Source organism: Leucopleurus acutus (assembly GCF_964270905.1).
Source record: "Leucopleurus acutus genome assembly, chromosome: 8".
In the NCBI taxonomy this organism is placed as follows: Eukaryota; Metazoa; Chordata; class Mammalia; order Artiodactyla; family Delphinidae; genus Leucopleurus; species Leucopleurus acutus.
The window spans coordinates 60,689,939-60,762,027 of NC_139151.1; the positions used below are offsets into that span (position 1 = coordinate 60,689,939).

Here is a 72,089-nt window from a genome sequence, read left to right on the forward strand (position 1 = left end):
TCATGGTGCAGCAGAGTCAGAAGACAACAAGCCCGACTGTATAAGCAAATTTCAAGCCTCTGCTTGTACCACATCTGCTTATACCCCATTGATCAAAGTGATGCAGATGGCTATCCTCATGGTCAATATGTGGGGAAGTATACTCTGGGAGAGTGAATATTTTTGAACAATTTGTCACATAGAATGCTTCATCTCTACTGAGAAAAACCAAACTAGAGTTTGGGAAGTCTTAGGGGACAGAGTCAGAGGCCTTTGTTTCATACTGCTTCTTTCCTTGCTGTCCAATTACCCCACCTCAACGTCTGGATGACTGAGACACTGGGAACTGGCCAGAGACCCATTGAAACCACCAACCTTCATGTGTGCCTACGAGGCAAGCCGTGACACAACATGGGCCTGGAGGGTCAGGAGATGCTTTTTCAGAGACTGTCAGGTTTCTTTGTTCTTTTCTTAGAATCGAAGAAACTTCTTTTAATTATTACTGAAGAAAGAAAAGGGTCACAAAATGAAAAACAGAACATGGTTGTATAAGCAGGCCTTCATGAAAAGTGTGTATGAGAGATTCTTTTACAAAGAACTGACTAAAGGAGTGTTCAATTATTAGAGTTTGCATAAGAAGACAAAAGCAGAAAGATAAGTGAAATCCAGTTTCATTTTTAAGATATACTAGAAGAAGAAATAGTGCATTTTCTTTTCTTTAAATACTTGGTCTTGAACTGTCATGAGTTGGAGTGCAAGAAAGAGCTCACAACTCCAACGATCAGCTTTCCCTGGCTTATTCGATGAAACAACTTCCAAATCTCAGTGGTTTACTACAAAAAAATAAACCCAACAAAATCATCCTTGCTCATGTTATATGAACACTGTGGGTCATCTGTGGCTGTATTCCAGGCTGTGAGTCAGATTCACATCTGCTCCATGTATCTTTTCTATCACTGGTCTAGATTGAAGGAAGAACTCTGGGGACATGATAATTGTCGTAAGCAGAGGAGAAAATTGAGCGCTACTGAGCCAAGCTACACAACACATTTTAACATTTCTGATTATTGTGGCACATTTCAAGACCACTTAAATTCCACTGGTCAAAGAAAGTCAATATTTAACATTCCTTGAGTGAGGAAAACCCCCTCCCATGGTAGAGAGACAAGAGAATAAATATCCTAACAGTAATTCAGCCTATCGCAATTATGTATTGTAACTATTTTCTTCTTTAGCTTCAGCAGTCTCAACTTTAAGTTGGAAGGGTATTAATTACTGTTTCTACATTCCATAGCTCAAGGATCGTGTTCAGCTCTTCTATTCATTCATTCAATAAATATTACTAAGTTTTTTTGGAGACAGAAGGCATATACATGTGAAAAGTTAGTTACATGATGATATAAGTTTATATAAATGGATGTCAGGAGACTCTTCTGCTAAGTGTTCAATAAAAGAATTGGTCATTAGTATGAGTCAGAAGTCAGAAAGGAACTGACTTAATGGAAGGAATAAGTCTCAGAAGTGGAGCTGTCCAACTGTAGAGCTAATAACATTGAGTGGTAGTAGGCTAAAAAAGAGTGGCAGAGGCTGGAGGCCACTTATCAGAAGGATTTTGTGGCAATTTCAGTACTAGTTGTGGTATGGGCATTTTAGTCATAAAATTTGTGGTTCAATTCCTCAGTCTGGATGAAGAGTTCACCAAGACCTCAGTTTCTTGTGCCAATCTCAGGCAGTATTTCGACCGTCTTTCACCTAGATGACAATAATGCTTTGAGAGGTTCTTTATGTTTTCCTTTATCATGTGATGAACCTATAAGAATAGGAAGGTCAAACCTCTGCTATCAGACTATAGCGACACACCCGGTTTCATCTGACTGGTAGATCTGTGAGGAGTGGGACCTTGTCATACTGGAGAATTGCCAAACTCTGAAATTTTCTTTCTGAGATTTTCCCTCTCCATCTCAATTCAGTATCCACTGGACTGATAGGTCCTGGACTAGTGGTTAAGGAAGAAAGTGTGTATCTATACATTCTTTCTCTGGAATAGACTGAGCACATGATCACAAATCTGCTTGGTCTTGACACCATAGATGGGATTGACCATGGGTGAGAAAAGAAGATAAAAGATAGCAAGGAATATGTGGACATGAGGGGCATCCCGGCGAGCCACACGGTGTATCACTGAGCAGATGACCACAGGTGTGTAGGTGGACAAGATAGCACCTATGTGGGACACACATGTCCCAAAGGCCTTGTAGTGGGCCTCCTGAGAGGCAAGCTGTAGAACTGCCCGAAGGATGAAGATATAAGACAGGACAAAAAAGAGCAGGTCCAACACCACTATGAACATGGCCACAGCAATGCCATGGATATTGTTGAAGCGAATGTCCCCACAGGCCAGCCTTACCACACCCACGTACCCATAGTAACAGTGGGCAATCACTGGACCTCAGCAGTAATGGAAGCATCTAAGCAGAAAGGGGAGTGGAGTCATTAGTGTCACAGCCTGAGTCACAGGAGCCAAGCCAGTCTTGGTGATAAGTGGCCCAGTAAGCATGGTGATATAGTGCAGTGGCTTGCAGATGGCCACATAGTGGTCAAAGGCCATGGCTGACTCCATGCTGACTCCATGATAGAGAAGGAGTGGAGAAAGAACATCTGGACTAGATTGGCATAGAAGTTGATCTCCTGATCTCTGAACCAAAAAATAGCCAGCATTTTGGGAAGAGTTGTAGAAGAGAAGACCAGATCAGTGGCTGCCAACACGGCCAAAAAGAGGCACAGGGGCTCGTGGAGGGCTGTATCACCTCGAATGATGAAGAGGAGGGTGCAGGTTACCAAGCAGGGCCAGAGTATAGGCAAAGCAGAAGGGAATGGAGATCCAGACATGCAGTTGCTCCAAACCTGGAATTCCTATCAACAGGAAGGCAGCTGGATGGATTGAGGTAATATTAGAGGCTAGCAAGGCTCCTAAAGATTCTCCTTGTCAGTTTTTACAGGGTCCCTTCTCCCATGTATAACTTCTTGGGAGGATTAGCCCTTATTCTCATTGCTGGACCTTAAACAAAATTAGTAGTCCTGATAGACTAGAGAAGACATAGCCATAGACATGGAGAAGCATAACCCATATTTTCTACCCTTAAGGAACTTTGAATCTCATTTAGTAGATAGAACATTAAACATCATTAAAATGGATATCACAAGACAATTTTATAAAGGAACGGAGAAAAGGTAGTATTTTCTGTATTCATGGTGATGTCAGAAATACCCTGATAAAAAGAAGTAAAAATACATTTAAACCAATTTCCTTAGAATATACATTGGTACCTTTCTATATGATAATCAAGCTAAACTCACAATCACAAAAGCCAATGTTCTGTTCAAAAATCTCAGGCTTGGGTGCCTCGATAAGTCAATTAATAGGGGCATGCAATTTCCAATGCTCATATTAATCACACAATCTGTATATCTTCTCTAATACTACTACATCTGATGTGGTTGCCACTAGCCACACATGGCTATTTAAATTTGTTGAAATTAAATTAAAATTCAATACTTCAGTCACACAAAACACTTTTTAAGTGCTCAGTAACACATGTAACTAGTGGCTACAATATTGGACCATTCAGATACAGAATATTTCCATCACTGCAGAAAGTTCTACTGGAGAGAACTGTTCTAGAATATATCTCCCAAGTCCCTTCCACAACCACAAATCTCTGTAAATACAGCTCTGCCTCCAGCTTGCTGAAAAATGAACCACCTCTTTTGATTCTCCGTTATCTCAATTCAAATTAACTTCCATATTCATGTGGATCTCCCTCCACCCATCTTCCAGCTCCTTCATTTTCATCACAGGAGACTTCTCATCTTCAGTAAGACTGATATCTGGCTTCCATTTTTAAAAAAGCCCTTTATTCCTAACACTATTTAATCTTTCCCTCTTCTCTTATTTTTCTCTTTTCTTTCGAATCCTTAAACATTGGAGTGGCCCAGTTTTTACACAGCTACTCTTCTCTCTTCTAGGTCCAGGTAATGTGTTTTTTTTATGAGCATTAACAAGATAATGAATTTAAAACATTTACCATAACACTGAATAAAGTAAGTACTGAAAGAACTTGCTCTCTTGCCAATATTAGAAAATTTTTGGAAACTTAAAATCTCTAAAATATCATAGTAGTGTTAGGCAGCTGGTTCTGGATTTCTCCAATTCCAGTGTCCTAAATAACAAGGCTTTATTGCTTCCATTAAAATGCTTTATATGCAATACAAGTTCAGCATATCCAAATTGAAAACAACCTAATTTCTTTCCACGCGGTAGAGAAAAAATTTAGAATCTGAAGGTCTTGTATCAAATCATGACTGCCACTTATACTAGCTGCATGACCTTGCACATATCACTTATCTCCAAGCCTGTTTCTTTGTAAATGGGGAATTGCAATGCTCTACCTCACTTAGTGAAGGCTGTAGGGAGTGTAAGTGGGATTATGTATAAGATCTTTTTGTATAATTCTTTAGTGTTTGTAGAGCTTTATTTGCCATTTACATCTCTCCTCCTCCATAGAACTACACTTTTCTTTAAAAAATTATATTGATTAATATTCTCCCTCCCTTGTTTTTATGTTCTCTTCCTTCTATTACCTCAAATCTCTGCTGCTTTTCACAGAAAACATCTAGAAATGCTTATATTCAGTCTCAACTGATTCAAATAGCATTTGGTAATAAAACATTTCATTCCCATTACTTCCCTGGAACTGCTCTCATTCACCACCAATGACCTCCATGATGATGGTGCCATTGTAACTTACCTTCTTTCATGCAACTCAGCCTCTCAGCAACTTTTATCTGAATTACAACTCTCTCCTTTTTAAAACCCTCTTTTCTCTTTGGTACAATGATATTACCATTTCCTACCTTCTTAGATTCTCATTTCACTCCTTTTTCTGCCTTACCTCTAAATATTGAATTCCTGAAGGGCTCAGTATTGAGCTGTGGTCAATTTTATATTCACAGAACATTCAGTAAATATATTCAGTAAATTTCGGAAAAATATTTTTACTGAATAGGTTAGGGATAAATCCAAGAACAAAGCAGACTAATACCTTTAGTAGAACGTTTGTTCTAATAAAAGAACATAATAATTGAATTACATAGTATGATTGAAGGTATTACTATAGTGAAAAAAAACAGGGTGATGAGGATAGTAAATCCTGAAGTTGGAGGAGTGGTAAGGTAGCAATTTTAAATAAAGAGATCAAGAAGGGAACTTACGCAAAGATTGAGGTGAGAAAATAAATTAGCTTGGTTTCTGGCTTCTTTAAAAGAACTTGGGGTTCCATGCAGGTGGTTTATGTGGAGAAAATAATAGGAAGCAAGAATAGGATGACATGGTAAAACGAGAAAGCAGAGAAGCATATCCAAAAGTGCAGTACTGAGCTGGATAATGCTATCAACTGTGTCCAATCCCCCATGAAGAACCATGTAGAAGGCACCTCAGAATTATCTACTCAAGACACAAAAGAGGGGTATATTTATCCACTGGTTTCCACCCCACCACCAGGTCAAGGGTTAATTTCTTCACACTTCCAGGTTCACATAGGCTCCAGAACAGCTGAGCAGTCTCCTTCAGGTACACCACACCATGGAGCAGAGAAACACAGGGGCAGGAAACAGCTGAGTAAGGTGCAGTCAGGTTCTAACTGCACTCAAGTGGTTGCCACAGCAATGGCTTGAGCAAAAAGGTGGATGAGAGGACATGAGACAGGCATAAAAGATGGAGAATATAGGGAATTACCCTTGTGTGAAGAACTCTAAGCAAAGGGAACAGTCAGACAAATGCTCTAAGACAGAATACACTGAGGGCTCAAAGATCAGCTAGAGGTCCATGTAGTTAGATGATGTGAATGAGTGGGAGATTTCTAGAGGTCATATATTTAGATCCAGATCACACAGGGCCCTATAGGTCTTCATAGAACTTTGCAAATGCTGCTTATTTCTCTCACTGACACTTTTTTTTGAGAAGAAAAGTGATAGACTTGAAAAATATATTTTTAAAGTTTTTTTGCATCTTCTGTAATGAGAATAGCATGAAATGGTAAGGGCAAAAACAGAAGGAAAAAAAGACTCTAGAGGCTGGCTGTAATCAGGGAAGGAGAATGTTGGCTAAGAACCAAGGTGGCAGCATATGTGGTAAGAACCGATTCAGATTTGGGATATATTTGAGAAAAGAGCCATGGGATTTTTTGACAGATTAAATACAGGTCATGAGAGAAAAGGGAATCAAAGATGACACCAAGATATTTGGCTTGAGCAACTGAAAAAAGACGTTGCTCTCAATTGAGATGGGGGAGGCTATGAAGGAGAAGATCAACATTTTAATTTTGGTTATGTTTTATTTAGGAAGTCAATCAGAAATCCAAGTGAACCTGTTGATATATTTAGATATACAAGTCTGGAGTTCAAGACAGACCTTGGCTGCTGATATAAACTTATGATCACTGGAAATAGATAATATTAATAGCTGTGAAGCTGAGATCACCAAGGCACTGAGTGTTCATAAAGAGCAGAGAACCAAGAACTAAATCCCAATATTAAGAACTGGAGTAAAGTAGAAATTGAGGTGAATGGAGGAAGAGTCAGCAAAAGAGACTGAGAATGGGCAACCTATCAGAGACTTTTAAAGATGATGTACTGTCTTGATAGGCTGTTGAATGTAGTGTATTAAGGAGGAGGGAACTATTACCATACTAAGTGCTACTGATGAGTCAAATAATTCCAGTGCAGAGAATTGGCCTTGTGTTTAGAAATGAGGTAAACTGGATACCTTGGTAAGAAAAATTTTGAATAGAGGGAGGAAAAACCTGGTTTGACTGAGTTAGATAAGAAAAATAGGAGGAATTGAAATTGGTTCACATGGCTCACTCTTTTGAGGAGGTTTGCTGCAAAGACCATCAGTAAAAGGGACACTGGCTGCAAAGGAAAGTGGAGTAAAGGCAAGGTTGTGTGTGTGTGTGTGGGGGTGTGTGTGGAAGTGTGGGGGTGTTCATTTGTTTTTAAGAAGGAAGAGAAAATGGCATGTTTTTAAGCTGAGGAGAATTATCCAGTAGCAAGGGAAAACTTAAAACACAGGAGAGGAAGGAGAATATTGCTTCTGAAAAGTCTTTGAACATTGTTCTCTTTCTAGGTGTTGTACTTGTTTACCATGGATTTTGTTCTCAGATGCTAAAACTTCACAAATAAATTTCCATGTCTTACCTTCCCTCTGAGCCACAGACTAGTATATCCAACTGTCTGTTTAATAACCCCATGTAGCAGTCTTGCAGATATCTCAACCTATAATGCTTAAGGCAGAAATATTGATTTCTGCCCTCTGTGTGAATTTCATACATCAACATGCAATATCCTCTTCAATCAGCTGCTCCACCTAAAATCAAGTCAACCTTTGTTCCACCCTTTACTTTCTGCACCACATCAGCAGGTCCAATTGGGTCCACCTCCACAGTAAGTCACAAAGTTGCCTACTCTGATTTAATTACCTCCACTCTATTCAAACCACCATCATCTGTCAATTACTTAGAGTAGATAGCTAGTGGGAAGCAGCCGCATAGCACAGGGAGATCAGCTCAGTGCTTGTGACCACCTAGAGGGGTGGGATAGGGAGAGTGGGAGGGAGACGCAAGAGGGAGGGTATATGGGGATATATGTATATGTATAGCTGATTCACTGTTATACAGCAGAAACTAACACACCATTGTAAAGCAATTATACTCCAATAAAGATGTTAAAATAAAATAGAGAAAAAAAAGACTCCTAAAAATTTTTAAACATTTCTGCTTTTGTTCTCCAATTTCTATCCTTCCACAGTTACCTGCCATATTCTGAAGTGAAGGATAGAGCAAAGGGACTGTACCTTAATTCACTTCTATGACCCCCAACCTCTGGCATACATACTGTGTTGAATATTTCACCAAATGAAGCATGAACAACCAGACTAATGGAAAATGTCTCCTCACTTTGTTAGAAGACCTCCGTATCTGATCCAATCCTAGAATAGTTGCTTCTCATCTAATTTTTCATCCATGATAGAAGTTCTAAGGAACCCCCCACTAGCCGTGGTTGCATGTATCAGCATAACATCCTCTTCTCATTGGAAAGTATTTTTGCATGTCTTACTAATATTCTCTGGAACAAGGACTTAGCTTTGTAGGAAACAAAATTATGACAGCAGGAACTTCTTTTGTTCTTCACTGGTTTATCTCAGTGCCCCAAACAGTGCCAGGTACATATCAAGCACTCTATAAATGACTGTTAATGATCCCATATACCTGCTGCAACTTTACTTTCAGTAAATATGCATTTCCACAAAACCAAACATATTTAACTTTACCTCTGAGTCTCTACATTTCCCTGGCTTACTCTGTACCTTTTCAGAACATAACTGACTACTCTGTAGTAGTCAGTACAGAGAGTGAGAGTACAGTCAGTGTGAGAAAGTACTCCTTTCTCACACAAAGAAAAATGTAATCCTGGTAAAGAAATTGGATTGCTCAGATACATTTTTCTAATCTCTTCTCTGAGGGTTGACACTAGGGTTCCCCTATCCCAGGGCTCCACCCCTGGGGTTTTCTGCAGCCCATGTCCTGTCCATATTTAGTGGTGCCAATTCATGCCTCCCAAAGGTCATTTCTTGCTCTCCAGAGGCTGTGAGCACTTCAGGTACAGCCCGCTTGTACCTTGGTCTTTCATGTGCCTCTCCTTATTCCTACCCTACATATACAGTGTCTTCTAAGAAAGAGAGCCCCATTAGAACATGTAAACTGCAACCAAGTCCTATCTGATAGGACCTGTAAGGGCAGGAGTTCTAGCTGAACCAGGCTAAGCCCAAGATCATCTCTTAGGTATTTGTTTTGCATACATGTTACATATTGGCACTGATTTCCAGCTTATAACTTTGGAATGGCACTTTCTCTGGTTTTACTCTGTTTCTTATATCTAAAATGGAGATAATATTCTCAATTTTTCCTAATTCACAGGATGAAGGGAGAATATAAGTACATATTTGAGAAGCTACTATTATTATAATTATCAATAAATAATTACCAACCATCTATAAATAATAAAGGTTGATCTTTCTACCTACAACTGACTTTAATATCTGCTATTTTGCAAAGTCCAGAGTCAGAAGCCAGTTTTTATCAGGGTCCCCCATGAACTTTACCTGCCCTAATTCCCCATGATACTTCAAGAAAAGTAATTTCAGATCTATGTACCTCAATCACACCCACTCCCTTCCTACAGAGATACCTGGACCTAACTTTATCTTCCCTTATTGTTAGCCTCCAGGGGTAGTTGATTCAGTGAACTCAATCCCCCAGAGCCCACAACCTCCAGCTCCAAAGATAGGCCTGATACCCTGAGATGTTAAGATAAAGTGGAATTCCTGCATAATACCTTTAAAGTTGGAGCCTAAATTAACCAAGCATAGATAGTCCAAAAGTTGGCATCAGGACCAAAGCAAGCAAGATGGAGAAAAAACAGGCTTGCATTGAGAGGAAGCTAATCATGGCACAGAGGACACACTGTTAAGTTAGAAATAGCACACTCATAGGAAATGGGGATCTAGGCCATGGCCAGGAAGGTTGAGGTGATACAGACTTAATTGAGCGACTATAGCTTATAGTCGGAATGTCCAGACAAGAGCCAGATAAAGCAGGCAGGTCTTGAGGGGACAAAATACCTTATTTTGCCCCCTGACTCCATTCTGGGGGCCTAAAGCCTGATGTCATGGGGAAAGGATGAAAAAGACATGGAGTGGGGAGTGACCATACGCTAGATAACTGTGTTGGAGATAACAGATAGAATACTGGAACATCTCTACTCAATTCCATGTGTGTTTTCCTGACTTTTGTGCATCAATATTAATTTACATTTATCCACATATTTAACTTTTCTGGTATTCTTCATTCTCTCTGTAATTCTATGTTTCTATCTGATTCACTTTTCTTCTGCCTGAAGAACTTTTAGTTTTGCTTTTAGTGCAGGCCTAGTAGTGATGCTCTCCATCAATAATTGTTTATAAAACTCTTTCAATCATCTTCAATCTCAAAAGATATTTTCACTGGGAATAGAATTCTGGATAAGCTATTCTCTTCTTTTACCCATTTAAAGCTATTATTCAATTTTATTCTGCTTTCTCTTTTTTTATTTTTGGTCCCATGAATTTAATTAATTTTAATGTGTCTTTCACACCCACTCTGGCACTTTTTTTTTTAGCTTGTTTGTTCCTTTGTTTGTTTGTTTGTCTTTGGCTAGCTGAGTTTTGTGATCACACAGAAACTTAGACCAGGTAAGGACTTAGCAAAGGTTCTTAATTTTTCTCAGGGTAAAAGCCAGAGTTTTGAGCAGAGAATTGGCATGACTTGACATATGTTTTTAAAAGCTTGCTTCTGAATTCTGTGATAAGAACAGAGGAAGGAGGTGAGGGTAGAAGCAGGGAGAGGTCCTACAGTAATCCAGAGAACATGATGTTTCATAACCAAAGTGGTAACAATGCATGAGGTGAGAAGTCATCAGATTTTGTATTATTTCTAAAATGTGCCAATGGGATTTCTTAAAAGATTAGATATAGGATTTAAGAGAAAAGAGATTTAAAGATAACAGCAAGACTTTTGACTCAAGTAACAGAAGGAAGGAGTTGTGTGATCGCTGAGCAGAACTAAGTCCTACCCTCAGGCACTGTTCCTGCTACTTCATAGGTGATATGCAGCTCTGCACCCTCATTTGGGATGTTGGGAAGTCTAGTTATTAGGTGATTAGAAATATCGTCACTAGGCCCAAACTAATGCATCAGGCTTCTTTTTCATAATCTCATATTCCTGCGTGACAGTAAAATTTTATGTACCTATAGGCTGCTCCTATTTCTTGTTCATGCTGTTTGTATGCCACACTCAGATGAGCAAATACAGAAGGTAATTTCCTTTTACTGTTTGTGACTAATCACGGTTGCTTTGGTGTTAGAGGTATCACCTGACTATGGGAGCCTTGTGATATTGAACTTGTACTGGAAACAAAGCCATTCCTTCTTCATTGGGAATGGATATGACCTCCAGGCTGGTGATATTCCTTGCATAAGTCCTCGAGGGGATAAGCAGACCTCTGTTTTGAAAATTGTTTCTTTTAAGGCATGTTACTCTCTATGTGTTGTTAGAATTTACTGTCATTTGTAAGCTTTCCAACTGTCCCCAGTATGCTAAAAAAACAAACAAAAAACAAGAAAGAAGTTTTGACCACATAGGAACTAAAGGTAGAATCTTATTTTCTTGGGGATTTACATGTATGTGTGTGTGTGTGTGTGTGTGTGTGTGTGTGTGTGTGTGTGTGTGTCAGAGGGAATTATGAGAGTAAAGATAGAAACAGCATAAGTAGGTCTCTGGGTTCTTTCTGTACCCTTCCCTCTTTGACAACTTCCAACCTTTCATATCCCATTTGACACAGGCTTGGAGATTCTCTGTCAAAGATAAAAAGTAAAGATAGAAATATGTAGAGATAGATGTACATAATTCATAAACAGTAGTCTCTGAAGAAACAAAGGGATCATTGGATAAAAGTGCAAAAATACATCTGTGAAAGATGTTGTATGATGGTGTACTAGTTTGCTGAGCTCTTGTAATAAAGCACCATATACTGGGTGGCTTAAATAAGAGAAATTTCTTTTTTCACAATCTTGGATGCTAGAAGTCCAAGTTAAGGTGCTGGCAGGGTTGGTTTCTTCTGAGGCTTTTCTCCTTAGCTTGTGCCTGGCATTTGTCTCCCTGTACCTTCACAGGGTCTTCCCTCTGTGTGTGTCCATATCCAAATTTCCTCTTCTTATAAGGACATATATTAGAACTCCTTTATGGTTTTTTTTAATTGTGGCAAAACATGCATCACCAAAAATTTAGCATCTTAACCATTTTGAAGTGTATAGTTAAGTAGTATTACATACATTCATACTGTTGTGCAATCATCACCATCCATCTCCAGAACTCTTTTCATCTTGAAAAACTGAAACTCTGTACACACTAAAAGTAAAAGCTTATTCCTCCTTCCCCTCTGTCCTGGGATACCACCATTCTATTTTCTATCTCTATGAATTTGACGATTTAGGTACCTCATATAAGTGGAGTCACACAGTATATGTCTTTTGTGACCAGCTTATTTCTTTTAGCATAATGTCCTCGAGGTCCATCCATGTGGCAGCATGTGTCAGAATATCCATTCATCTTAAGGTTAAATAATATTCTATTATTTGTATATATCACATTTTGTTTATCCTTTTATCCATACTTAGACACTTGGGTTGCTTCCACCTCATACATATTATAAATAACATTACTAAAGGAATGGATGTACAAACATCCCTTTGAAATCCTGCTTTCAGTTCTTTTGGATATATATACAGATCTGGAATTGCTGGATCATATGATGATTCTATTTTTAATTTTTTGAGAAACTGCCATACAGTTATACCTTTTTATATTCCCATCAACAGTGTATAAGGGGTTCCAATTTCCCCACATCCTCATCAGCAATTTTCTGGGTTTTTTTTTTGAAGTATAGTTGATTTACAACATTATATTAGTTTCAGGTGTACAACATAGTGAATGAATATTTTTATAGATTATTTCACATCCCAAATATGAATGAAAACATATAGTATTTATGTCTATCTGATTTCCTTCACTAAGTATAATATCCTCCAAGTCCATCTGTGTTGTTGCAAATGGCAAAATTTCATTCTTATTTATGGCATTCTTATTCGGGCTGATTTATATATATAATATGTATATTATATATATAATATGTATACTATTAAATACCATCACATCTTCTTTATCTATTAACCTGTAGTTGGATACCTAGCTTGTTTCCATATCTTGGCTGTTGTAAATAATGCTGCTATGAACATGAGAGTACATGTTTTTTTGAATTAGTGTTTACATTTTCTTCAGATATATACCCAGAATTGGAATTGCTGGATCATATTGTATTTCTACTTTTAACTTTTTGAGTAATCTCCATACTGTTTTCCATAATGGCTTTCCCAATTTACATTCCCACCAATAGTGACTAGGGTTCCCTTTTCTCCACATCCTCACCAACACTTATTCGTTGTCTTTTTGATGACAGTCATTCTAACAGTTGTGAGGTGATATCTCATTGTGGTTTTGATTTGCATTTCCCTGATAATTAGTGATGTTGATCATATTTTCATGTGCTTCTTGGCCATCTGTATGCCTTCTTTGAAAAAAAAGTCTATTCAGGTCTTCTGCCCATTTTTAAATTGGATTGTTGCTTTTTTTGATACTGAGTTGTATGAGCTCTTTATATATTTTGGACATTAACGCCTTATTTGTCATATCACTTGCAAATATCTTCTCCCATTCAGTAGGTTGTCGTTTCGTTGATGGTTTCCTTCACTGTGCAAAAGCCTTTACATTTAATTAGATCCTATTTGTTTATTTTTACTTTGGTTTTACTTACCTAAGGATACAGATTGAAAAGAATATATTGCTAAGTCTTATGTCAAAAAGTGCACTGCCTATGTTTTCTTCTAGGAGTTTTGGGATTTACAGTCTTACATTTAAGTCTTTAATCCCTTTTGAGTTTATTTTTGTATATGGTGTGAAGAATGTTCTAATTTCATTCATCTACATGTAGCTCTCTAGTTTTCTCATAATTGTTTATTAAAGAGACTGTCTCTATTGTATATTTTTGCCACCCTTGTCATAAATTAATTGACCATATGTGCGTGGGTTTATTTGTGGCTCTGTATTCTGTTGCATTGATCTATGTGTCTATTTTTGTACCAGTGCCGTAGTGTTCTGATTATTGTAGCTTTGTAGTATAGTCTGAAGACAGGGAGGGTAATACTTGCACTTTATTCATTTTTCTCAAGTTTGCTTTGGCAATTTGGGGTCTCTTGTTTCATAAAAATTTTAGGATTATTTAAGTTCTATGAAAAATATGGGTATTTTGAGAGGGATTACTAAATCTGTAGATTGCTTTGAGTAGTATGGACATTTTAACAATATTAATTCTTCCAATCCATGAAAATAAGATATCTTTCCCTTTACATGTATCATCTTCAGTTTCCTTCATCAATGTCATAATTTTTAGAGTGTAGGTCTTTCACCGCCTTGAAGTTTATTCCTAGATATTTTGTATTTCTTGATGCAATTGTAAATGAGATTGTTTTCTTGATTTCTATTTCTGATAGTTTATTACTAGTGTATACAAAAGCAACAGATTTCTGTATGTTAACTTGTATCCTGCAACTTTACTGAATTCATTTATTCTAATAGTTTTTTGGTAGAGACTTAAGCGTTTTTTATATATACTGTCATGTTATCTGCAAATAGTGACAGTTTTACTTCTCTTCCAATTTGGATGCCTTTTACTTCTTGTCTGATTGCTGAAGCTAGGACTTCCAATACTATGTTAAATAGAAATGGTGAGAGTGGCCATCCTTGTCTTCCTGATTTTAGATGAAAACTTATCAGTTTTTCACCATTGAGTATGATGTTAGCTGTGCGTTTGCATAAATGGTCTTTATCATGTTGAAATATGGTCTCTCTATACCCACTTTGTTGAGAGTTTTTATCATGAATCGGTGTTGAATTTTGACAGATGCTTTTCCTGCATCTATTGAGATGATCATGTGATTTATATGTGTTTTGTTAATGTGTATTACATTGATTTTTTGTGGATATTGAACCATCCTCGCATCCCTGGAATAAATTCCACTTGATCATGGTGTATGATCCTTTTTATATATTGTTGAATTTGGCTTGCTAATATTTTCTTAAGGATATTTGCATCTATAGTCATCAGAGATAGTACCCTATAATTTTCTTTCTCCCCTCCTCCCCCTCCTCCCCCTCCTTCTCCTCCTTCCCCTCCTCCCCCTTCCCCTCCTTCTCCTCTCCCTCCCCCTCCCCTTTATCCTCCTCCTCCTTCTTCTTCTTTTTTGGTAGTGTCTTTGTGTGGTTTGGTATCAGGGTAATGGTGGCCTGATATAATGGATTTGGGAGTGATCCCTCCTCTTCAATTTTTTTGAATAGTTTGAGAATGATAGGTATTAAAAACTCTTCTTTATATGTTTGGCAGAATTCCCCTGTAAAGATGTCTGGTCCTGGACTTCTGTTTTTTTGGGAGGTTTTTGACTACTGATCCAATTTCAATACTAGTAATTGGTCTGTTCACATTACATATTTTTTTCCTAATTCAGTCTTAAAAGATTGTATGTTTGTAGCAATGCATCCATTTCTTCTAAGTTGTCCATTTTGGGGGAATATAACTGTTCATAGTATTCTTATGATTGTATTTCTGTGATATTGGTTGTAATTTCTCCTCTTTCATTTCTTATTTTGTTTATTTGGGTACTCTTATCATTTTTCTTAATGAGGCAGGCTAAAGGCTTATCAATTTTTTTTTTGATCCCAAATGGTCATCAAATTTTATTGCATATTTTCCTCATCTTTTTTTTTTTTTAACATCTTTATTGGGGTATAATTGCTTTACAATGGTGTGTTAGTTTCTGCTTTATAACAAAGTGAATCAGTCATACATAAACATATGTTCCCATATGTCTTCCCTCTTGCGTCTCCCTCCCTCCAACCCTCCATATCCCACCCCTCCGGGCTGTCACAGAGCACCGAGCCAATATCCCTGTGCCATGCGGCTGCTTCCCACTAGCTATCTACCTTACGTTTGTTAGTGTGTGTATGTCCATGACTCTCTCTCGCCCTGTCACAGCTCACCCTTCCCCCTCCCCATATCCTCAAGCCCGTTCCCCAGTAGGTCTGTGTCTTTATTCCTGTCTTACCCCTAGGTTCTTCATGACATTTTTTTTTCTTCTTAAATTCCATATATATGTGTTAGCATACAGTATTTGTCTTTTTCTTTCTGACTTACTTCACTCTGTATGACAGACTCTAGGTCTATCCACCTCATTACAAATAGCTCAATTTCGTTTCTTTTTATGGCTGAGTAATATTCCATTGTATATATGAGCCACATCTTTTTTTTTTTTTAACATCTTTATTGGGGTATAATTGCTTTACAATGGTGTGTTAGTTTCTGCTTTATAACAAAGTGAATCAGTTATACATATACATATGTTCCCATATGTCTTCGCTCTTGCATCTCTCTCCCTCCCACCCTCCCTATCCCACCCCTCCAGGCTGTCACAAAGCACCGAGCCAATATCCCTGTGCCATGCGGCTGCTTCCCACTAGCTATCTACCTTACGTTTGTTAGTGTGTATATGTCCATGACTCTCTCTCGCCCTGTCACAGCTCACCCTTCTCCCTCCCCATATCCTCAAGTCCGTTCTCCAGTAGGTCTGCATCTTTATTCCTTTCTTACCCCTAGGTTCTTCATGACATTTTTTTCCCTTAAATTCCATATATATGTGTTAGGATATGGTATTCGTCTTTCTCTTTCTGACTTACTTCACTCTGTATGACAGACTCTAGGTCTATCCACCTCATTACAAATAGCTCAATTTCGTTTCTTTTTATGGCGGAGTAATATTCCATTGTATATATGTGCCACATCTTCTTTAACCATTCATCCGATGATGGGCACTTAGGTTGTTTCCATCTCTGGGCTACTGTAAATAGAGCTGCAATGAATATTTTGGTACATGACTCTTTTTGAATTTTGGTTTTCTCAGGGTATATGCCCAGTGGTGGGATTGCTGGGTCATATGGTAGTTCTATTTGTAGTTTTTTAAGGAACCTCCATACTGTTCTCCATAGTGGCTGAACCAATTCACATTCCCACCAGCAGTGCAAGAGTGTTCCCTTTTCTCCACACCCTCTCCAGCATTTATTGTTTCTAGATTTTTTGATGATGGCCATTCTGACTGGTGTGAGATGATATCTCATTGTAGTTTTGATTTGCATTTCTCTAATGATTAATGATGTTGAGCATTCTTTCATGTGTTTGTTGGCAATCTGTATATCTTCTTTGGAGAAATGTCTATTTAGGTCTTCTGCCCATTTTTGGATTGGGTTGTTTGTTTTTTTGTTATTGAGCTGCATGGACTCGTAAATTTTTCAGATTAATCCTTTGTCAGTTACTTCATTTGCAAATATTTTCTCCCATTCTGAGGGTTGTCTTTTGGTCTTGTTTATGGTTTCCTTTGCTGTACAAGAGCTTTTAAGTTTCATTAGGTCCCATTTGTTTATTTTTGTTTTTATTTCCATTTCTCTAGGAGGTGGGTCAAAAAGGATCTTGCTGTGATTTATGTCATAGAGTGTTCTGCCTATGTTTTCCTCTAAGAGTTTGATAGTTTCTGGCCTTACATTTAGGTCTTTAATCCATTTTGAGCTTATTTTTGTATATGGTGTTAGGGAGTGATCTAATCTCATACTTTTAAATGTATCTGTCCAGTTTTCCCAGCACCACTTATTGAAGAGGCTGTCCTTTCTCCACTGTACATGCCTGCCCCCTTTATCAAAGATAAGGTGTCCATATGTGCGTGGGTTTATCTCTGGGCTTTCTATCCTGTTCCATTGATCTATCTTTCTGTTTTTGTGCCAGTACCATACTGTCTTGATTACTGTAGCTTTCTAGTATAGTCTGAAGTCAGGGAGCCTGATTGCTCCAGCTCCTTTTTTCGTTCTCGAGATTGCTTTGGCTATTCGGGGTCTTTTGTGTTTCCATACAAATTGCGAAATTTTTTGTTCTAGTTCTCGGAAAAATGCCAGTGGTAGTTTGATAGGGATTGCATTGAATCTATAGATTGCTTTGGGTAGTAGAGTCACTTTCACAATGTTGATTCTTCCAATCCAAGAACATGGTATATCTCTCCGTCTATTTGTATCATCTTTAATTTCTTTCATCAGTGTCTTATAATTTTCTGCATACAGGTCTTTTGTCTCCTTAGGTAGGTTTATTCCTAGATATTTTATTCTTTTTGTTGCAATGGTAAATGGGAGTGTTTTCTTGATTTCACTTTCAGATTTTTCATCATTAGTGTATAGGAATGCCAGAGATTTCTGTGCATTAATTTTGTATCCTGCTACTTTACCAAATTCATTGATTAGCTCTAGTAGTTTTCTGATAGCATCTTTAGGATTCTCTATGTATAGTATCATGTCATCTGCAAACAGTGACAGCTTTACTTCTTCTTTTCCGATTTGGATTCCTTTTATTTCCTTTTCTTCTCTAATTGCTGGGGCTAAAACTTCCAAAACTATGTTGAATAAGAGTGGTGAGCGTGGGCAACCTTGTCTTGTTCCTGATCTTAGTGGAAATGCTTTCAGTTTTTCACCATTGAGGATGATGTTGGCTGTGGGCTTGTCATATATGGCCTTTATTATGTTGAGGAAAGTTCCCTCTATGCCTACTTTCTGCAGAGTTTTTATCATAAATGGGTGTTGAATTTTGTCAAAAGCTTTCTCTGCATCTATTGAGATGATCATATGGTTTTTCTCCTTCAATTTGTTTATATGGTTTATCACATTGATAGATTTGCATATATTGAAGAATCCTTGCATTCCTGGAATAAACCCCACTTGATCATGGTGTATGATCCTTTTAATGTGCTGTTGGATTCTGATTGCTAGTATTTTGTTGAGGATTTTTGCATCTATGTTCATCTCTGATATTGGCCTGTAGTTTTCTTTCTTTGTGACATCCTTGTCTGGTTTTGGTATCAAGGTGATGGCGGCCTCGTAGAAGGAATTTGGGAGTGTTCCTCCCTCTGCTATATTTTGGAAGAGTTTGAAGGATAGGTGTTAGCTCTTCTCTAAATGTTTGATAGAATTCGCCTGTGAAGCCTTCTGGTCCTGGGCTTTTGTTTGTTGGAAGATTTTCAATCACAGTTTCAATTTCAGTGCTTGTGATTGGTCTGTTCATATTTTCTATTTCTTCCTGATTCAGTCTTGGCAGGTTGTGCATTTCTAAGAATTTGTCCATTTCTTCCAGGTTGTCCATTTTATTGGCATAGAGTTGCTTGTAGTAATCTCTCATGATCTTTTTTATTTCTGCAGTGTCAGTTGTTACTTCTCCTTTTTCATTTCTAATTCTATTGATTTGAGTCTTCTCCCTTTTTTTCTTGATGAGTCTGGCTAGTGGTTTATCTATTTTGTTTATCTTCTCAAAGAACCAGCTTTTAGTTTTATTGATCTTTGCTATTGTTTTCTTCATTTCTTTTTCATTTATTTCTGATCTGATTTTTATGATTTTTTTCCTTCTGCTAGCTTTGGGGTTTTTTTGTTCTTCTTTCTCTAATTGCTTTAGGTGCAAGGTTAGGTTGTTTATTCGAGATGTTTCCTGCTTCTTAAGGTGGGCTTGTATTGCTATAAACTTCCCCCTTAGAACTGCTTTTGCTGTATCCCATAGGTTTTGGGTCATTGTGTCTCCATTGTCATTCGTTTCTAGGTATTTTTTTTATTTCCTCTTTGATTTCTTCAGTGATCACTTCATTATTAAGTAGTGTATTGTTTAGCCTCCATGTGTTTGTATTTTTTACAGATTTTTTCCTGTAATTGATATCTAGTCTCATGGCGTTGTGGTCGGAAAAGATACTTGATACAATTTCAATTTTCTTAAATTTACCAAGGCTTGATTTGTGACCCAAGATATGATCTATCCTGGAGAATGTTCCATGAGCACTTGAGAAAAATGTGTATTCTGTTGTTTTTGGATGGAGTGTCCTGTAGATATCAATTAAGTCCATCTTGTTTAATGTATCATTTAAAGCTTGTGTTTCCTTATTTATTTTCATTTTGGATGATCTGTCCATGGGTGAAAGTGGGGTGTTAAAGTCCCCTACTATGAATGTGTTACTGTCGATTTCCCCTTTTATGGCTGTTAGTATTTGCCTTATGTATTGAGGTGCTCCTATGTTGGGTCCATAAATATTTACAATTGTTGTATCTTCTTCTTGGATCGATCCCTTGATCATTATGTAGTGTCCTTCTTTGTCTCTTCTAATAGTCCTTATTTTAAAGTCTATTTTGTCTGCTATGAGAATTGCTACTCCAGGTTTCTTTTGGTTTCCATTTGCATGGAATATCTTTTTCCATCCCCTTACTTTCAGTCTGTATGTGTCTCTAGGTCTGAAGTGGGTGTCTTGTAGACAGCATATATAAGGGTCTTGTTTTTGTATCCATTCAGCCAATCTGTGTCTTTTGGTGGGAGCATTTAGTCCATTTACATTTAAGGTAATTATCAATATGTATGTTCCTATTCCCATTTTCTTAATTGTTTTGGGTTCGTTATTATAGGTCTTTTCCTTCTCTTGTGTTTGTTGTCTAGAGAAGTTCCTTTAGCATTTGTTGTAAAGCTGGTTTGGTGGTGCTGAACTCTCTCAGCTTTTGCTTGTCTGTAAAGGTTTTAATTTCTCCATCAAATCTGAATGAGATCCTTGCTGGGTAGAGTAGTCTTGGTTGCAGGTTTTTCCCTTTCATCACTTTCAGTATGTCCTGCCACTCCCTTCTGGCTTGTAGGGTTTCTGCTTAGAGATCAGCTGTTAACCTTATGGGGTTTCCCTTGTGTGTTATTTGTTGTTTTTCCCTTGCTGCTTTTAATATGCTTTCTTTGTATTTAATTTTTGACAGTTTGATTAATATGTGTCTTGGCATATTTCTCCTTGGATTTATCCTGTATGGGACTCTCTGTGCTTCCTGGACTTGATTAACTATTTCCTTTCCCATATTAGGGAAGTTTTCAACTATAATCTCTTCAAATATTTTCTCAGTCCCTTTCTTTTTCTCTTCTTCTTCTGGAACCCCTATAATTCGAATGTTGGTGCATTTAATGTTGTCCCAGAGGTCTCTGAGACTGTCCTCAGTTCTTTTCATTCTTTTTTCTTTATTCTGCTCTGCAGTAGTTATTTCCACTATTTTATCTTCCAGGTCACTTATCCATTCTTCTGCCTCAGTTATTCTGCTATTGATCCCTTCTAGAGTACTTTTAATTTCATTTATTGTGTTGTTCATCACTGCTTGTTTTATCTTTATTTCTTCTAGGTCCTTGTTAACTGTTTCTTGCATTTTGTCCATTCTATTTCCAAGATTTTGGATCATCCTTACTATCATTATTCTGAATTCTTTTTCAGGTAGACTGCCTATTTCCTCTTCATTTGTTAGGTCTGGTGGGTTTTTATCTTGCTCCTTCATCTGCTGTGTGTTTTTCTGTCTTCTCATTTTGCTTATCTTACTGTGTTTGGGGTCTCCTTTTTGCAGGCTGCAGGTTTGTAGTTCCCGCTGTTTTTGATGTCTGTCTCCAGTGGCTAAGGTTGGTTCAGTGGGTTGTGTAAGCTTCCTGGTGGAGGAGACTAGTGCCTGTGTTGTGGTGGATGAGGCTGGATCTTGTCTCTCTAGTGGGCAGGTTCACGTCTCGTGGTGTGTTTTGGGGTGTCTGTGGCCTTATTATGATTTTAGGCAGCCTCTCTGCTAATGGGTGGAGTTATGTTCCTGTTTTGCTAGTTGTTTGGCATAGGTTGTCCAGCACTGTAGCTTGCTGGTCGTTGAGTGAAGCTGGGTGCTGGTGTTAAGATGGAGATCTCTGGGAGATTTTTGCCGTTTGATATTATGTGGAGCTGGGAGGTCTCTTGTTGACCAGTGTCCTGAAGTTGGCTCTCCCACCTCAGAGGCAGAGCCCTGACTCCTGGCTGGAGCACCAAGAGCCTTTCATCCACACGGCTCAGAATAAAAGGGAGAAAAACTAGAGAGAATTAGTAGAAGTATGAAGAAAGAAAGAAAGAAAGGAGGGAAGGAAGGAAGGAAGAAAGAAAGAAAGAAAGAAGCAAAGAAGGAAAGAAGGCAAGAAGGAAAGAAAGGAGGGAGGGAGGAAGGAAGGAAGGAGGGAAGGAAGGAAAAAAGGCAGAAAGAAAGAAGATATAGTAAAATAAAATAAAGTATAATAAAGTTATTGAATTAAAAAATATTTAGAAAAAAAAGGGACGGATAGAACCTTAGGACAAATGTTGGAAGCAAAGCTATACAGACAAAATCTTACACAGAAACATACACATATACCCTCACAAAAAGAGGTAAAGGGGAAAAAATCATAAATCTTGCTCTGAGACCACCTCCTCAATTTGGGATGATTCGTTGTCTAAAGGAAGGAAGGAAAGAAAGAAAGAAAGAAAGAAAGAAAAGGTAAAGTATAATAAAGTTATTAAAATTAATTAAGAAAAAAATTTTAAAAAAAACCATGGACGGATAGAACCCTAGGACAAATGGTGGAAGCAAAACTATACAGACAAGATCTCACACAGAAGCATACACATACACATTCACAAAAAGAGGAAAAGGGGAAAAAAATCATAGATCTTGCTCTCGAAGCGCACCTCCTCAATTTGGGATGACTCATTGTCTATTCATGTATTCCACAGATGCAGGGTACATCAAGTTGATTGTGGAGCTTTAATCGCTGTTTCTGAGGCTGCTGGGATAGATTTCCCTTTCTCTTCTTTTTTCTCACAGCTCACAGGGGCTCAGCTTTGGATTTGGCCCTGCCTCTGCGTGTAGGTCGCTGGAGGGCGTCTGTTTTTTGCTCAGACAGGATGGGGTTAAAGGAGCCGCTGATTCGGGGGCTCTGGCGCACTCACGCCAGGGGGAAGGGAGGGGCACGAAGTGCGGGGCGGGGGGGAGGGAGGGGCATGAAGTGCGGGGCGGGCCTGCAGCGGCAGATGCCGGAGTGATGTTGCACCAGCCTGAGGCCTGCCGTGCGTTCTCCCGGGGAAGTTGTTCCTGGATTCCGGGAACCTGGCAGTGGAGGGCTGCACAGGCTCCGTGGAAGAGGGGTGTGGATAGTGACCTGTGCTCGCACACAGGCTTCTTGGTGGCGGCAGCAGCAGCCTTAGTGTCTCCCGCCCGTCCCTGGGGTCCGTGCTTTTAGCCGCGGCTCGCGCCCGTCTCTGGGGTCCGCGCTTTTAGCCGCGGCTTGCGCCCGTCTCTGGAGATCCTTTAAGCAGCACCCTTAAACCCCTCTCCTTGCGCACCAGGAAACAAAGAGGGAAGAAGAGTCTCTTGCCTCTTTGGCAGGTCCAGACTTTTCCCCGGACTCCCTCCTGGCTAGCCATGGTCCACTAACCCCTTCAGGCTATGTTCAAGCCGCCAACCCCAGTCCTCTCCCTGTGCTCCGACCGAAACCTGCTTATGTTTTTGTCTAAGAGTTTTACAGTATCTGGTCTTACATTTAGATCTTTAATCCATTTTGAGTTTATTTTTGTGTATGGTATTTGAGAATGTTCTAATTTCATTCCTTTACATGTAGCTGTCCAGTTTCCCCAGCAACGCTTATTGAAGAGACTGTCTTTTCTCCACTGTATAGTCTTGCCTCCTTTGTCATAGATTAATTGACCACAAGTGCATGGGTTTATTTCTGGGCTTTGTATCCTGTTCCATTGATCTATATTTCTGTTTTTGTGCCAGTACCATACTGTCTTGATTACTGAAGCTTTGTAGTATAGTCTGAAGTCAGGGAGCCTGATTCCTCCAGCTCTGTTTTTCATTCTCAAGAGTGCTTTGGCTATTTGGGGTCTTTTGTGTTTCCATACAAATTGTAAAATTTTTTGTTCTAATTCTGTGAAAAATGTCATTGGTAATTTGATAGGGATTGCATTGAACCTGTAGATTGCTTTGGGTAGTATAGTCATTTTCACAATATTGATCCTTCCAATTCAAGGACATGGTATCTCTCTCCATCTATTTGTGTCATTTTTGATTCCTTTCATCAGTATCTTATAGTTTTCTTTTGCCTCCTTAGGTAAGTTTTTTCCTAGGTATTTTATTCTTTTTGTTGCAATGGTAAATGTGATTATTTCCTTAAGTTCTCTTTCTGATTTTGTGTTGTTAGTTTACAGGAATGCAAGAGATTTCTGTGAATTAATTTTGTATCCTGCAACTTTACCAAATTCATTGATTAGCTCTAGTAGCTTTCTGGTTGCATCTTTAGGATTTTCTATGTATAGTATCATACCATCTGCAAACAGTGACAGTTTTGCTTCTTTTCAAATTTGGATTCCTTTTATTTCTTTTTCTTCTCTGATTGCTATGACTAGGACTTCCAAAATTATGTTGAATAATAGTGGCGAGAGTGGACACCCTTGTCTTGTTCCTGGTCTTTCATTTTTTCACCATTGAGAATGAAGTTTGCTGTGGGTTTGTTGTATATGGCCTTTATTATGTTGAGGTAGTTTCCTTCTATTCCCATTTTCTGGAGAGTTTTTATCATAAACGGGTATTGAATTTTGTTAAAAGTTTTTCTGTGTCTATTGAGATTATCATATGGTTTTTATTCAGTTAATATGGTGTATCATATTGATTTGTGTATATCGAAGAATCCTTGCATCCCTTGAATAAATCCCACTTGATCACAGACTGTGATCTTTTTAATCTGTTTTTGGATTCTGTTTGCTAGTATTTTGTTGATGATTTTTGCCTCTATGTTCATTAGTGATATTGGTCTGTAATTTTCTTTTTTAGTGATATCTTTGGTTTTGGTATCAGGGTGATGGTGGCCTCATAGAATGATCTTGGGTGTACTCCTCCCTTGGCAATTTTTTGGAAGAGTTTGACAAGGATTGGTGTTAGCTCTTCTCTAAATGTTTGATAGAATTCTCCTGTGAAGCCATCTGGTTCTGGACTTTTGTTTGGAAGTTTTTTAATCAAAGTGTCAATTTAATTACTTGTGATTGGTCTGTTCATATTTTTAATTTTTTCCTGGTTCAGTCTTGGAAGGTTGTACCTTTCTAAGAATTTGTCCATTTCTTCCAGGTTGTCCATTTTATTGGCATATAGTTGCTTGTAGTAGAGCACAGAATTTGAGAGAGTATCCTAGATTATTCTGGTGGGCCAATCTAAATCCTGAAAAGCAGAGAACCTTTCCTGGTTGGGTCAGAGAAATGAGACATTGCTGAAGTTGAACATGGTAGAAGAGGACTACAAGCCAAGGAAAGCAGGTGGCCTCTAGATACTGCAAAAAGCAAGGAAATGAATTCTCCACCAGAGCCTCCAGAAGGAAAGCAGCCCTACCCATGCCTTGATTTTTACCTCAGTGAAACTCATGTTGGATTTCTAACCTAACTGAAGAACTGTAAGAAAATTAATTAGTGCTGCTTTAAGCCACTCCCTAAGTTTGTGCTAACTTGTTATAGCAGTAATAGAAAAATAATGCAGCGTGTTACAGGAAAAGACTTCTGAGTTCACAGCATTGTTAGCAGTAATCATAGGGAGAAAAATCTTCATATTTTTTGTTTATCTTTAAAGAAGGTAAAATTTTACCAGGTGAGAATGTGTGTTAGGTGCATCCATTTATACCTCTGCATTTACTGCTCCTTAATTCAGTTGTGGAGAAGAATCAATTTCATACTGTAGATTTTTTGCTTACCTTTCATGGAAGAAAATTGTCCAGCTATTATTACCTTTTAAATTTGTCAAGGATTGGACATATAAAAACCAGAATTGCCTTTAATGTCCATATTACTACCAGCAATATCTTTGAGGCAATATAGGCTTTTTCTAACATGTACCTCAAATTTTCTAACCTCTACTCATTTCCCAGTTCCAAATCCACTTATATATTTTAGCTATTTGTTACATCAGCATCTCACTTAGCACTGAGAACCTTTATCCCTGGAAGGTCACAAGCTCTCCAAAATTCTAAGCATTTAGTCAGAGGCTGGACACCACCTGTCAGAGTGACTAAGGAAGGATTCTCATATCAGATGGAATGTTAAGACCTGAGAGAGGACTGAGTAGATAATTAACCAAATTCTCATGGACTCAAGGTAGAAACTAAGATTCTCAGTCTTCTCTTAAGTAATCGAACTTGGAAACATCTTTGTTTTCAGGTGATGTCACCAAGAGGAGAGTTGGTTAAGCCTTTATGAAGCCCGTATCATTAATGAGGACTCTGTGAAGAAAGAGCAAAGTCAGCAGTTTGAGTCCAAGGACTCAGACCCTTGAGCATTTTGGGACATTCTTTAGTTTTTTCATTTTAGCAGGAAGGGCCTAAACAAGGAGACTCTGGAAGCCCTTTACTTCTTATTATATCACCATCCCCACTCCAGCATTCAACATGTCCCACTCTTTCTCCACCTGTCCCTCACTTTCCATTTACACATCTTTTCTCAGGAATAATCCTAAGACTCGTTCACAAATCTGCTTGGTCTTGACCCCATAGATGATTGGATTGACCATGGGTGTGAAGAGCAGATAGAAATTGGCAAGGAATATGTGCACAGGTGGGGCAGCCCGACAAGCCACATGGTGCATCACTGAGGAGATGACCACAGGTGTGTAAAAGGCTAAACTGGCACCTATATGGGACATGTATGTCCCCAAAACATTGTAATGGGCCTCCTGAGCGACGAGCTATAGAACTGCCCAAAGGATGAAGATATAAGACAGGATAATAAAGAGCAGGTCCAATACCACTATGAACATGGCCATAGCAACGCCATAGATATTGTTGAAGTGAGTGTCCCCACAGGCCAACCTTACCACAGCCATGTGCTCACAGTAGCAGTGGGCAATCACTGGACTTCAGCAGTGGTGGAAGCGTCTGAGCAGAAAGGGGAGTAGAGTCATTATTGTCACAGACTGAGTCACAGCAGCCATGCCAATCTTGGTGCTAAGTGATCTAGTAAGGTGTAGTGCAGTGGCTTGCAGATGGCCACGAAGTGATCAAAGGCCCTTGCCAGCAGCACTGCTGACTCTATGACAGTGAAGGAGTGGAGAAAGAACATCTGGACCAGGCAGGCGTAGAAGTTGATCTCTCAGTCCCTGAACCAGAATATGGCAAGCATTTTAGGCAGTGCTGAAGAAGAAAGGACCAGATCAATGGTTGCCAACATGGCCAGGAAGAGGTACATGACTTCATGAAGGGCTACATTAACCAGGATAATAAAAAAAAGTGTGTAGTTTCCCAGCAGGACCAGAGTATAGGCAAAGCAGAAGGGAATGGAGATCCAGATATGCGAGTGCTCCAAACCTGGAATTCCTACCAACAGGAAGGAGCTTGGATGGGTTGAGGTAATACTGGCTCCTGGAAATTCTTCTTGTTGATTTTCTTAGGCTCCTTAACCTTGGGAGAGTATTCAGGGCATATAGGATTAGAGAGATCAAGCTATGACATCCCGCCTTGGAGGATTAATTCTTGATCCTGGTCCTAGTCTTTAAATAAAATCAGCTAGTCTTGAAAGATGTGAAGAAACATAATTCAGGTTTCCTGCCCACACAGAACTTTGTGTTTTATTGAGTAGGTAGTATTTTAAATAGCAACAGAACTGATACCACACAACAGCTTTCATAAAAGAATGCAGAGAAGGTAGTGTTTTGTGTTCTTAATGATGACAGGATTGTACTGATAAAAGAAGTGAAATGTATTTAAATTAACTGCTTTAGAAGACATATTTTTACCATACTACCTGCCAAACAAAATTCCCAACCACATAAGTAAATATTCTGTCTTAATCTCTGGCTTGGGTGCCTATATAAATCAAATAAACTGCAATTTCTAGTGCCCCAATTAATCACACAATGTTTATTTTCTCTAGAACTGTGCAATTGGATATGGTTACCACTGGTCACATGTGTCTATTTCTGTTAATTAAAATTAAATTAAAAATTCAATACCCCAGTCACACAAAACGCTTTAAGCGTTCAATAGCCACATGTGACTACTGGCTACCAAATTGTACTTTTCAGATACAGAAAATTTCCATCCTTGCAGAAAGTTCATTGGAGGGAACTGTTCTGGTATGTATGTTCCAGGTGTTCTCAACACCCAGAAACCTCTAAATACAGCCCTGCCTGCCCCTTACTGAGAAAATCAGGAGCCTCATCTTTTGTCTCTCCTTCATCTAAATTCATGGTAACCTCTCTATTCATGGAGCTCTACCTCCACCCATCTTCCAGCACCTTCATTTTCATCAAGAAGAACTCTCATATTTAGCAGGACTGACCTCTTAATTCCATGCAAAATATGCTTATTCTCAACAATCTTTAATCTCCACACCCCCGCCCTCATTTTTCTCCTTTCTTCTGTTAAATTATTAAACACTGAAGTTGCCCCGTTTTTATCCAAGTACTCTTCTCTACTTTTACAGGATCAACTTAATGAAGCTCTTCTGAGTATTAAATGAAATAATGTATTCAAACACCAAGGTCCATGAACAAAACAAGCACTAAAAAATTTATTAGTCTCTTTTTTCAATAGGAAAAAATTGAGTTTGGAAAATTAAGTAATATCTCTAAAATACCATAGCTAGTAGTATCAGGTAGCCAATTTTGTGTTTTAGGACTTTCCAAATCCAGTGTCCTAAAAATTGTGCCTTACTGTTTTCACCAAAACACCCAGAAGCAACATACATCAGCATATCCAGATTGGAAATAGACTAACTTATTTCCATGTGGTATGGGAAAATTTTAGAATCTGATTTCTTGGCTCAAGTCATGACCACCACTTATTCTAGATGCATGACCTTGTATAATACAAATCCATCTCTGTAAATAGGGAACTTCACTGCCCTACCTTTATCTGAGAGTTGTAGGGAGAGTAAGTTCAATTATGTATAAAATCTTTGTATAATTATTTACTGTTTACACAGCCTTAATTTTCATTTATGTTACTATATCTTAATAGAATTCTGATGTTTTTTAAAAAAAGTCATTGTTGATTAATACCTACATAATCCTTCCTTCCATGATCTTATATCCTCCTCCAAATTTCTGCTTCTCTTCACATAAAAATATCAAGAAGTACTTCTGTATTCAGTCAACTCTCTCAAATCTCATTTGGAAATGATACGTTGCAAATTGTACTGAAATTGCTCTTACCGGGGCCAGAAATGACCTTCATATGGTGGTACCATGGGCACTTACCTGCATTCATTTATCTCTACTTTATAGCAGATTTTATTTGAATTGACCACGGTCCTCTTAAAATACTTTCTTAGCTCCCATAATATATCCACTCCTCACCTCCCTGACTTCTCTTTTTAGTTTCCTACTTCTGACCTTCCTCTAAATGTGCAATTTGTTCAGGTATTAAGCTTGAACTCTGTTCAATTTTTTTAAAAACATCTTTATTGGAGTATAATTGCTTTACAATGGTGTGTTAGTTTCTGCTATATAACAAAGTGAATCAGCTATACATATACATTTAACTCCATTTCTCATCCCTCTTGTATCTCCCTCACACCCTCCCTATCCCACCCCTCTGGGTGGACACAAAGCACCAAGCTGATGTACCTGTGCCATGTGGCTGCTTCCCACTAGCTATCTGTTTTACGTTTGGTAGTGTATATATGTTCATGCCACTCTCTCACTTCGTCCCAGCTTACACTTCCCGCTCCCCATGTCTTTAAGTCCATTCTCTACATCTGTGTCTTTATTCCTGTCCTGCCCCTAGGTTCATCAGAACTTTTTTTTTAAGATTTCATATATATATATATATGTAAGCATACAGTATTTTTCTCTTTCTGATTTACTTCACTCTGTATGACAGACTCTAGGTCCATCCACCTCACTACAAATAACTCAATTTTGTTTTTTATGGCTGAGTAATATTCCATTGTATATATTGCCACATCTTCTTTATCCATTCATCTGTCAGTGGACACTTACGTTGCTTCCATGTCCTGGCTATTGTAAATAGTGCTGCGATGAACATTGTAGTACATGACTCTTTTTAAATTATGGTTTTCTCTGGGTATATGCCCAATAGTGGGATTGCTATGTCATAAGGTAGTTCCATTTTTAGTTTTTTAAGGAACCTCCATACTGTTCTCCATAGTGACTGTATCAATTTACATTCCCACCAACAGTGCAAGAGGGTTCCCTTTTCTCTACACCTTGTCCAACATTTATTGTTTGTAGATTTTCTGATGCTGCCCATTCTGACTGGTGTGAGGTGATAGCTCATTGTAGTTTTGATTTGCATTTCTCTAATTATTAGTGATGTTGAGTGTCATTACATGTGTTTGTTGGCAATCTGTATATCTTCTTTGGAGAAATGTCTATTTAGCTCTTCTGCCCATTTTTGGATTGGGTTGCTTGTTTTTTAATATTGAGCTGCATGAGCTGCTTGTATATTTTGGAGCTTAATCCTTTGTCAGTTGTTTCATATGCAAATATTTTCTCCCATTCTGAGGGTTGTCTTTTGGTCTTGTTTACAGTTTCCTTTGCTGTGTAAAAGCTTCTAAATTTTCATTAGGTCCCATTTGTATACTTTTGTTTTTATTTCCATTTCTCTATGAGGTGGGTCAAAAAGGATCTTGCTGTGATTTATGTCATGGAGTGTTCTGCCTATGTTTTCCTCTAAGAGTTTGATAGTGTCTGGCCTTACATTTAGGTGTTTAATGCATTTTGAGTTTATTTTTGTGTATGGTGTTAGGAAGCATTCTAATTTCATCCTTTTACATGTAGCTGTCCAGTTTTCCCAGCACCGCTTATTGAAGAGGCTGTCTTTTCTCCATTGTATATTCTTGCCTCATTTATCAAAGATAAGGTGACCACATGTGCACAGGTTTATCTCTGGGCTTTCTATCCTGTTCCATTGATCTGTTTTTCTGTTTTTGTGCCAGTACCATACTATCCTGATTACTGTTGCTTTGTAGTATAGTCTGAAGTCAGGGAGCCTGATTTCTCCAGCTCCATTTTTCTTTTTTTAACATCTTTATTGGAGTATAATTGCTTTACAATGGTGTGTTAGTTTCTGCATTATAACAAAGTGAATCAGTTATACATATACATATGTTCCCATATCTCTTCCCTCTTGCATCTCACTCCCACCCTCCCTATCGCACCCCTCTAGGTGGTCACAGAGCACCAAACTGATCTCGCTGTGCTATGCGGCTGCTTCCCACTAGCTATCTACCTTATGTTTGGTAGTGTATATATGTCTATGCCACTCTCTCACTTTGGCACAGCTTACCCTTCCCCCTCCCCATATCCTCAAGTCCATTCTCTAGTAAGTCTGTGTCTTTATTCCCGTCTTACCCCTAGGTTCTTCATGATATATTTTTTTCTTAGATTCCATATATATGTGTTAGCGTATGGAATTTGTCTTTCTCTTTCTGACTTACTTCACTCTGTAAGACAGACTCTAGGTCCATCCATCTCACTACAAATAACTCAATTTCGTTTCTTTTTATGGCTGAGTAATATTCCATTGTATATATGTGCCACATCTTCTTTATGCATTGATCCGATAATGGACACTTAGGTTGCTTCCATCTCCTGGCTATTGTAAATAGAGCTGCAATGAACATTTTGGTACATGACTCTTTTTGAATTATGGTTTTCTCAGGGTATATGCCCAGTAGTGGGATTGCTGGGTCATATGGTAGTTCTATTTGTAGTTTTTTAAGGAACCTCCATACTGTTCTCCATAGTGGCTGAACCAATTCACATTCCCACCAGCAGTGCAAGAGGGTTCCCTTTTCTCCACACCCTCTCCAGCATTTATTGTTTAGATTTTTTGATGATGGCCATTCTGACTGGTATGAGATGATATCTTATTGTAGTTTTGATTCGCATTTCTCTAATGATTAATGATGTTGAGCATTCTTTCATGTTTTTGTTGGCAATCTGTCTATCTTCTTTGGAGAAATGTCTATTTAGGTCTTCTGCCCATTTTTGGATTAGGTTGTTTGTTTTTTGTTATTGAGCTGCATGAGCTGCTTGTATGTTTTGGAGATTAATCCTTTGTCAGTTGTTTCATTTGCAACTATTTTCTCCCATTCTGAGGGTTGTCTTTTGGCCTTGTTTATGGCTTCCTTTGCTGTGCAAAAGCTTTGAAGTTTCATTAGGTCCCATTTGTTTATATTTGTTTTTATTTCCATTTCTCTAGGAGGTGGGTCAAAAAGGATCTTGCTGTGATTTATGTCATAGAGTGTTCTGCCTATGTTTTCCTCTAAGTGTTTGATAGTTTCTGGCCTTACATTTAGGTCTTTAATCCATTTTGAGCTTATTTTTGTGTATGGTGTTAGGGAGTGTTCTAATCGCATACCTTTACATGTACCTGTCCAGTTTTCCCAGCACCACTTATTGAAGAGGCTGTCCTTTCTCCACTGTACATTCCTGCTTCCTTTATCAAAGATAAGGTGACCATATGAGCATGGGTTTATCTCTGGGCTTTCTATCCTGTTCCATTGATCTATATTTCTGTTTTTGTTCCAATACTGTCTTGATTACTGTAGCTTTGTAGTATAGTCTGAAGTCAGGGAGCCTGATTCCTCCAGCTCCATATTTCTTTCTCAAGATTGCTTTGGCTATTCGGGGTCTTTTGTGTTTCCATACGAATTATGAATTTTTTTTGTTCTAGTTCTGTGATAAATGCCATTGGTAGTTTGGGAGGGATTGCATTGAATCTGTAGATTGCTTTCGGTTGTAGAAGCATTTTCACAATGTTGATTCTTCCAATCCAAGGACATGGTATAGCTCTCCATCTGTTTGTATCATTTTTAATTTCTTTCATCAGTGTCTTCTAGTTTTCTGCATAGAGGTATTTTGTCTACTTAGGTAAGTTTATTTCTAGGTATTTTATTCTTTTTGTTGCAATGGTAAATGGGAGTGTTTCCCTAATTTCTTTTTCAGATTTTTCATCATTAGTGTATAGGAATGCAAGAGATTTCTGGGCATTAATTTTGTATCCCGTTCCTTTACCAAATTCATTGATTAGCTCCAGTAGTTTTCTGGTAGCGTCTTTAGGATTCTCTCTATATAGTATCATGTCATCTGCAAACAGTGACAGCTTTACTTCTTCTTTTCTGATTTGGATTCCTTTTATTTCCTTTTCTTCTGTGATTGCTGTGGCTAAAACTTCCAAAACTATGTTGAATAGTAATGGTGAGAGTGGGCAACCTTGTCTTGTTCCTGATCTAAGTGGAAATGGTTTCAGTTCTTCACCATTGAGAATGATGCTGGCTGTGGTTTTGTCATATATATCCTTTATTATGCTGAGATAAGTTCCCTCTATGCCTACTTTCTGGAGAGATTTTATCATAAATGGGTGTTGAATTTTGTAGAAAACTTTTTCTGCATCTATTGAGATGATCATATGGTTTTTATCCTTCAGTTTGTTAATATGGTGTATCACATTGATTTATTTGTGTATACTGAAGAATCCTTGCATTCATGGGATAAACCCCACTTGATCATGGTGTATGATCCTTTTAATGTGCTGTTGGATTCTGTTTGCTAGTATTTTGTTGAGGACTTTTGCACTTATGTTCATCAGTGATTTTGGCCTGTAGTTTTCTTTCTTTCTGACATCTTTTTCTGGTTTTGACATCAGTGTGATGGTGACCTCATAGAATGAGTTTGGGAGTGTTTCCCCCTCTGCTATATTTTGGAAGAGTTTGAGAAGGATAGGTGTTAGCTCTTCTCTAAATGTTTGATAGAATTCGCCTCTGAAGCCCTCTGGTCCAAGTCTTTTGATTGTTGGAAGATTCACAGTTTCAATTTCAGTGCTTGTGATTGGTCTGTTTATATTTTCTATTTCTTCCTGGTTCACTCTCGTAATGTTGTGCTTTTCTAAGAATTTATCCATTTCTTCCAGGTTGTCAATTTTATTGGCATATAGTTGCTTGTAGTAATCTCTCATGATCCTTTGTATTTCTGCCCTGTCAGTTGTTACTTCTCCTTTTTTATTTTTAATTCTATTGATTTGAGTCTTCTCTCTTTTTTTCTTGATGAGTCTGGCTAATGGCTTATCAATTTTGTTTATCCTCTCAAATAACCAGCTTTTAGTTTTATTGATCTTTGCTATCATTTACTTTATTTCTTTTTCAGTTATTTCTGATCTGATCGTTTTGATTTCTTTCCTTCTGCTAACATTGGGGGTTTTTTTGTTCTTCTTTCTCTAGTTGCTTTAGGTGTAAGGTGGGTTGTTTATTTGAGATGTTTCTTGTTTCTTGCGGTAGGATTATATTGCTATAAAATTCCCTCTTAGAACTGCTATTGCTGCATCCCATAGGTTTTGGATCATTGTGTTTTCATTGTCTTTTGTCTCTAGGTGTTTTTTTTTTTTTTGTGTGTGTGTGTGTGGTACTCGGGCCCCTCAGTGCCGCGGCCCCTGCCCCCCCCCCATCACGGAGCACAGGCTCCGGACGCGCAGGCCCAGTGGTCACGACCCACGGGCCCAGCCGCTCTGCAGCATGTGGGATCCTCCCAGACCGGGGCATGAACCCACGTCCCCCAAACCAGCGGGCAGACCCCCAACCACTGCACCATCAGGGAAGCCCTCTTGGTATTTTTTGATTTCCCCCTTTGATTTCTTCAGTGATCTCTTGGTTATTTAGTAGTGTATTGTTTAGCCTCCAGGTGTTTGTATTTTTTTTTACAGATTATTTCCTGTAATTGATACCTAGTCTCATAATGTTGTGATTGGAAAAGTTACTTGATACAATTTCAATTTTTGAAAATTTGCCAAGGCTTGCTTTGTGACCCAAGATACGATCTGTCCTGGAGAATCTTCCATGAGCACTTGAGAAGAAAGTGTATCCTGTTGTTTTTATATGGATTGTCCTATAAATGTAATTAAATCCATCTTGTTTAATGTATCATTTAAAGCTCGTGTTTCCTTATTTATTTTAATTTTGGATGATCTGTCCATTGGTGAAAGTGGGCTTTTAAAGTCCCTTACTATGACTGTGTTACTGTTGATTTCCCCTTTTATGGCTGTTAGCATTTGCCTTATGTATTGAGGTGCTCCTATGTTGGGTGCATAAATATTTACAAATGTTTTATCTTCTTCTTGGATTGACCCCTTCATAATTGTGTAGTGTCCTTCTTTGTCTCTTGTAATAGGGTTTATTTTAAAGTCTGTTTTGTCTGATAGGAGAATTGCTATGCCAGCTTTCTTTTGATTTCCATTTGCATGGAATATCTTTTTCCATCCCCTCACTTTCAGTCTGTATGTGTCCCTAGGTCTGAAATGGGTCTCTTGTAGACAGCATATGTATGGTTCTTGTATTTGTATCCATTCAGGCAGTCTATGTGTTTTAGTTGGAGCATTTAATCCATTTACTTTTAAGGAAGTTATTGATATGTATGTTCCTATTACCATTTTCTTAATTGTTTTGCGTTTGTGATTGTAGGCCTTTTCGTTCTCTTATGTTTCCTGCTTAGAGAAGTTCCTTTAGCATTCGTTGTAAACCTGGTTTGGTGGTGCTGAAGTCTCTTAGCTTTTGCTTGTCTGTAAAGGTTTTAAATTCTCTGTCAAATCTGAGTGAGATCCTTGCCGGGTAGGGTAATCTTGGTTGTAGGTTTTCCCCTTTCATCACTTTAAATATGTGCCTTCTGGCTTGCAGAGTTTCTGCTGACAGATTACCTGTTGACATTATGGGGATTACCTTGTATGTTATTTGTTGCTTTCCCTTGCTGCCTTTAATATTTTTCCTTTGTATTTAATTTTTGATAGTTTGATTAATATGTGTCTTGGCATGTTTCTCCTTGGATTTATCACGTATGAGACTCTCTGTGTTTCCTGGACTTGTTTGACTATTTCCTTTCCCATATTAGGGAAGCTTTCAACTATAATCTCTTCAAATATTTTCTCAGTCCCTTTCTCTTTCTCCTTGTGGGACCCCTATAATTCGAATGTTGGTGCGTTTATTGCTGTCCCAGAGGTCTCTGAGACTGTCCTCAATTCTTTTCATTCTTTTTTCTTTATTCTGCTCTGTGGTAGTTATTTCCACTATTTTATCTTCCAGGTCACTTATCCGTTTTTCTGCCTCAATTATTCTGCTATTGATTATTTCTGGACAATTTTAAATTTCATTTACTGTGTTGTTCATCATTGTTTGTTTGCTTTTTAGTTCTTCTAGGTCCTTGTTAAACGTTTCTTGTATTTTCTCCACTCTGTTTCCAAGATTTTGGATCATCTTTACTATCATTATTCTGAATTCTTTTTTAGGTAGACTGCCTATTTCCTCTTCATTTGTTAGGTCTGGTGCATTTTTATCTTGCTCCTTCATCTGCATATTTCTCTGTCTACTAATTTTGCTTAACTTACTGTGTTTGGGGTCTGCTTTTTGCTGGCTGCAGGTTCATAGTTCCTGTTGTTTTGGGCGTTTGTCCCCAGTGGTTAAGGTTGGTTCAGTGGGTTGTGTAGGCTTCCTGGTGGAGGAGACTGGTGCCTGTGTTCTGGTTGATGAGGCTGGATCTTGTCTTTCTGGTGGGCAGGACCACATCCAGTGGTGTGTTTCATGGTGTCTGTGACCTAATTATGATTTTAGGCAGCCTCTCTGCTAATGGGTGGGGTTGTGTTCCTGTCTTTCTAGTTGTTTGGCATAGGGTGTCCAGCACTGTGGCTTGCTGGTCATTGAGTGAAGCTGGGTGCTGGTGTTGAGATGGAGATCTCTGGGAGATTTTCGCCATTTGATATTATGTGGAGCTGGGAGGTCTCTTGTGGACCAGTGTCCTGAAGTTGGCTCTCCCACGTCAGAGGCACAGCACTGACTCCTGGCAGCAGTACCAAGAGCCTTTCATTCACACGGCTCAGAATAAAAGGGAGAAAAAGTAAAAACAAAGAATTAGTAGAAGTAGAAAGAAAGAAAGGAGGGAGGGAGGGAGGAAGGAAGGAAAAAAGAAAAGAAAGAAGGTAAAGTAAAATAAAGTAAGATAAAATATAAAGTTATTAAAATATAATTATTAAGAAAATTTTTTTAAAAAAGGATGGATAGAACCCTAGGACAAATGGTGGAAGCAAAGCTATACAGACAGGATCTCACACAGAAGCATACACATACACACTCACAAAAAAGAGGAAAAGAGGAGAAAATCATAAGTCTTGCTCTCAAAGTCCACTTCCTCAATTTAGGATGATTCGTTGTCTATTCATATATTCCACAGATGCAGGGTACATCAAGTTGATGGTGGAGATTTAATCTGCTGCTCCTGAGGCTGCTGGGAAAGATTTCCCTTTCTCTTCTTTGTTCTCACAGCTCCCAGGGTCTCAGCTTTGGATTTGGCCCCGCCTCTGCGTGTAGTTCGCTGGAGGGCGTCTGTTCTTCGCTCAGACAGGACGGGGTTAAAGGAGCAGCTGATTCTGGGGCTCTGGCTCACTCAGGTTGGGGGGAGGGAGGGGCACGTTACACCAGCATGAGGAGCGCCGTGCGTTCTCCCGGGGGAGTTGTCCCTGGATCCCGGGACCCTGGCAGTGGCGGGCTGCACAGGCTCCTCGGAAGGGAGGTGTGGAGAGTGACCTGTGCTTGCACACAGGCTTCTTGGTGGCGGCAGCAGCAGCCTTAGCGTCTCATGCCCGTCTCTGGGGTCCACGCTTTTAGCCGCGGCTCGCGCCGTTTCTGGAGCTCCTTTAAGCAGCACTCTTAATCCCCTCTCCCCCCGCACCAGGAAACAAAGAGGGAAGAAAAAGTCTCTTGCCTCTTCGGCAGGTCCAGACTTTTCCCCGGCTCCCTCCCGGCTAGCCGTGGTGCACTAACTCCCTGCAGGCTGTGTTCACGCCACCAACCCCAGTCCTCTCCCTGCTCCGACCGAAGCCGAGCCTCAGCTCCCAGCCCCGCCCGCCCCGGCGGGGGAGCAGACAAGCCTCTCTGGCTGGTGAGTGCCCGTCGGCACCGATCCTCTGTGCGGGAATCTCTCTGCTTTGCCCTCCGCACCCCTGTTACGGTCTCCTCCGTGGCTCCGAAGCTTTCCCCCTCTGCCACCTGCAGTCTCCGGCCGCAAAGGGGCTTCCTAGTGTGTGGAAACCTTTCCTCCTTCACAGCTCCTTCCCACTGGTGCAGGCCCTGTCCCTATCCTTTTGTCTCTGTTTATTCTTTTTTCTTTTGCCCTACCCAGGTACGTGGGGAGTTTCTTGCCTTTTGGGAGGTCTGAGGTCTTCTGCCAGCATTCAGTAGGTGTTCTGTAGGAGCTCTTCCACGTGTAGATGTATTTCTGGTGTATCTGTGGGGAAGGTGATCTCCGAGTCTTACTCTTCCGCCATCTTCCCCTCGTCCCCCCCTCCCGTTTTATTCTTTTTAATGCAATTGTCAATGGGATTTTTCTTAATTTCTCTCTTTTTAAAATTATAGTTATTACATATTTCTTCAGATTCTTTCCCCATTATAGTTTATTACAAGCTATTGAATATAGTTCCCTGTTCTATGCAGTAGGTCATTGTTTATTTTATATATAGTAGTTTGTATCTGCTACTCCTAAACTCCGAATTTATCCCTTCCCTGCCTCTTGCTCCTTTGGTACCCATAAGTTTGTTTTCTATGTCTGTGAGTCTGTTTCTGTTTTGTAAATAAGTTCATTTGTATCATTTTTTTAAGATTCCACGTATGAGTGATATCATATGATAGTTGTCTTTGTCTGACTGACTTCACTTCGCATAATCTCTAGGTTTATCCATGTTGCTGCAAATGGCATTATTTCATTCTCTTTTGTGGCTGAGTAATACTGCATTGTTTATATATATACCACATCTTCTTTATTCATCTGCAAGTGGACACCTATGTTGCTTCCATGTCTTGGCTATTGTAAATAGTGCTGCAGTGAACAGGGGGATGCATGTATCTTTTCGAATTATGGTTTTCTCCAGATATACGCCCAGAAGTGGGATTGCTGGATTATATGGTAATTGTATATTTAGTTTTTAAAGGAACCTTCATTCTGTTCTCCATAGTGGCTGCACCAATTTACATTCCAGCCAACAGTATAGGAGGGTTCCCTTTTCTCCACACCCTCTCCAGCATTTATTATTTGTAAATTTTTTGATGATAGCCATTCTGACTGGTGTGAGTTGATACCTCATTGTAGTTTTGATTTGCATTTCTCTAATAATTAGTGTAGTTGAGCATCTTTTCATATGCCTACTGGCCATGTGTATGTCTTTGGAGAAATGTCTATTTACGTCTTCTGTCCATTTTTTGATTGGATTGTTTTTATGTTGTTGAGTTGTGTGAGCTGTTTGTATAATGTGGAAATTAATCCCTCATCAGTTGCATCATTTGCAAACATTTTCTCCCAGGCAGTACATTGCTTTTTGTTTTGTTTACAATTTCCTTTGCTGTGGAAAAGCTTATAAATTTCATTTGGCCCCATTAGTTTATTTTTGCTTGTATTTCTATTGCCTTGGGAGACTGACCTAAGAAAACTCTGGTACAGTAAGTCCCCTACATATGAACAAGTTCATCCTGAGAGCACATTCATAAGTCCAATTTGTTTGTAAGTCCAACTAAGTTAGCCTAGGTACCCAACTAACACAACTGGCTATATAGTACTGTACTGTAATAGGTTTATAATACTTTCCACATAAATAATGCATAAAGTACAGTAGTACCAGCTGCATTACCACTGCTTTTACGCTTGCTTCCAGACATCCTGGTCTTTAAATAAAGATACTGTACTACTGTACTCTATACAGTACTGTAAAGTACATAAAAACACAACCACTTGTACAGGATGCATGCACATGACAATGTACGCCAGACAAGTGAACTTATGTGATTGGACATTTGAATGCATGTTCACTTCTTTGAAAGTTTGGCACTTGAAGGTTCGTATGTAGAGGACTTACCGTACAATTTATGTCAGAGAATGTTTTGCCTATGTTCTCTTCTAGGAGTTTTATGATGTCATGTCTTATATCTAAGTCTTTAAGCCATTTTGAATTTTTTTTGTGTATGGTGTGAATGAACATGCTAAGTTCATTGATCTGTATGCGGCTGTCCAAGTTTCCCAGCACTATTTGCTGAAGAGACTGTCTGTTCTCCACTGTATATTCTTGCTTCCTTCATTGAAGATTAATTGACTCTAGGTGTGTGGGTTTATTTCTGGGCTCTCTATTCTGTTTTATTGATCCATATGCCTGTTTGTGTGCTAATACCACGCTGTTTTGATTACTGTTGCTTTGTAGTATTGTCTGAAGCCTGGGAGTGGTATGCCTCAGCTTTGTTGTTTTTCCTCAGGATTGCTTTGGCAATTCTGGGTCTTTTGTGGTTCCATATAAATCTTTTCACAAAACTTGAATAAATAATGATAAGTGTCATGGGTAATTTGATAGGGATCACATTGAATCTGTGGATTGCTTTGGGTAGTATGACCATTTTAACAATGTTAATTCTTCTAATCCAAGAGCATGGGATATCTTTCCATTTCTTTTTAATTCTTCAGTGTTTTATGGTTCTCAGCATATAAGTCTTTCACCTCCTTGGTCAGGTTTATTTCTATGTATTTTATTTTTATTTTTTTGATGCAATTTAAAAATGTTTTTCACTTTCTTTTTCTGATATTTCATTGTTAGTGTAAAGAAATGCAACAGATTTCTGTATGTTAATCTTGTATCTTGCTACCTTGCTGACCATATATGGTACCATGTCATCTGCATATAATGACAATGTTACCTCTTCCCTTCCAATCTGGATACCTTTTACTTTACTGATTTCAGTGGCTTGGACCAATACTATGTTGAAAAGAAGTGGTGAGAGTGAGCATGCATATCTTATTTCAGATTTTAGTGGGAAGGCTTTCAGCATTTCACTATGTTGGCTGTGGGTTTGTCATAAATAGCTTTTATTATACTGAGATATGTTCCCTCTATGCCCACTTTGGTAAGTGTTCTTATCATGAATGGATGTTGAGTTTTATCAGATGCTTTTTATGCATCTATTGAGATGATCAGGTGGTTTTTATCTTGTTGATGTGATGTACCACACTGATTGATTGGCATATGTTTTTATTTTTTTAATTTAATTTTTATTTTATATTGCAGTATAGTTAATTTAAAACATTGTGTTAGTTTCAGGTGTACAGAAAAGTGATTCAGTTGTACTTATACATATATCATTCTTCTTAAAATACTTTTCCCATATAGATTATTACAGAATATTGAGTATAGTTCCCTGTGCTATACAGTGGGTCCTCATTGATTATGTATTTTATATAGAGTAGTGTGTATATGTTAATCCTAAACTCCTAATTTATCCCTCCCTCCCAACTTTTCCTTTTGGTAACCGTAAGTTTGTTTTCTAAGTCTGAGAGTCTGTTTTTGTTTTGTAAATAAGTTCATTTGTATAATTTTTTTCGATTCCACATATAAGTGATATCATATGATGTTTGCTTCCTTTGTCATAGATTGACCATAGGTGCATGGGTTTATTTCTGGGCTTTCTATCCTTTTCTACTGATCTATATTTCTGTTTTTGTGCAGGTACCATAGTGTTTTGATGACTGTAGTTTTGTAGTATAGTCTGGTCAGGGAGCCTGATTCCTGCAGCTCCGTTCTTCTTTCTCAAGATAGTTTTGGCTATTCAGGGTCTTCTGTGTTTCCATACAAATTTTAAAATTATTTGTTCTAGTTCTGTGAAAAAAAATGCCATTGGTAATTTGTTAGGGATTGCATTTAATCTGTAGATTACCTTGGGTAGTATGGTCATTTTGACAATATTGATTCTTCCAGTACAAGAACTTGGTATAACTTTCCCTGTTTGTGTCATCTTCTATTTCTTTAATCAGCATCTTATAGTTTTCAGAGTACATACAAGTTTTTTCCTCCTTAGGTAGGTTTAATCCTAGATATTTTATTCTTTTTGATGCAATGCTAAATCAGATTGTTTCCTTAATTTATCTTTCTGGTGTTTCATTGTTAGTGTATAGAAATGCAAGTGATTTCTATGTATTAATTTTTTATACTGCAACTTTACCAAATTCATTGATGAGCTCTAGTAGTTTTCTGGTAGCATCTTTAGGATTTTTCTATGTACAGTATCATGCCATCTGCAAATAGTGACAATTTCACTTCTTATTTTACAATTTGTATTCTTTTCTTTTTCTTCTTTGATTGCCATGGCATGGACTTCCAAAACTATGTTGAATAAAAGTGGTGAGAGTGGACATCCTTGTCTTGTTCCTGATCTTAGAGGAAATTCTTTCAGTTTTTCACCATTGAGTATGATGTTAGCTGTAGGTTTGTTGTATATGGCCTTTATTATGTTGAGGTAGGTTCCATCTATGCCCAATTTCTGGAGAGTTATTATTATTATTATAAATGGGTGTTCAATTTTGTCAAATGCTTTTTCTGCATCTCATGAGATGATCATATGGTTTTTATTCAGTTTGTTAATGTGGTATATCACACTGATTGATTTGTGGATTTGAAGAACACTTACATCCCTGGGATAAATCCCACTTGATCATGGTGTATGATCCCTTTAATGTATTATTGGATTCTGTTTGCTCGTATTTTGTTGAGGATTTTAGCATGTATGTTCATTAGTGATACTGGCCTGTAATTTTCTTTTTTTGTGGTATCTTTGTCTGGTTTTGGTATCAGGGTGATCATAGCTTTGTAGAATGAGTTTGGGAGTGTTCCTTCCTCTGCAACTGTATACCTTTAGAAGGTATACCTTTAGAAGGATACCTTTAGCTCTTCTCTAAATGTTTGATAGAATTCACCTGTGAAGCCATCTGGTCTTGGACTTTCGTTTGTTGGGAGTTTTTAAATCAGTTTCAGTTTCAATACTTGTGCCCAGTCTGTTCATATTTTATATTTAATTCCTGGTTCAGTCTTGGAAGGTTGTACATTTCTAAGAATTTGTCCATTTCTTCCAGTTTGTCCATTTTATTGGCATACAGTTGCATATAGTAGTCTCTTATGATCGTTTGGATTTCTGTGCTGTCTGTTGTAACTTTTTTTTTGTTTTTAATCTTATTGATTTTAACCCTCTCCCTTTTTTTCTTCATGAGTCTGGCTAAAGGTTTATCAATGCTGTTTATCTTTTCAAAGAACCTGGTTTTAGTGTCATTGATCTTTTCTATTGTTTTCTTCATCTCTATTTCTGCTCTGATCTTTATGATTTCTTTCCTTCTACTCACTTTGGGTTTTCTTTGTTCTTGTTTCTCTAGTTGCTTTAGGTGTAAGGTTAGGTTGTTTGAGATTTTTCTTGTTTCCTGAGGTAAAATTGTATTACTATGAAATTGTCTTAGAACTGCTTTTGCTGCATCCCGTAGGCTTTGGATTGTTGTGTTTTTGTTTTCCTTTCTCTGTATTTTCTGATTTCCCTTTGATTTCTTCAGTGATCCATTGGTTGTTTAGCAACACTCTTTAACCTCCAAGTATTTGCGTTTTCTTGCAGCTTTTTCTTGTAGTTGATTTCTAATCTCATAGTGTTGTCAGAAAAGTTGCTTGATATGATTTCAATTTTCTTAAATTTACTGAGGCTTGCTTTGTGGCTCAACATGTGATCTATCCTGGAGAATGTTCCATGTACACTTGAGAAGATTGTGTATTCTGCTGCTTTCAGATGGAATGCCCTATAAATATCAATTAAGGCCATCTTGTCTAATGTGTCATTTAAGGCCTGTGTTTCCTTATTGATTTTTCTGTCTTGATGATCTGTCCATTGATGAAAGTGGGTGTTAAAGTCCCCACTATTATTGTGTTACTGTCAATTTCTCCTTTATGGCTGTTAGTATTTGCCTTATATATTGAGATGCTTCTATGTTAGGTGCATATATATTTATAGTAGTTATATCTTCTTCTTGGATTTATCCCATGATCATTATGCAGTGTCCTTGTCTCTTGTAACATTATTTTAAAGTTTATTTTGTCTGACATGAGTATGCTACTCCACCTTTCTTTTGATTTCCATTTTCATGGAATATCTTTTCCATTCCCTCACTTTCAGCCTGTATGTGTCCCTAGATCTGAAGTGGGTCTCCTGTAGACAGTATATATATGGGTCTTGTTTTGTATCCTTTCAGCCAGCCTATGTCTTTTGGTTGGAGAATTTAATGTTTACATTTAAGATAATTATCAATATGTATGTTGCCATGTTAGTTGTTTTGGGTAGGTCTTTGGGTTTATAGGTCTTTTTCTTCTCTTCCTCTTTTTTTCTCTTCTCTTGTGATTTGATACCTAACTTTAGTGTTGTTTGATTTGCTTTCTCTTTTGTGTTTCTATTGTAGATTTTAAGTTTGTGGTTACCATGAGGCTCTGATATAGCAGTTTATATATAAACAAGATTGTTTTAATTTTCTGGTCTTTTAATTCCAAATGCATTTCCAATATCATGCGTTTGTACGCTCCTCACAATTGCTGGTTTTGATATCATATTTGTGTGTGGATTGTTTCCTACCTTTCCTGTATGTTTGCCTTTACTGGTGAACTTTACCACTCTTAATTTCCTTGTTTCTAGTTATGGCCTTTTTTCTGCCTGGAGAAGTTCCTTCAGTATTTTTGTAAAGCTGGTATGGTGGTGCTGAATCCTCTTTATGATTTCTCCACTGAGTTTGAACAAGAGCTAGGCTGGGTAGAGTATTCTTGGTTGTAGGTTTTTCCCTTTCATCACTTTAAATATATCTTGCCACTCCCTTCTGGCCTGCAGGGTTTCTGCTGAAAAATCAGATAACCTTATGGGGATTCCTTTGCATGTTATTTGTTGCTTTTCCCTTTCAATATTTTGTCTTTAATTTTTGTCAGTTTGATTAATATGTGTGTTGGCGTGTTCCTCCTTGGGTTTATCCTGTATGGGACTCTCTGTGCTTCCTGGACTCGAGTTAATGTTTCCCATGTTAGGGAAGTTTTCACCTATTATCTCTTCAAATATTTTCTCAGGCCCTCTTTCACTTTTCTCCTTCTGGGATCCCTATAATGTGAATGTTGGTGCATTTAATGTTGTCTCAGTGGTCTCTGAGACTGTCCTCATTCCTTTTTTGTTTTTTTGTGGTATGCGGCCTCTCACTGTTGTGGCCTCTCCCATTATGGAGCACAGGCCCAATGGCCATGGCTCATGGGCCCAGCCACTCCGTGGCATGTGGGATTCTCCTGGACCGGGGCACGAACCCGGCAGGCAGACTCTCAACCACTGAACCACCAGGGAAGCCCGTCCTCATTCCTTTTTATTCTTTTTTCCTTATTCTGTTCTGTGGCAGTGATTTCCACCACTCTGTCTTCTACCTCACTTATTCATTCTTCTGTCTCAGTTATTGACCTGCCCCCATTTCTTTTTAAAAGTTTGTTATTAGTGTGTAGAAATGCAACAGATTTTTAAAAATTAGTTGATTTATAATGTTAGGTGCACAGCATAGTGATTCAGTATTTTTGCAGATAATACTCCATTATAGGTTATTACAAGACAATGGCTATAATTCTCTGTGCTATACAGTATATCCTTGTTGCTTATCTATTTTATACATAGTAGTTTGTATCTATTAATCTCATACCCAGATTTGTCCCTCCACTTTCCCCTTTGGTTACCACAAATTTGTGTTCTATATCTATGGGTCTGTTTGTTTTGCATATATATTCATTTGTATTAATTTTAGGTTCCATATATAAGTGATATTATACAGTATTTGTCATTCTCAGCCTGACTTATTTCACTGAGCATAATATTCTCTAGGTCCATCCACATTGCTGCAAATGGCAGTATTTTATTTATGGCTGAGTAATACTCATATATATACATACACAACATATATATATGTATATATGTGTGTATATATATATATAAAGTCTCACATCTATATAATGCAGTCGTCGGTTTGATGGGCACTTGGGTTGTGTCTATGTCTTGGTTGTTGTAAATAGTGCTGCTATAAACATTGGGGTGCGTATTTCTTTTTGAATTAGAGGTTTTTTTTTTCAGATATATGCCAAGCAGTTCAATTGCTGGATCATATGGTAGTTTTATTTTTAGTTTTTTGAGCAAACTCCATATTTTCCATAGTGGTTGCATCAACTTACATTCCCACTAACACTGTACAAGGGTTCCTTTTTCTCCACATCCTTGCCAACATTTGTTATTTGTAGACTTTTTATGATAGAAATAGCCATTTCATTTCTGCCTTCCAGTATCACAGAAATATGTCTTCTGGCCAGCCCCAACCAGAAACCACACAGGGAAAGGAATTCTAGGAAACATAGTTCCAGCTTAGCAAAGATGATACAGTACAATACCCTTACAACACTGGATGCATCTGAGAAATCTTGGATAAACCAAATTAAGAATAACATTAGTTCCTGAGTGATCATCTACTGGTTTGTCTACTTATCTATATCATATATCTGTCCAACTAATCTGCCTATAGAACATAGTGAGATGCTTGTATCCTTTAACTATGTCTCACCTCAATTACTCTCATACCCACCCAACTTTAACAGATAAGGATTGAACCAAAAAATATTCCTTGAAAGGGAGGAGTCCTGGCCAAGATTCTCATCCATCTCTCAATTCTGAATACCATAATCAATTTTATATTTTGTTGGTGTTTGTTCCATTTGAATCAAGTGAGTCAGTTTTCCTTGTTGAAGACAGAAGTAAACAGTCAACCATACTATTCCCTAAAAAGATTTGCACTGGTCAGGCAATTCTAGAACTATAGATCCTTCAGATCTTAGGCTTTTCTTTTTAGATCTTCTGCAGAGTCATTTCTCAAACTCAATTCTAGAATTCTCATTTCTAGAATCCAGTCATAGAAGGATACCAGTGCCTCCATGTTGCCCCTTTAGCAGGACATAGAATTCTTGGCTTTTAAATTTAAAAGCTTTGAACCAAAAAGATGACAAAAATGTATAAGGGTATCTGACCTCTGTTCCTGGTTTCAGATTAGGTTAGGCACAAAGACTGTGCCTGGTGGGAGGAAGAACACTAGTTGGGACCATAATTTCTCCTTCTTAAGCTGAGGCTCCCAAGACGCCAAGTGGTGTGAAATCGGATCTGGGGGCACAGATGAAATAAATAAGTTGGCTCAGAGAAAGAATAAGAGTGGTCACTTTGGCCAGCTTGCAGAGGGTGCTGCAGCTGGGACAAAGGGATGAGTATGAGAAAGAGTGGACAGTCTCTGCCAGGGTCCTGTGGGGGTGTGACTGCAATCTCAGTGGATCAACTGTGTCAGAGACTCTAGTAGGAGGAGGTCACGTACCACAGGCCACAGTGTGAAAAAATACCATAATTATAGCACAAGATGTATATGGGTCAAGGCCAGCCAAGAAAAGGAAGCAGGAAATAGTTGTCTCCCATATAACTGCCATGGTGGCAGTCTTGTAAGAACCACCGCCCCCCGCACTGCAGTTTTAAATCTAACACAAAGAAGAGGGTGATGTAAAAACTCCTGGGGGAGTTTTAAAAACTGTATTAGCCTAAATTAAGCATTTCTTAATCAATTGCAATTTATAAAGTTGATTGGATTTGGTTGGAAATGCTATCTTGTATAACTTAATTTTATTTCTACTCTAAGCCCCATTGTGGATGGATGATGCCGGTGAAAAAAAGAAAGAAATGACATTTTGCACAACTGAGTTTATGAGTATTAATTTTTTACTTGTTATACCAGGAAATATTTAGAGGTATTTAGCCTTTTACTGTCACAAGACTAATTAGGTGGGTGTCAATAGTTAAAAAGCCTCAGATGTACATGAGTGGGTACCAGGCAGCCAAAGAGAACAGAGGAAAGCTGAATCTGTTTATATAACTAATTTTCTGTAGAGAAGCAAAGAACAGAGAGTGTTTTCTAGAGCAGAGACTAGTACACTTACGAGTGAGGCACAATTGCAGACATTCTTTGGCTTTTCCAGGAACTTGTTCCAGTTACTCTTCCTGACTTATTACCCTTCCCATGGGCCTTTCAGTGCATGATAAAATACTATTTTTAAAAGACAAGTTGTGTTTCTTGTGCCAGGGATTATGCAGGCATTTTAGATTCATTATCTCATTATATCCTTATAATTAACCCATGAGGAGCTACTATTGTTGCTTTCATTTTTAAGAGGAGGAGACTGGAGGAAACTTACAAAACATCCACCAGAGGGCAGACAGCAGAAGCAAGAAGAATTACAATCCTGCATCCTGCATCCTGTGGAACAAAAACCACATTCACAGGAAGATAGACAAGATGAAAAGGCAGAGGGCTATGTACCAGATCAAGGAACAAGATAAAACCCCAGAAAAACAACTAAATGAAGTGGAGATAGGCAACCTTCCAGAAAAAGAATTCAGAATAATGATAGTGAAGATGATCCAGGACCTCGGAAAAACAATGGAGGCAAAGATCGAGAAGATGCAAGAAATGTTTAACAAAGACCTAGAAGAATTAACAAACAGACATGAACAATATAAATAATACAATAACTGAAATGAAAACTGCACTAGAAGGAATCAATAGCAGAATAACTGAGGCAGAAGAATGGATAAGTGACCTGGAAGACAGAATGGTGGAATTCACTGCTGCAGAACAGAATAAAGAATGAAAAGAAATGAAGACAGCCTAACAGACCTCTGAGACAACATTAAACAACAACGTTCGCATTATAGGGGTCCCAGAAGGAGAAGAGAGAGAGAAAGGACCCGAGAAAATATTTGAAGAGATTATAGTCGAAAACTTCCCTACCATGGGAAAGGAAATAGCCACCCAAGTCCAGGAAGTGCAGAGAATCCCATACAGGATAAACCCAAGGAGAAACATGCCGAGACACATAGTAATCAAATTGGCAAAAATTAAAGACAAAGAAAAATTATTGAAAGCAGCAAGGGAAAAATGACAAATAACATACAAGGGAACTTCCATAAGGTTAACAGCTGATTTCGCAGCAGAAACTCTACAAGCCAGAAGGGAGTGGCATGATATACTTAAAGTGATGAAAGGGAAGAACCTACAACCAAGATTACTCTACCCGTCAAGGATTTCATTCAGATTCCATGGAGAAATCAAAAGCTTTACAGACAAGCAAAAGCTAGGAGAATTCAGCACCACCAAGCCAGCCCTACAACAAATGCTAAAGGAACTTCTCTAGGCAGGAGACACAAGAGAAGGAAAAGACCTACAAAAACACACCTAAAACAATTAAGAAAATGGTCACAGGAACATACATATCAATAATTACCTTAAACGTGAATGGATTAAGTGCTCCAACCAAAAGACACAGGCTTGCTGAATGGATACACAAACAAGACCCATATATATGCTGTCTACAAGAGACCCACTTCAGACCTAGGGACACATACAGAGTGAAAGTGAGGGGATGGAAAAAGATATTCCATGCAAATGGAAATCAAAAGAAAGCTGGAGTAGCAATACTCATATCAGATAAAATAGACTTTAAAATAAAGAATGTTACAAGAGACAAGGAAGGACACTACATAATGATCAAGGGATCAATCCAAGAAGAAGATATAACAATTATATATGCACCCAACATAGGAGCACCTCAATATATAAGGCAACTGCTAACAGCTATAAAAGAGGAAATTGACAGTAACACAATAATAGTGGGGGACTTTAACACCTCACTTACACCAATGGACAGATCATCCAAAATGAAAATAAATAAGCAAACAGAAGCTTTAAATGACACAATAGACCAGATAGATTTAATTGATATTTATAGGACATTCCATCCAAAAACAGCAGATTACACTTCTCAAGTGTGCACAGAACATTCTCCAGGATAGATCACATCTCAGGACACAAATCAAGCCTCAGTAAATTTAAGAAAATTGAAATCATATCAAGTATCTTTTCTGACCACAACGTTATGAGATTAGAAATGAATTACAGGGAAAGAAACGTAAAGAACACAAACACATGGAGGCTAAACAATACCTTACTAAATAACCAAGAGATCACTGAAGAAATCAAAGAGGAAATAAAAAAATACCTAGAGCCAAATGACAATGAAAACACGATGATCCAAAACCTATGGGATGCAGCAAAAGCAATTCTAAGAGGGAATTTTACAGCTATACAAGCCTACCTCAAGAAACAAGAAACATCTCAAATCAACAATCTAACTTTACACTTAAAGGAACTAGAGAAAGAAGAACAAAACCCAAAGTAAGCAGAAGGAAAGAAATCATAAAGATCAGAGCAGAAATAAATGAAATAGAAAGAAAGAAAACAATAGCAAAGATCAATAAAACTAAAAGCTGGTTCTTTGAGAAGATAAACAATATTGAAAAACCTTTAGCCAGACTCACCAAGAAGAAAAGGGAGAGGATTCAAATCAATAAAATTAGAAATGAAAAACAAGAAGTTACAACAGACACCACAGAAATAGAAAGCATCCTAAGAGACTACTACAAGCAACTCTATGCCAATAAAATGGACAACCTGGAAGAAATGGACAAATTCTTAGAAAGGTATAACCTTCCAAGACTGAACCAGGAAGAAACAGAAAATATGAACAGACCAATCACAAGTAATGAAATTGAAACTGATTAAAAACCTTCCAACAAACAAAAGTCCGGGACCAGATGGCTTCACAGGTGAATTCTATCAAACATTTAGAGAAGAGCTAACACCCATCCTTCTCAAACTCTTGCAAAAAACTGCAGAGGAAGGAACACTCCCAAACTCATTCTATGAGGCCACCATCACCCTGATACCCAATCCAGACAAAGACAGTACAAAAAAAGAAAATTACAGACCAATATCACTGATGAATATAAATGCAAAAATCTTCAACAAAATACTACCAAACAGAATCCAACAACACATTAAAAGGATCATACACCATGATCAAGTGGGATTTATCTCAGGGATGCAAGGATTCTTCAATATATGCAAATCAATGTGACACACCATATTAACAAATTGAAGAATAAAAACAATAAAAGAAAAATAAAAGGAGACTGAAGCTTAGATTGTGCAACACGTCCAAAGTCTGAAAATTACTGGTTCAGATCCATCTCTGCCCTTTATTCTAAGTCCAAAGCCCAAGTTAACTACCTGTGCCACATGACCCTTTAATAGCTATAATGATTCCTCCTCCCTTAACTGTTCCCTAGTCTTCATTTTTTTCCATGAAGACTTGCAGACTCACAAGACGATGATGAGGACTTCCCTGGTGGTTCAAAATCTGCCTACCAGTGCGGGGGACACGGGTTCTAGCCCTGGCCCAGGAAGATCCCACATGCCTCAGAGCAACTAAGCCCACGCACCACAACTATTGAGCCTGTGCGCCACAACTATTGAGACCACACACCTAGAGCTAGAGCTCGTGGTCTGCAACAAGAGAAGGCACTGCAATGAGAAGGCCATGCACCACAATGAAGAGTAGCCTCCACTCGTCGCAACTAGAGAAAGCCCGTGCACAGCGATGAAGACCCAATGCAGCCAAAAATAAATACATTTATTAAAAACAAAACAAAAAAAAGGCGATGATGAAAGTGTCTTTTACTTCCAGCCTGAGTATCAGTAACAGAAGAGAAAAAGGTATTTGTGTGAAGGAGAAACACGGTGTTGGCTTTGAATAAGATGGATATTCAGTTGTTGGACCTATTTGTCACATCCTCATATTGCATTCACCAGGGTATCTTACCTCTTATCCTGTTCACCATGAAAGGGCTCAGCCATGACTATAGTTGACAATGGGATTAAATGCTCTACTATATGATCTATAATTTACCTCATATCCTGAGTCTGATAGGCCTGGGTGTTGTCATGGTTGGTTGTCCCTGGATGGAGCAGGAGCACACATACAGGTAGTAGGAGCACACATACAGGTAGTATTTTTCTTCTTTTTCCTCATACAGTATTGAATGATTGACTGGAGATAAAGAAACTGGAGATTATTGGTATTTGTTCTTGATCTAAAGAAGAACTAACAGGTCATCTATAGAGGAACCCCTTACTGTGGCATTTCGGAGGATATTCGGCTAGAAAGTTCTTAGTACTAATCCTCTTGAATTCAATTAAGTCCAGATTAAGAGCCATGGATCTCCATACACACACTCTACTTTACATAGTATAAATGGACTTTCAGCTAATGCCATAGAGCTATCCCATGACAAAGGTTCCTTGTCATTTTCCTCACAGCACTGGTGCCACTGACAGACATGAACATCATTTTTCTTCATTTTCTCCAAAGCACAAGTTATGGTCAGGAGATAACTCTGTAAAATAAGCTTCTAACTCTGGTAATTTTATGGTATCTTTTCATCAACTCCTAATAAAATCTAGCAGATACATTACATTTGGCATTTAAATTATGTTCATAGAACACAATGTTTCCCCAATAAATGACTTAGGTTTGGTACTGAACTCCAGAACCCTTGGTAAGGAGATGGGGAAATAAGTACCCTTCACCCCAAAACAATGGGAAAAAATTAATAAATGTTATCCATTCAACCTTAGGCTTAGGCATAGGATTCTGAGGAAATAGAAATTTAGACCTGGCTTAGGGACATTAAGCCAAACTTTAGAAAAAATTTCTGATATTCTAAGTCCTTCATTTTTTTGTTGATGATATATGAGGTTTAAATTTTAGCTCTGGTTTAATCATTAGCTTCTTTAGATTATACGTTCAAATGTGAAGATGATTCCTTTTAAGCCTAAGGTAAGTCACCTTAGCTTTTAAATTTTTGTAATGGTTTGTAAATTGAGGAGGCTAAATGAGCATTTTCAATTTAAAGTCTGAAACATTTTACAACTAAAATGGACATACTATAATTGAGTGTGATTGCTTCATTCCGTTTTTTTCATGCATTATCATGAAATTTCTATAGGTTTCTAGCCTGAAGTAGTCATCTCATTATGGAACTTCTATCATAAATAATAAAAGTTCATACATTTATTTTGATAATTTGTCCCTAAGAATTCTCCAAAGAGATCTAAAGTTATATAAAGGTTTGCATCTACCACTGGGAATATATTTATTCTCATCACCTTTACTCAGTTCTCTACCCAACCTCTTTCATGTCAATAATCCCACTCTTACCTTCTTGCTTCTGTCGTTTTACTTCAGTTTGGCTGCTGTCCTTCATGTAGGCTATTTCAGGGTCTCCAAAATGGAATCTCCTAATGTCCTTCTGTCTCCTCCTCCCCACTCGTAGTTAATTTTATTATGAGGAGTTGTGGGATACTCATCTCCTGAGAAATGTGGAGGTAAATGGAAATGCCCACATTTCCAGTTATCTATTTAAATGGGAGAATGACCTGGCTTGAGGACTTTAACTCCTGTGAGCAGTAGAGTCCCATTCCAAGGCTCATTATATTAAGGTTTCTCACATTCATATCGCCTCCATTCTCAACAAAAGACCTTTTATGGGGCAAGTGAAAAGGATTGGAAAATCTTGCCAACACAATTTTTCCAGACCTTTACGAACAGAATTTGTAAACCGTTTTCAAGAAGGTGTTAAATTATAATTTTACCTTCTAGAAATTGTGCAAAACGCTCTCTCCAAAGAGAAACCAGAAATCCTTCACCAAAAAAGTCAAAGATATAAATGATCCTACTTCTGTGGTCTGTATGCTTGTGTCTATTGTGCTTAATTTTATGAAGTCAAATAGTAAAAGGAATATTGTACAAAAACTCAAGCCCTGATTTCCTCTTTCAAATATTTCAGATATTCCCCTTTCAGGAAATCCATGGTCAGGCAGAATATATTCTAGCATTCCTCTTAGACCCTTTTCTCCATAACTCAGGTAAGACTTGGTTGCATGGGTCTTATTTCATTGGTTTCCCTGGTCAGAGCCTTTTCCTGCCTTCACTAAATATCTGTCTCATGGATTCAGAACAGTCACTTGGGTTGAGCCCCTGACTTAAGAATGTGGAGAAGTCTCTCTCGAATTTGTTTAGTGTGAACAGCATAGACAATTGGGTTGAGGACGGGTGGAATGAGGAGGTAAAAGTTGGCCAAAAGGATATGGATATGGGGAGGGACATGATGGCCAAAGCGGTGAGTGAGAGAGGAAACAGCAATGGGGATATAGAAGACAAGGATAGCACAAATATGAGAACTGCATGTTCCTAGGGTTTGAAGCCTAGCCTCGGGGTGGTCAACCCTATGACAGCCCTAAAAATCACCACATAGGAGGCAGTGATGGCTAATGAATCCAGGATCAATACCAGGAAGCCAATTCCCATTCCATATAAGTTGTTGACTGTTGTGTCACTACATGCCAAGGTGACCACGGCCATGTACTCACAGTAGGAGTGGGCAATGATTTGGGTCCGGTAAAGGGGCAGCCTCAGGCAAATCATCAGGGGCAGAGGTCCAATGTAGAGTACTCCATGAAGGAGGGCAGCTGGGCCCAAACGTCCTACCACTGCATGGGTGAGCATTGAGGTGTGGCATAGTGGGTCACAGATGGCCACATAGTGATCAAAAGCCATGGCAAGGAAGATGCCTGACTCTACCGTGATGAAGCAGTGGATAAAGAACATTTGGGTCAAGCAAGTATCTAGGTCAATGTGACAGGCACAAAAATAGAAAATGGTTAGCAGTTTGGGCATGGTAGAGGTTGACAGGACCAAGTCAATGACAGCCAACATGGACAGGAAGAAGTACATGGGCTGGTGCAGGCTGTGCTCCAACTTTACCACGGCCAGGATGGTCACATTCCCCAACACAGCCACCAGGTACATAGAGCTAAAGGGGATGGAGAGCCAGATGTGCAGGGACTCCAGCCCTGGGATGCCAGTAAGCCAGAAAGAAGTAGGCACCAAGCAGGAATTATTAGCAAGCAGACAGGAACATGTTTGAGGGCTTAGAGTAGCTAGGGGACAGGAGCTCTTAGTTTTAGATTTTTACTGCTATAACAGATATTGCCTCTGGAAACTGTAGACTACTGGAATCTTATTTCCATCCTGGCAGAACCTATAATAAAGAAGAATTCTGAATGCCTACTTGAAAATTGACATGTATTTTATAAAAGAGACTGCATGAAAACACCGACTGGTAAATGTAGAAGCAGGTATGCTTAACATTTCTACTGCTAAATTGCTCTCTTCCATTTCCTTTAGGAAATATTTCCCAAAGCAAAATTACTGGATCAAAGGGGATGAACAAGTTGGAGGACTTCTACACTGGAAAACACAAAGTTCTACCTGCAACGATTAAATGTAAGTCCATGTAATGTGTTTAGCCTAGTGCCTGCATATGCTTCTCTTTGTTGTATAAAGAGTAACATCAATAACAATGATTAGCTATTTGCAATTCACGATTTTATAGTGAAAATTTAGAATCAATGCATTCAAAAGTAAAGCATTATTCAATGAATTAGATTTATTATAATATTTTTAAAGCTATGTATTACCTGGTAAAACGTTTACGTCATATTACAGTAAGTGAGGGAATGGCAGAAAGCAGATTAAAGTATTGATACGATATGATTTCATTAAAATATGTGTTTCTTATAGGAATATACCTTGGATGTAAAAACACATTCTTTTAATTTTCTTTCATGTATGGGTACATTCAGGTTTTGAAGAATAGTGAAAAGCTTTAAAAGTCTTACTTTTTAAAAGTCAAAAACATAACGGGACAACTTACTAAGGGGACAATTTACTAAGGAAAATATATTAGTGAGGTACAATTCCCTTTTCTTTAATGGCTTAATAATGGTTTGGTCAGACTGACGAATCTAATTGATTTCTTTAAAAGATACCTGGCATAGGACCTAATTTTTCAAAGGAAAATATTTCATTTAAGGTTGCCCAGATTTCATGGTTAGAAAGATAGAGTCAACAGCTACAGTCAACTGTCCTAAGGAACATTAAGGACAGAGTCTATTAAACTTTCTGAGAATCTGGGCATCATCTATAATTTGAGATAGGTAAAAGATGAGGTGCATCTTTTTATGAGCAAATCTCACTCGACATTTGCCCATTATCTGATCACAGTGATTAAAGAAAAATGTACTGAAAGAAAACAGTCAACAGGACCCTTCTTACTGGCCACATACTTCTTGGTCTCTATTCTTTGAAGAGATAGGGAGATCAGCGCTAAACCACTGTCCATTACTTGTAAAAGCCTGGTCCACTTCTTGTTCTTTTGCCCTTCAGGTGCCTGTAAGAATCTAGCAATGGCTCCTACTGCTACACATACTCAGGGTTCAGAAGCTGAGGGCACAGGGTATAATTTGGGTCTTGTCCTGTCTTGGGCTTGCCCTCCTCATGTTTCCCATTAGAGTCTCAGATTCAACAAGTCAGGCTCCCCATACTCATGTCATGGTAACATGGTGACTTTCTTCACCTGGCTACATTTTTGCTGAGAGATCTCACCACTTTCTTGGTTTTTTTACCCAGGCATCAAGTCCCATTCCAGACCACCTCTCCTCTACAAAGCCTTCTTTGATATCTCTATACCAGAGTGGATGGGTACATAGTCACTGAATTCCCCCCAACTAAATTCCATGCACATTTCAAATTATTCATGTCTAAAATATAAATAGAAGTTACATTTTCATAGCAAATAAGCATAAGAAATGCCCCTACATAACCTCATGGATTTGTGATTCAGGCTCCAACACACAATGTTAGGATTTTTGAGTTTACTTACTTCTGGGTCAGGTATTGACTAGGTATTGAAAAAAAAGATTAAAGTTCTGTGAACTTTAAAATCTTTCACAGATGTTCTTTTATATTAACTCTGACTTTAGCAATTCTGTGAGTTGAGTATTTGAATATGCCAATAAGTGATACCATGTGTGAAACTACTTCCTCAGGGATCAAATGTAAACATTCTGTGAATCTTTTGGATAAGAAAAGGAAAAGATGGGAGATAGCACCACAGTAGCAGCTTAGGGTATCAGCTTTACCATCTAACAAAACCAGATTTCCCATCCAGACCATCTTACCCTATGTTTGGGTAAATTGCCTAAACTCTTGAAGTCTCAGTCTTTTTCTTATTAAAAATGGGGAGACTATCAACTGCAAAGGGTAAGGATAAAGAACAAATGAAGAAATAAGTGTGAAGCTCTTGGCATATGGCATCAGCTTCTTTTCCCCAAATTCTTACTGTTCACTATGGGGTGGGGAGTAGAGCAGAAATTTACAGCCTGCAAATTGGAATAGTTTCCTTTGTTTCACTGTCATGTGGGACATCTTTGAAGATTCCTCAAAAGTCCAGGAATTATAGAGATAAGACAGGGATTTATTTGGAACACTGGTCAATACACAATTTTATCTCATAAAAGGGAGAATATCTGAAGTGTTCTCTGAAGATACTGTGATAGGTCCCTTTATGGTTTAGGATGGTGGCCTAATTACTCAAAGTCAGGGAAGGTCAAAGTATCTCATCATAAAAGAATCAATTGTTCATGCGATGGACTTAAAACCAGATTTCTAACTTTGATTTGTGCCAGACCCAGTTTAGTCAATGAAACTGTAACTGAGTTTTAGGCTGGGACAAAGAATATGAGCATATGAATAAAAATCCACCAAGTTGATAATTGGCATCTTAAGTGGTGGTTTGAATTAGGTGTGACACCTAAACTGTGTCATTTTACCTAGAACATTCTAGAGAAACATTTTCTGTATCAGTCCACATAAGGGCATCCTTACCTGAACACGGGAGACATGCCTGCAAGTCCTGGAAGAGACATCCTGATGGTGGGTCTGAAGCTCCTGAGACAGATGTTTTGCTGTGGTGAAATAAACATGGATTAGAAGCAAGACAAACTTAGTGCAAATACGAACTCTACTGTTTCTGGCTCTGTTACTTAGAAAACAAAGGCAGAGAGATTACATTGCCTGTTTGCCAGTCTGTGAAATGAAGGGAGTAACAGCCGCCTTAGAGTTGCATCATGTATTAAAATTAACTGTTCATAAATGTGTGTGTTCGCACACACAGAAGGTGAAATATTAGAATGCCTGGCCTCTGGAACAGGCACTGTATTCCCTCCTTACCTACTCTTCTCCTCTGTTCTTTTCCCCCTTCCAGAGAACACAGACACAGTGCTATTTTCATATGACCTTGGTAACTCCATATCCTTTCCCAACTGTATGAATAGCCTTTTAAACATGAATAAAAATAATTAAAGATACCTGTTGATGGTGTAAAGATGCAGTTGGGAGAGAAGCCTGCATGAATAGCCTTTTAAACATGAATAAAAATAATTAAAGATACCTGTTGATGGTGTAAAGATGCAGTTGGGAGAGAAGCCTGCCTGACTGTGGAGCAGAAGACAAGAGGTCCAATCAGGATGGAATAGTTCAATCTTTTCTCTCATGTTCTGATGGGGAGTACTAGGCAACAAAGCTTTCTACATTGGGGTTTCGCCTCTTCCTTGATACATAACCCAGCCCAATTTGTACTCAACTTATTTCCTCTACTTTTTAATTTTTTAAGTTTTTAAATTTTTTAAACAATTTCCTCTACTTTTGACTAGAACTGTAAAGAAGATAAGCCCTGGATGGACCAAAGACAAATGGAGTCTGATTCCAATAACTTTGTCTCCATCTCTGGAATGTACTTACCCATTTGGGCAAATGTCCACAGAGCTCCTTACAGTAGTCATCTGTTGTCTGGATGCTTTGATGAATTTAGTTCATAGTCAAAGGGAGGCCATGGCTCTTACCTCTTCAATATTTTCTCCTGTGTCCCCTCTTTATCCAGGTACTGAAAACAGCCAGTTGCTTCCCAAGGGTTGCAACAGAGACACCTGCATTCTTCCCTCTGTATCCTGAGTTACCCCCCATGGGAGTAATCTTCATTCCTTACTCCACTCTACCTCCCAGGACTAGATTATAAGACTTATTCCTACTCTCCTCCTGGGGCCTGTTCACTAGCCCCAGGTCTCTGACTATTCTCCCCCAAGGCCTGAAGTATTCAAGGACTCTAAGAGTGACATTGGGAGAGAGTTCACAGGAGAAGGGTGGGGGAAAAAATAAACATCAGATACTGGTATAACCAATATGGACACTTTTTTTTGGTTAATCTTTGCTTATATTATTTATAAAACTTAATATAGGGTCTAGGCTATACAAAAATGATGCTTAAATATAAATTTATTAACATTTTAATTTTCCATTCTGCTACATTTTTTCAATTTGTGTTTGCTTAAATATTTATAGTAAGTTACAGTAGTTGTGTCCTTGTCTGTGGTTATTTTAACCTATTTTTTTCTGGATTAGAAGGCTAGCTTCAGTTTTTTACACTAAGTGGTACAGACATATTTGTCAATGTCCTTTTTTCTGCTTATCCTTAGGATAAAATACCAGAAGGAAAATTATTGACCATTGTGCAGACCTCATAAATCCTGTTGTCAAATTGTTTTCCAGAAGTGGTTGTCAAATTTGTGTTTAACCCAGCATCAAGTGAGTTCATTCGCTAAACTGCCCTAGTCATTTAAAAAATATAGTAAGTCCCGTACGTATAAACAATTTCCATTCCGAGAGCACATTTGTTAAGTCCAGTTTGTTCGTAAGTCCTACAAAGTTAGCTTAGGTACTGAACTAACACAATCAGCTATATAGTACTGTACTGTAATAGGTTTATAATACTTTTTACACAAATAATACATAAAAAACAAAAAATGAAAACATTTTAAATCTTACAGTACAGTACCTTGAAAAGTACAGTAGTACAGCACAACAGCTGGCATACAGGGGCTGGCATCAAGTGAACAGGAAAGAAGAGTTACTGACTGGAGGAGGGAGAAGAGGTGGGAGATGGTAGAGCTGAAGGATCGTCAGCAATAGAAGATGGAGGGCAAGCTGCAATTTCACTCATGTCCGATGTTGATGACACAGGTTCTGGTTCCTTGCTGGATTCAATTCTGTTTACCCTATTGAAGAAAAGATCCAGTGATGCCTGGGTAGTGGCTCTTATTTCCTCGTCATAGATGACATGGTAGCACTGGATTGCATTCTGAACGGCTGCGCAACCTTCATATACCATTCTACGTTTGGGTCCTGTGCCTCAAAAACTAACAGTTCCTCCTCAAATAAAGAAAATTCCCTTGCCATTTCCTGTGTTGTGAATCTCTTCGGTTCTTCAGCAGTACCAGCTACATCACCACTGCTTTTACGCTTTCTTCCAGACATCCTGGGCTTGAAAGAAAGATACTGTGCTACTCTACTTTATACAGTACTATACAGTGAAGTACACAAAAGCACAATCACTTGTAGATGATGCATGCATGTGACAATGTACACCAGACATGTGAACACACGTTCGCATCTTTGAAAGTTTGCAACTTGAAGGTTCGTATGTAGGGGACTTACTGTATTTTTATATAGATGAGAACACAAATGCAATAGTTTCATTTCTTTGATTCTGGGTGAACACGTTAATGTTTGAAAAACTTGTGGCCGGCGTATTTTTTTTAACAATTTCTCCCCAATTTTTTCTACCATATACTTAATATGCTTAAAGTGGGGAGAGTGATTTAATAAAATCTGTGAAAATGTTTCCTATAGAAAGTTCTGACATACATACAAATGAGCTACTTTTACAATCACCATTAGCAATTCATGATATTCCATCTTGAATAGAGAACCCTCCTTGAGATTTCCCAATTACTCCTACAGTGGTTTCTCTCTTCTGTATCCTTGTAGCTAGGCCCTGAACTCTTATTTCAACCTCCTCACTGGCGTGGTTGGCTCCTGTCTTACTTTTCTGTCTTCCTCCTCTCTACCACTCAGGTGCCATTTTGAAAGTGCAAAATTGATTATTTGTTCTAAATGTTTAAAAAAATGATTGTGATTGCTTTTTTCATAAAGCTCTAGACTGCTTTTTTCATAAAGCTCTAGACTATCTTCCAACCATCTCTGGGAAATATCTGCTTTACCACACGTTAAGATCCTCTGTTCTAGAAGATTATTGCTCTCTACCTGATATAGACGCAAGTTAAAGGAACTGTTAAAATCTTAGGCAAAATTGGAAGGATATAGAGATGTAGGATACAGGAGTTAGGTTTAATTTCAAAGTTCCTTTTCTCCCCCCATCAGATTTCTTGAGCTATAATTGGCACAACATTAAGTTTAAGGTCTACAATGTGATGATATGATACACATGTATCAATATTATTAAATGATTAACACAATAAGGTTAACACATCCATTACTTCATACTATTATAATACGTTTTTGTGGTGAGAACATTTAAGTTTACTCTCTTACCAACTATCAAGTACACTTGACTTTTGGGAGAATGGCAGCCTGGAAAGGGTAGGGAAGCTCCAAGCCCTTTTCCTATACCTTCCTCTCTGCATGTCTTCCATCTGACTGTTCCTGAATTTTATCTGTCATAATGAGCCAATGATCTAAGTTATTTGAGGCTTTGGGTGGAGACAAGATGGCAGAGGAGCAGGACACGGGCTCACTCTTCTTATGAAAATGTCAAAATCACAACTAACTGCTGAACAACCATCGACAAAAAAAAAAAAATGCTGGAAACTACCAAAAAAGATATCCTACAATCAAAGATAAAGAAGAAGCCACAATGAGATGGTAGGAGGGTGCAGTTGCAATAAAATCAAATCCCATACCCACCAGGTAGATTACCCAAAAACTGGAAAAAAATTATATCACAGAGGTTCTCCCACAAGAGTTAAAGTTCTGCACCCCATGTCAGGCATCCCAGCCTGGGGGTCTTGCAATGTGGGGAACAGTCACCAGAGCATCTGGCTTTGAAAGCCAGCGGGGTTTGATTGAAGGAATTCTACAGGACTGGGGGAAACAAACTCCACTCTTGGAGGGTGAACACAAGGTCTCATGTGCCTCAGGACCCAGGGGAAAAAGCAGTGACCTCATAAAAGACTGGGCCAGACCTACCTGCTAGTATTGGATGGTATCCTGTGGAGGTAGAGGGGTTGGTTGTAGCTCATTGTGGGGATAAAGACTGGTGGCAGTAATTCTGGGGATTACTCATTGGCATGAGCCCTCCTGGAGGCTGCCATTTTCTCACCAAGACCTGGTCCCACCCAAAAGCCTGTAGGCTCCAGTGCTGGAATGCCTCAGGCTAAACACCAGCAGGACAGGAACAGAGCCACACCCATCAGCAGACAGTCTGCCTAAAGTCTTTCGGAGCCCATAGCTTCCCGATAAACACACCCCTTGACATGGCCCTGTGCACCAGAGGGACAAGACCCAGCTCCACCCACCAGTCCCTCCCACCAGGAAGCCTGCACAAGCCTCTTAAACTAGCCTCATCCACCAGGGGGCAGACAGCAGAAGCAAGAAAAACTACAATCCTGCAGACCACAAAATGGAGACCACAAGCACAGACAGACAACCTGAGATGGCAGAAAAATATGTTCCAGATGAAGGAACAAGATAAAACCCCAGAAAAACTACTAAGTGAAGTGGAGATAGGAAATCTACCCAAAAAAAAATTCAGAGTAATGATAGTAAAGATGATCCAAGATCTTGGAAAAAGAATGGAGGCAGAGATTGAGAATATATAGGAAATGTTTAACAAAGACCTTGAATGGATCACTGAAGAAATCAAAGAGGAAATCAAAAACACCTAGAGAGAAACAAAAATGAAAGCACAACAATCCAAAACCTATGGGATGCAGCAAAAGCAGTTCTAAGTGGGAAGTTTATAGCAATACAAACTTACCTCAGGAAACAAGAAAAATCTCAAACTAACCTTACACCTAAAGCAAGTAGAGAAAGAACAAAGAAAACCCAAAGTGAGTAGAAGGAAAGAAATCATAAAGATCAGAGCAGAAATAAATGAAACAGAGATGAAAAAAACAATAGAAAAGATTAAATTAAAAGCTGGTTCTTTGAAAAGATAAACAAAATTGATAAACCTTTAGCCAGATTCATCAAGAAAGAGGGAGAGGACTCAAATCAATAAAATCAGAAAATGAAAAAGTTACAAAGGGCACAGCAGAAATACACAGGATCATAAGAGACTACTACAAGCAACTATATGGCAATAAATTGGACAACCTGCAAGAAAAGAACAAATTCTTTGAAAGGGACAATCTCCCAAGGCTGAACCAGGAAGAAATAGAAAATACGAACAGACCAATCATAAGTACTGAAATTGAAACTATGATTTAAAAACTCCCAACAAACAAAAGTCCAAGACCAGATGGCTTTACAGCTGAATTTTATCAAACATTTAGAGGAAAGTTATCACGTATCCTTCTGAAACTCTTCCAAAAATTGCAGAGGAACGAACACTCCTAAACTGATTCTATGAGGCCACCATCATCATGATACCAAAACCAGACAAAAATAAAAAAAAAATTACAAGCCAATTATCACTGATTGAATATAAACACTACAATCCTCAACAATATATCAATACTAGCAAATCAAATCCAACAATACGTTAAAAGGATCATACACCACAATCAAGTGAGATTTGTCCCAGGGATATAAGTATTCTTCAACATATGTAAAACCATTGTGACACATGACATTAACAAGCTGAAGAATAAAAACCATATGATCATCTCAATAGATGCAGAAAAAGCTTTTGATAAAATTTGACACCCATTTATGATAAAAATTCTCCAGAAAGTGGGCATAGAGGGAACATACCTCACCATAATAAAGGCTGTATATGACAAACCTACAGCTAACATCATACTCAATAGTGAAAATCTGAAAGCATTTCCTCTAAGATCAGGAACAAGACAAGGATGTCCACTGTCACCACTTTTATTCAACATAGTTTTGGAAGTCCTAGCCACAGCAATCAGAATAAAAAGAAATAAAAGTAATACAAATTGGAAAAGAAAAAGTAAAACAGTCACTGTTTGCAGATGACGTGATACTATACATAGAAAATCCTAAAGATGCTACCAGAAAACTACTAGAGCTCAATGAATTCAGTAAAATTGCATTATACAAAATGAATACACAGAAAACTATTGCATTTCTATATCATGAAAGATCAGAGAGAAATTAAAGAAACAATCCTGTTTACCATCGCATTAAAAAAATAAAATACCTAGGAATAAACCTACCTAAGGAGGCAAAAGACCTATACTCTGAAAACTATATGATGTTGATGAAAGATATCAAAGATGACACAAAGATGTCATATCTTTCCAAAGATGGAAATATATACTGTGTTCTTGGAATGGGAGAATATTGTCGAAATGACTATACTACCCAAGGCAATCTACAGATTCAGTGCAATACCTATCGAATTATCAATGGCATTTTTCACAGGACTAGAACAAAAAATTTTACGTTTTGTATGGAAACACAAAAGACCCCAAATAGCCAAAGCAATCTTGAGAAACACAGAGCTGGAGGAATCAGACTACCTGAATTCAGACTATACTAAAAAACTACAGTCATCAAAACAGTATGGTACTGGCACAAAACCAGAAATATAGATCAATGGAACAGGATAGAAAGCCCAGAAATAAATGCACACACCTATAATCACCTAATCTATGACAAAGCAGGCAAGAATATACAATGGAGAAAAGACAGTCTCTTCAATAAGTGGTGCAGGGAAAACTGTACAGCCACATGTAAAGGAATGAAATTAGAACACTCCCTAACACCATACACAAAAATAAACTCCAAATGGATTAAAGACCTAAATGTAAGACCAGACACTATAAAACTTAGAGGAAAACATAGGAAGAACACTCTTTGACCTAAATTGCAGCAAGATATTTTCTGACCCACCTCCTAGAGTAATGAAAATAAACAAATGAGACCTAATTAAACTCAAAAGCTTTTGTACAGCAAAGGAAACCATAAAGAAAATGAAAAGACAACACACTGAATGGGAGAAAATACTTGCAAATGATGCAACCAACAAGCATTAATCACCCAAATTTACAAATAGCTTATGAAGCTCAATACCAAAAAAAAAAAAAAAATCAAAAAAGTGGGCAGAAGACCTAATCAGATATTTCTCTAAAGAAGACAGGCAGATGACCAAGAAACACATGAAAAGACGCTCAACATCACTAATTATTAGAGAAATCCAAATCAAAACTACAATGAGGTATCACTTCACACCAGTCAGAATGGCCATCATCAAGAAGTCTACAAGTGGGCTTCCCTGGTGGTGCAGTGGTTGAGAGTCTGCCTGCCGATGCAGGGGACACGGGTTCGTGTCCCGGTCGGGGAAGATCCCACATGCCGCAGAGCGGCTAGGCCCATGAGCCATGGCCGCTGAGCCTGTGCATCCGGAGCCTGTGCTCTGCGACAGGAGAGGCCACAATGGTGAGAGGCCTGTGTACCGCAAAAAAAAAAAAAAAGAAGTCTACAAGTAATAAATGCTAGAGATGGTGTGGGAAAAAGGGAACCCTCTTACCCTGTTGGTGGGAATATAAATTGGTGCAGCCACGATGGGGAGCAGTATGAATTTCTGTAAAAAAAAAACTAAATGTAGAGTTACTATAAGATCCAGCAATCCCACTCCTGGGCATATATCTGTAGAAAACTCTAATGCAAAAAGATACATGCACCCCAATGTTCACTGCAGCACTGTTTACAATAGCCAAGACTTGGAAGTCACTAAATGTCCATTGACAGATGAATGGATAAAAAGATGTGGTATATACACACAACAGAATATTACTCAGCTATAAAAAAAGAATGAAATAATGCCATTTTGCAACATGGATAGATGTAGAGATTATAATGCTAAGTGGAGTTAGAGAAAGACAAATATTATATGATTTTGCTTATACGTGGAATCTGAAAGATGATACAAATGAACTTATTTATAAAACAGAAACAGACTCACAGACTTAGAAAACAAACTTATGATTACCAAAGGGGAAAGGTGGGGAGGAGAGATAAATTGGTAGTTTGGGATGGACATATACATACTACTATATTTAAAATAAATAACCAAGAAGGACCTACTGTATAGTACAGGGAACTCTGCTCAATATTCTGTAATAACCTAAATGGGAAAAGAATTTGAAAAAGAATAGATACATGTATATTTATAACTGAATCACTTTGCTGTACACCTGAAACTAACACAACACTGTTAAATCATACTTTAATATAAAAAAATTTTTTCAAAAAGTGAGTTCCTTGAAAATTTGACAGTGTTATAATATAAAATAGATAAACAACAAGACCTGCTGTATAGCACAGGGAACTATATTCAATATCTTGTAATGACCTATAATGGAAAAGAATCTGAAAGTGTGTATATATACATATATATATACATATATATATATATATATATATAAAATGTAACTGAATCACTTTGCTGTACACCAGAAACTATCACAACACTATAAATCAACTATACTTCAACTTAAAAAAATGCTGGGAAAAATAGGACATTTGACTTTTGAACAATGAGGGGGTTAGGGGAACAGTGGAAAATTTACCAGTAACTTTACAGTTAGCCATGGGATCCATGGTTCCACACCTGCAGATTCAGTCAACCACGATTCATGTAATAATGTAGTATGCATTTAGTAGGGAAAAAACATCAGAGCTTAAAGATGGCGGAAGACTAAGCCACGGAGATCACCTTCCTCCCCACAAATACATCAGAAATACATCTACACGTGGAACAACTCCTATAGAACACCTACTGAACGCTGGCAGAAGACCACAGACCTCCCAAAAGGCAAGAAACTCCCCACGTACCTGGGTAGGGCAAAAGAAAAAATAGAAAAAAACAGAGACAAAGAATAGAGACGGGACCTGCACCAGTGGGAGGGAGCTGTGAAGGAGGAAACGTTTCCACACACTAGGAAGCCCCTTTGTGGGCAGAGACTGCGGGTGGCGGAGGGGGGAAGCTTGGGAGCGACGGAGGAGAGCGCAGCAACAGGGGTGCGGAGGGCAAAGCAGGGAGATTCCCGCACAGAGGATCGGTGCCAACCAGCACTCACCAGCCCGGAAGGCTTGTCTGCTCCCCCGCCAGGGCGGGCGGGGGCTGGGAGCTGAGGCTCCGGCTTCGGTTGGAACCCAGGGAGAGGACTGGTGGTGGCCGTGTGAACACAGCCTGAAGGGGGCTAGTGCACCACAGCTAGCAGGGAGGAGTGCAGTAAAAAGTCTGGAGCTGCCGAAGAGACAAGAGACTTTTTCTTGCCTCACTGTTACCTGGTGTGCAAGGAGAGGATTAAGAGTGCCGCTTAAAGGAGCTCCAGAGACTGGCGTGAGCCATGTCTATCAGCGCGGACCCCAGAGACGGGCATGAGACACTAAGGCTGCTGCTGCAGCCACCAAGAAGCCTGTGTGCAAGCACAGGTCACTATCCACACCTCCCCTCCTGGGAGCCTGTGCAGCTTGCCATTGCCACGGTCCCAGGATCCAGGGACAACTTCCCCGGGAGAACGCAAGGCATACCTCAGGCTGGTGCAACGTCATGCTGGCCTCTGCCACCACAGGCTCGCCCTGCACTCCGTGGCCCTCCCTCCCCCTGGCCTGAGTGAGCCAGAGCCCCTGAATCAGCTGCTCCTTTAACCCCGTCCTGAGTGAAAAACAGATGCCCTCAGAGGACAGTACATGCAGAGGCGGGTCCAAATGCAAAGTTGAACCCCAGGAGCTGTGCGAACAAAGAGAAAGGGAAATTTTCCCCAGCAGCCTCAGGAGCAGCAGATTAAATCTCCAGCATCAACTTGATGTACCCTGCATCTGTGGAATACCTGAATAGACAACAAATCATCCCAAATTGAGGAGGTGGACTTTGGGAGCAAGGATAAATATATTTTTTCCCCTTTTTCTCTTTTTGTGAATATGTATGTGTATGCTTCTGTGTGTGATTTTGTCTGTATAACTTTGCTTTTACCATTTGTCCTAGGGTTTTGTCTGTCCGGTTTTTTTTTTTTTATTGCTTAAAAAAATTTTTTTTCTTAAATTTTTTTTATTTTAATAACTTTATTTTATTTTACTTTACCTTATTCTTTCTTTCTTTTTTCCTCCCTTTTATTCTGAGCCATGTGGAGGACAGGTTCTTTGTGCTCCAGCCAGGTGTCAGGGATGTGCCACTGAGGTGGGAGAGCCAAGTGCAGGACACTGGTACACAAGAGACCACCCAGGACCCACGTAATATCAAACAGTGAAAATCTCCCAGAGATCTCCATCTCAAAGCCAAGACCCAGGTCCACTCAAGGACCAGCAAGCTACAGTGCTGGACACCCTATGCAAAACAACTAGCAAGACAGGAACACAACACCATCCATTAGCACAGAGGCTGCCTAAAATCATAATTAGGTCACAGACATCCCAAAACACAGCACCAGACGTGGACCTGCCCACCAGAAAGACAAGATCCAGCCTCATCCACCAGAACACAGGCACTAGTCCCCTCCACCAGGAAGCCTACACAACCCACTGAACCAACCTTAGCCACTGGGGACAGACACCAAAAACAATGGAAATGAAAATCTGCAGCCTGTGAAAAGGAGACCCCAAACACAGTAAGTTAAGCAAAATGAGAAGACAGAGAAACACACAGCAGATGAAGGAGCAAGGCAAAAACCCACCAGACCTAACAAATGAAGAGGAAATAGGCAGTCTACCTGAAAAAGAATTCAGAATAATGATAGTAAATAACAAATAACGATAGTAAAGATGATCCAAAATCTTGGAAATAGAATGGAGAAAATGCAAGAAACGTTTAACAAAGACATAGAAGAACTAAACAGCAAACAAACAATGATGAACAACACAATAAATGAAATTAAAAATTCTCTAGAAGGGATCAAGAACAGAATAACAGAGGCAGAAGAACGGACAAGTGACCTGGAAGATAAAAGAGTGGAAATAACTACCGCAGAGCAGAATAAAGAAAAAAGAATGAAAAGAATAGAGGACAGTCTCAGAGACCTCTGGGACAACATTAAATGTGCCAACATTCGAATTACAGGGGTCCCAGAAGAGGAAGAGAAAAAGAAAGGGACTGAGAAAATATTTGAAGAGATTATAGTTGAAAACTTCCCTAATATGGGAAAGGAAACAGTTAAGTCCAGGAAGCACAGAGAGTCCCAACAGGATAAATCCAAGCAGAAACACGTCAAGACACATATTAATCACACTATCAAAAATTAAACAAAGAACAAATATTAAGAGCAGCAAGGGAAAAACAACAAATAACACACAAGGGAATCCCCATAAGCTTAACAGCTGATCTTTCAGCAGAAACTCTGCAAGTGAGAAGAGAGGGGCTGGACATATTTAAAGTGATGAAAGAGAAAAATGTATAACTAAGATTACTCTACCCAGCAAGGATCTCATTCAGATTTGATGGAGAAATTAAAACCTTTACAGACAACCAAAAGGTAAGAGAATTCAGCACCACCAAACCAGCTTTACAACTAATGCTAAAGGAAGTTCTCTAGGCAGGAGACACGAGAGAAGGAGAAGATCTACAATAATAAACACAAAACAATTAAGAAAATGGTAATAAGAACATACATATTAATAATTACCTTAAATGTAAATGGATTAAATGCTCCAACCAAAAGACATAGACTGGCTGAATGGATACAAAAACAAGACCCGTATATATGCTGTCTACAAGACACCCACTTCAGACCTAGGATACGTACAGACTGAAAGTGAGAGGATGGAAAAAGATATTCCATGCAAATGGAAATCAAAAGAAAGCTGGAGTAGCAATTGTCATCTCAGACAAAGTAGACTTTAAAACAAAGACTATTACAAGAGACAAAGAAAGACACTAAATAATGATCAAGGGATCAATCCAAAGGAGAAGACAGAACAACTGTAAATATTTATGCACCCAACATAGGAGCACCTCAATACATAAGGCAAATACTAACAGCCATAATAGGGGAAATTGCCAGTAAAACAATCATAGTACGGGACTTTAACACCCCACTTTCACCAATGGACAGTTCATCCAAAATGAAAATAAATAAGGAAACACAAGCTTTAAATGATACATTAAACAAGATGGACTTAATGGATATTTATAGGACATTCCATCCAAAAAAACAACACACATTTTTCTCAAGTGCTCATGGAACATTCTCCAGGATAGATCATATCTTGGGTCACAAATCAAGCCTTGGTAAATTTAAGGAAATTGAAATCATTTCAAGTATCTTTTTCGACCACAACACTATGAGACTAGATATAAATTACACGAAAAAATCTGTAAGAGATACAAACACATGGAGGCTAAACAATACACTACTTAATAACCAAGAAATCAACAAAGAAATCAAAGAGGAAATCAAAAAATACCTAGAAACAAATGACAATGAAAACACGACAACCCAAAACCTATGGGATGCAGCAAAAGTTGTTCTAAGAGGGAAGTTTATAGCTATACAAGCCTACCTTAAGAAACAGGAAACATCTCAAATAAACAACCTAACCATATACTTAAAGCAATTAGAGAAAGAAGAACATAAAAACCCTAAAGTTAGCAAAAGGAAAGAAATCATAAAAATCAGATCAGAAATAAATGAAAAAGAAATGAAGGAAACAATAGCAAAGATCAATAAAATGAAAAGATAGTTCTTTGAGAAGATAAAGAAAATTGATAAAGCATTAGCCAGACTTATCAAAAAAAAGGGAGGAGACGCAAATGAATAAAATTAGAAATGAAACAGGAGAAGTAACAAGTGACACTGCACAAATACAAAGGATCATGAGAGATTACTACAAGCAACTCTATGCCAATAAAATGGACAACCTGGAAGAAATGGACAAATTCTTAGAAATGCACAACCTTCTGAGACTGAACCAGGAAGAAATAGAAAATATGAACAGACCAATCACAAGCACTGAAATTAAAACTGTGATTAAAAATCTTCCAGCAAACAAAAGCCCAGGACCAGATGGCTTCACAGGCAAATTCTATCAAACATTTAAAGAAGAGCTACACCTACCCTTCTCAAACTCTCCCAAAATATAGCAGAGGGAGGAACACTCCCAAACTCATTCTAGGAGGCTACCATCACTCTGATACCAAAACCAGACAAAGATATCACAAAGAAAGAAAACTACAGGCCAATATCACTGATGAACATAGATGCAAAAAGCCTCAACAAAATACTAGCAAAGAGAATCCAACAGCACATTAAAAGGATCATACATTATAATCAAGTGGGGTTTATCCCAGGAATGCAAGGATTCTTCAGTATACACAAATCAGTCAACGTGATAACCATATTAACAAACTGAAGGAGAAAAACCATATGATCATCTCAATAGATGCAGCAAAAGCTTTCGATAAAATTCAACACCTAATTATGATAAAAACTCTCCAGAAAGTGGGCATAGAGGGAACTTACCTCAACATAATAAAGGCCATATATGACAAAACCCACAGCAAACAACATTCTCGATGGTGAAAAACTGAAAGCATTTCCTCTAAGATCAGGAACACAACAAGGATGTCCACTCTCACCACTATTATTCAACATAGTTTTGGAAGTCCTTGCCACAGCAAACAGAGAAGAAAAAGAAATAAAAGGAATACAAATTGGAAAAGAAGTAAAACTGTCATGTTTGCAGATGAAATGATACTATATATAGATAATCCTTAAAATGCCACCAGAAAACTACTAGAGCTAATCAATGAATTTGGTAAAGTTGCAGGATACAAAATTAATGCACAGAAATCTCTTGCATTCCTATACACTAATGATGAAAAATCTGAAAGAGAAATTATGGAAACACTCCCATTTACCACTGCAACAAAAAGAGTAAAATACCTAGGAATAAACCTACCTAGGGAGAGAAAATATCTGTATGCAGAAAACTATAAGACACTGATGAAAGAAATTAAAGATGATACCAACAGATGGAGAGATATACCACGTTCTTGGATTGGAAGAATCAGTATTGTGAAAATGACTATACTACCCAAAGCAATCTACAGATTCAATGCAATCCGTATCAAATTACCAATGGTATTTTTTACGGAACTAGAACAAATCATCTTAAAATTTGTATGGAGACACAAAAGACCCCGAATAGCCAAAGCAGTCTTGAGGGGAAAAAATGGAGCTGGAGGAATCAGAGTCCCTGACTTCAGACTATACTACAAAGCTACAGTAATCAAGACAATATGGTACTGGCACAAAAACAGAAACAGGGATCAATGGAACAACATAGAAAGCCCAGAGATAAACCAATGCACCTATGGTCAACTAATCTATGACAAAGGAGGCAAAGATATACAATGGAGAAAAGACAGTCTCTTCAATAAGTGGTTCTGGGCAAACTGGACAGCTACATGTAAAAGAATGAACTCAGAACACTCCCTAATACCATACACAAAAATAAAACTCTGATGTGTATAAAACTGATGACTAATAAGAACCTGCAGTATAAAACAAACAAACAAACAAACCACTAATACTAAACTTTCTTTGGGTTATTTGTAAGCAAATATGTTAATATAAATGTTTTAGACATTACATGAAATTTCTAAAAATCTTATATGTTCTGGTATAATGTTATGTCATAATTCTAGTTATTACTTTAAAATGTATATCTCAGAAATAACTAAATTTCCTTGTCAATTGCATTATTAT

General features: G+C 38.4%; 1 protein-coding gene and 1 pseudogene across 2 annotated transcripts; both read right to left on the reverse strand.

Annotated features, from left to right (window-relative positions):
* Positions 1–2,002: 2,002 nt before the first annotated feature.
* On the reverse strand, positions 2,003–4,797 carry LOC309965459 (olfactory receptor 52K1-like; the record flags this gene model as incomplete). Its single annotated transcript, XM_082844988.1, is given in 5 exon segments — positions 2,003–2,428; positions 2,432–2,601; positions 2,604–2,811; positions 2,813–2,961; positions 4,788–4,797. Coding segments are annotated over 5 exon segments (963 nt in total).
* Positions 4,798–26,102: 21,305 nt separating this feature from the next.
* On the reverse strand, positions 26,103–58,144 carry LOC309965460 (annotated as a pseudogene). The gene is made up of 3 exons: positions 58,141–58,144; positions 53,463–54,437; positions 26,103–27,026 (listed from the first exon to the last, which is right to left on the reverse strand). The product of its transcript is annotated as an uncharacterized misc_RNA (transcript).
* Between the last annotated feature and the right edge of the window lie 13,945 nt (positions 58,145–72,089).